The sequence below is a fragment of the Hyaena hyaena genome, unplaced genomic scaffold (genome assembly GCF_003009895.1).
Source record: "Hyaena hyaena isolate Hyena2069 unplaced genomic scaffold, ASM300989v1 scaffold_871, whole genome shotgun sequence".
Taxonomy (NCBI): Eukaryota; Metazoa; Chordata; class Mammalia; order Carnivora; family Hyaenidae; genus Hyaena; species Hyaena hyaena.
In genome coordinates this window covers 330,012-402,100 of record NW_024081500.1, presented here as the reverse complement: position 1 = coordinate 402,100, position 72,089 = coordinate 330,012, and the positions used below count along the sequence as shown (strand labels likewise).

The following is a 72,089-nucleotide window of genomic DNA, read 5'->3' as shown; positions in this document are numbered from 1 at the left end:
CTATGTCTTACTTATTTTATACCTGGAAGTTTGTATCTTTGATGTCCTTCTCCTTTCTTTCTTTCTTTCTTTCTTTCTTTCTTTCTTTCTATCTTTCTTTCTTTCTTTCTTTCTTTCTATTTTAGAGAGACAGAGAGAGCAAGCAGGGAAGAGCTGCAGAGGAAGAGAGAGAATCTTAAGGAGCTTCCATACTCATTGTGGAATCATTCAGTATTTGTCCCCTGCATCTGACTTGTTTGATAAAGCATAATGTCTTCTAGGTTCGTCCACGTTGTAGTCTATATCAGAATATTGTTCTTTTAAAAGACTGAATAATATTCCATTGTGTGTGTGTGGTATGTATTTTGTTCACTCATCGATAGACATTTTGTCCATGTTTTGGCTATTGTGAATAATGCTGTTTTGAGCATTGATGTAAAATATGCTTGAATTCCTGCTTTCCATTTTTTTGGGTATATACCCAGAAATGAAATTGCTGGATCACATGGTAGTTTTATGCTAAGTTCTGTGAGGAGCAGCCATCTATTTTCTATAGCAGCTGCACCATTTTACATTTCCATAAGCAGTGCTCAAATTTCCTTACATTCTCACCGAAACTTTTTTGTTTGTTTGTTTTGCTTTTGTAAGTAGCAATTCTAATGGGTATGACTCATTGTTTTGATTTGCATTTCCTTGGTGACTAATGGCATTGAGTATTGTTTTATATGCTTGTTGGTCATCTGTATATTGTTTTAGAGAAATATCTGTTTAATCTTTAGCCATTTATTTATTTATTTATTTACAGATAGTTTATTGTCAAGTTGGTTTCCGTACAACACCCGGTGCTCATCCCCACAAGTGCCCTCCTCCATGCCCATCTCCCCCATCTGCCACCAGTTTGTTCTCAGCATTCAAGAGTCTCTCATGGTTTGCCTCCCTCCCTATCCCCCACTATTTTTCCCCTTCTTCTCCCCCATGGTCCTTCGTTAAGTTCCTCCTAATCCTCCTATACGTGCAAACTCCAAGGACATTTTTTAAACACACATAATAAGTCAGTCTAGAAGAAAAGCTACCCATGCTTCTGTTCATAAGACATGAACATAATGAGAAATCCATGGTAGACCTGTCTTCCAACAATATCCAGCAGTCATTTCTGGACTGTATTAGCTTCTGGCACAATTTCCCATGAACTCATCACTTGTTCAATTGTTCTGATTAATCAGTACGAGGCTGTTGCAGACTTTGAGTCTGGAATTCTCTCTTGTCCAGCAAGACAGTGGATGCAGAATTGAATATGAGAGAGGCTAATGTTAGGGAGGAGACAACAGTCCTGAGTAAAGATCCTTGCTCCATAGTTATTAGGATCAGAAGGCTTACAAACGTGATGGACATGCAGAAAGGGACAATAAAACAGTGATCATAAACTCATGTATGAGAGAGAGGGGGTTTCAAAGGTATTCAGTGTTAGGGGTTAGGGTCAATATAAATTAAAGTCCTGGTGCCGAGTAGACAGGATGTTTATTGCAGGCACCGGACACTGCATTTGTTTATCTTAACTTTTCTAGGGGCTAAGATAGAACATGCTACCTCAGGGTTAACAAGGCATATTTCTTGCTAATTAGCTCTGCTGCAGAGGCTTTCCACATATACTTGTTCTCAGACACTTTCATCCTGTGGAAGTAGCTTTCTGCTCTACACTTTGTTCTATTATGTGCACTTTCACTCTGTCGTGGCGGCTTTCTGCCTCTACCTGTTCTCAGATGCTTTCGTCCAGTGGAAGTAGCTTTCTGCTCTATGCTTTGTTCTATGCTGAGGCGCTTTCAGCTTGTGGTGGCTTTCTGCCCTAAGCCTTTTTAACCCATTGGTGCAAGCTCAGAGAACTCTTTTTTATTTTTATTTTTTATAGTTTATTGTCAAGTTGGTTTCCATATAGCACCCAGAGCTCATCCCAACAAGTGCCCTCCTCCATGCACTTCACCCCTTTTCCCCTCTCCCCCACCCCATCAACCCTCAGTTTGTTCTCAGTATTTAAGAGTCTCTTATGGTTTGTCTCCCTCCCTCTCCTTAACTATTTTACCCCTTCCCCTCCCCATGGGCCTCTGTTAAGTTTCTCCTCTTCTGCATATGAGTGAAAACATATAGTATCTGTCCTTCTCTGCCTGACTTATTTCGCTCAGCATAACACCCTCAAGTTCCATCCATGTTGCTACACATGGCTAGATTTCATTCTTTCTCATTGCCATGGAGTATTCCATTGTATAGATAAACTGCATCTTCTTGATCCATTCGTCAGTTGACGGACACTTAGGCTCTTTCCATGTTTTGGCTATTGTTGAGAGTGCTGCTATGAACATTGGGGTACATGTGCCCCTATGCATCAGCACTCTTGTATCTCTTGGGTAAATTCCTAGGAGTGTTATTGCTGGGTCATAGGGGAGTTCTATTGTTAATTTTTTGAGGAACCTCCACACTGTTTTCCAGAGGGGCTGCACCAGTTTACATTCTCACCAACAGTGTAGGAGGGTGCGTGTTTGTCCACATCCTCGCCAGCATCTAGAGTCTCCTGATGTGTTCATTTTAGCCACTCCGACTGGCATGAGGTGGTATCTCAGTGGTTTTGATTTGTATTTCCCTGATGAGGAGGGATGCTGGGCATCGTTTCATGTGTCTATTTGCCATGTGAATGTCCTTTTTGGAGATGTGTCTGTTCCTACCTTCTGGCCATTTCTTCACTGGACTAGTGTTTTTTTGGGTGTGGAGTTTGGTGAGTTCCTCTTAGATTTTGTATAGTAGCCCTTTATCTGATATGTCATTTGCAACTATCTTTTCCCATTCCGTCGGTTGCCTATTAGTTTTATGGATTTTCCTTTGCTGTGCAGATGCTTTTCATCTTGATGAGGTCCCAATAGTTCATTTTTGCTCTTGATTCCCTTGCCTTTGTCCATCCCCTTAGTTTCAATCTGAAGGTGTCCTCCAGTCTAAAATGAGTCCCTTGTAGACAGCAGAGATTTGGATTTTTTTTTTTTTATCCATTCAGCTACCCGATGTCTTTTGATTGGAGTATTCAGCCCATTTACATTCACTGTTATTATTGAAAAATATGGGTTTAGAATCATTGTGTTCTTTGTGGGATTCATGCTTGTGGTGGTGTCTCTGGTGTCTTGCATTACTTGCAATATTTCCCTCATAGGGTCTCCCTCAGGATTTCTTGTAGGGCTGGTTTAGTGATGATGAATTCTTTCAATTTTTGTTTATTTGGAAAGACTTTTTTTTTTAATTTTTTTAATGTTTTATTTATTTTTAGGAGAGAGAGAGACAGCATGAGCAGGGGAGGGTCAGAGAGAGAGGGAGTCACAGGCTGAAACAGGCTCCAGGCTCTGAGCTGGCAGTCAGCACAGAGCCCGACGCGGGGCTCGAACCCACGAACCACGAGATCATGACCTAAGCGAAAGTCGGTCGCTTAACCGACTAAGCCACCCAGGCGCCCCTATTTGGAAAGACTTTTATCTCTCCTTATATTCTGAATGACAGGCTTGCTGGATAGAGGATTCTTGGCTGCATATTTTTTCTGTTCATCACATTGAAGATTTCCTGCCATTCCTTTCTGGCCTGCCAAGTTTCAGTAGATAGGTCTGTAACCACTTTGATAGGTTTCCCTTTGTATGTTAGGGCCCCTTTATCCCTAGCTGCTTTCAAAATTCTTTCTTTGTCCTTATAAATTGCCAGTTTCCCTATGATATGTCGTGCAGAAGATCGATTCAAGTTATGTCTGAGGGGAGTTCTCTATGCCTCTTGGATTTCAATGTCTATTTCCTTCCCCAGATTGGGGAAGTTCTCTGCTGTAATTTGTTAAAGGACTCCTTCCGTGCCTTTCCCTCTCTCTTCCTCTTCTGGAATTCCTATGATACAGAGATTGTTCCGTTTGATTGTATCGCTGAGCTCTTGAACTCTCCTTTTGTGTTCCTGGATCAGTTTCTCTCTCTTTTTCTCAGCTTTCTCTTTTCCTATAATTGTGTCTTCTAAATAACTTATTCTCCTTTCTGACCCTTCAATCTGTGCATTGACCCCTCCATTTTGTTAGGTATCTCATTTATAGCATTTTTTAAATTCACCACAACTATTTTTAAGCTCCATCGTCTTTGTAGCAGTAGTTTCCCTCATGTCTTCCATGTCTTTTTCAAGCCCAGTGATTAATTTTATGACTATTTTTCCAAATTCTTATTCAGTTATGTTGCTTATATCTGTTTTGAGCAGTTCTTTAGCTGTCATTTCTTCCTGGAATTTCTTTAGAGGAGAGTTCTTCCGTTTCATCATTTTGGTTAGCTTTCTATCTCTTGTTAATTTTAAAAGCTTGTTATGCACTCTGCACCTCCGAGTCCTGCTGTATTTAAGAAGGCTCTTTGTCCAAGGTCTGTCTGTTCAGGAAGTGTTCTTTGAATGGTGTCTCTTGGTCTCTCTTGTTGAGACTTTGGTTATTTTATTTCCCTACTCATAATGTTATTTGAGCGTCTCTACCATGTGTACTTTGGCTTGTTTCTTGGGGTGGCCCTGCACTGTGCCTCCTCCCTCACCATCCAGCCATGTTCTTGGCTGTCTCTCAGAATGGTCTTCACAGGATAAGACAATAGTTAATCGAGCTCCAGATTCATGGCGACTCTCATTCCATCCTCCTGGGAAGCAAGAGCCCTCAGTTTTTGCAGACCCTCTCCCTCTGTCCCCTCGAGTGTTCTTTGTGAAGACCTCTGGTCTCCTCTCTCAAAGGTGCTTTGTTCTTTGGACAGGAAATTTGTCCATGAAATGCAAGCTGCCTCCTTGCAGAAAGGAAGTGGTCCCGCACACCTGTATGGACGTAAGGAGGCCCAGCGCGAAGGACCCAGAATGGACATTTTAATAGTATTTGTTCTTTCAAGGTAGGAGTCTTGGATGTCTTTGTGTCCTCTTCAGTTTCTTTCATCAGTGTTTTCTAGTTTTCAGAGTAATGATCTTTCAACTCTTTGGTTAGATTTTTTTCTAGGTTATCTTACAATTTTGGTGCATTTGTAAATGGGATTGTCTCTATAATTTCTTTTCCTGTTGATTCATTATTGGTGTATAGAAATGCAACATGTTTCTGTACATTGATATTGTAATCTGGAATTGTACTGAATTTGTTTATCAGCTCTAGCAGGTTTTTGGTGAAGTCTTCTGGGTTTTCTATATAGAGCATCATGTCATGTGTCAGTAGTGAGAGTTTTACTTCTTCCTTACCGATTTGGATTCCTTTTATTTCTTTTTGTTGTATGATTGCTGTGGTTTGGACTTCCAGGCTTTTCTATGTGCATTTTTATTTCCTCTTTTGTTTCCTGGTTTACCCATTCATTGTTTAACAACAGGTAATGCAAGCTTATATATTTGTGGTCTTCCCTAATTTTTTTTTCTTGTGGCTGACTTCTAGTTTCATAGTGGTGTGATCAGAAAAAATGCATGGTATAACATTGGACTTTTTTAATGTTTTGAGGCTAGTTTGATGGGCTAATATGTAATCACCCTGGAGGATGTTCCATGTGCACTTAAGAAGAATGTATATTTTACTGTTTTAGGATGAGATATTCTGAATACATCTGTTAAATCCATCTGGTCCGGTGTGTCATTGAAAGTCACTGTTTCCTTGTTGATTTTCTGTTTTGATGACCTGTCCATTGATGTAAGTGGGTGTTAAAGTTCCCTACTATTACTGTATTATTATTGATCAGTTCCTTTATGTTTGTAAACAGTTTAATGTATGCATGTGCTCCTGTGTTGGGTATAGAAGTATTTATATATGTTTATATATATTGTTATGTCTTCTTGTTGGATCGGCCCCTTTATTATTAGATAGTGTTCTTTGTCTCATGTTACGGTCTTTGTTTTAATTAATTAGTTAAATAGTTTATTGTCAAGTTGGTTTCCATATAACACCCAGTGCTCATCCCAACAAGTGCCCTCCTCCATGCCCATCACCCCCCATGGTCTTTGTTTTAAAGTCTAGTTTTTCTGAAATAAGAATTGCTACTGTGGCTTTTCTTTGACACCCATTTGTGTGGTTGATGTTCCTCTGTCCACTCATGTTCAATCTGCATGTGCTTTTACATCTAAATGAATGTCTAGGGTGCCTGGGTAGCTCATTCAGTTAAGGATCTGTCTCTTGATCTGTCTCTCTGTCTCTTGATTCAGCTTGGGTCATGATCTCACTGTTCTTGGGTTAGAGCTCCAAGTCAGATGCTGTGCTGACAGCGTGGAGCCTGCTTGGAATTCCCACCTCTCAAAATTAAATGAACATTAAAATGAGTGTCTTGTATGGAGCATATAGATGGGTCTTATTTATTTATTTTTATCCATTCTGTCACCCTGTGTCTTTATATTGGATCATTTAGTGCATTTACAGTGAAAGTAATTACTGATAGATATATATTTTTTTAATAATTTTTTACTTTTCTATATAGTTTATCACATATTTATACAACCCTCAGCAAGCTTTTCAAAGCTTCTGCAAGGCAAAGGAGACAATCCATAAAACTACTAGACAACAGACGGAATGGGAAAAGATAGTTGCAAATGACATCAGATAAAGGGTTAATATCCAAAATCTATAAGGAACTCACCAAACTGCACACCTGAAAAACAACCCAGTGAAGAAATGGGCTGATATATTTTTATTGTCCTGTTACTATTTGTTATATATTGTTTCTGAAGAGTTTCTCTGATCCTTTCTTGTCTTTCTCCCTTTCATTTTTTGCTGATGTTGTTTAGTGACATATTTGGATTTCGTTCTTTATTCTTTGCATGTTCTTAATGATTTTTACATATGGTTACCATTAGGTTTGTATGTCATCTCTTCAGCATATAGCAGTCTATGTTGATGGTCACTTAAATGACCCTTTCTTTTCTTCCATCCTCCGCAGATTTTAGGCATATGTTATTATTATTTATATCTTTTTACTTGGGAGTTCTTTGATTGACTTTTTACAGAAATATTCATTTTTACTGCTTTTGTGTTCCCTATGTTTATAATGTCACTTATGGTCTCTCCTTTTCTCTTAGTGTTCCCCTTTTATATTTTTTGCAGGACTGGTTTAGTGATCACAAATTCCTTTAGTTTGTGTTTGTCTGGGAAACCCTCTCTCTCCTCTTATTCTGAATGATAGCCTTTGAGATAGAGTAGTTTGGGCTGTGAACTTTTCCAATTCAACACTTGGAAGATATCATGCCACTCCCTTCTGGCTTGCAAAGTTTCTATCGAAAAATCTGCTGCACTATGGGTTATGTCTCATAAGTTAATGACTTCTTTTGCCTTGTGGCCCTTTAGATAAGACTTTTTCTTTATCAGTATATTTTGCAAATTTAATAACAACATGTCTTTGGGTGGATCTGCTTTTATTGACTTTTTTAAAAAGTTTGTTCATTTATATTGAGAGAGAGAACAAGAGAGAGCAAGGGAGGGGCAGAGAAAGGGAGAGACAGAATCCCAAGAAAGCTTCTTGCCGTCAGCAGGGAGCTCGATGTGGGGCTTGACCTCATGAACTGAACCAAAATCAAGAGTCAGACACTTAACCAACTGAGCCACCGAGTTCCCCCTGCTTTTATTCATTTTGATGACAGTTCTATGTGCCTCCTGGATCTGGATATCTCTTTCCTTCCTCAAATTAAGGAAATGTTCAGTAATTATTTCTTGAAATAAATTTTCTGCTCCCCTTTCTGTCTTTTTCTTCTGGGAGTCCTGTAATACAAATATTATATTTTTGGAGTCACTGAGTCCTTAAGTCTGCCCTTGTTTTGTGTAAATCTTTTTTTCTCTCTTTTGTTCACCCTAATTACTTTTCATTGTTCTGTCTTCTAGGTCACTAATTTGTTCCTCTGCTTCTTCATTCCTGCTATTTGTTCCACAAAATTTGTTTCTCATGTGTTTATTGAGGCCTTTATCTCTTCCGTGTCATTCTTTCAATATGTATTAAGGGTCTCAGTGATGTCTTCCACTCTTTCTCAAGTCCGTTGAGTATCCCTATGACTATTGCTTTAAATACTCTATCCAGTATGTTACTTACATCTGTTTTGCTTAGATCTCTGGCTGTGGCCTATCCTATTATATTGTTCAGGATAGTTATCTCTGTCTCCTCATTTTACTGCCCCTCTGTATCTGTTTCTGTGTGTTAGAAAAATCACCTGTGTCTTCTGTTCTTGAAAGTAGTGATGTATGAAGAGGAGGTACTGGAGTTGCCAACGGTGCAGGTCCTCTGCTCACCAGAACCCAGCACTTTAGGAGAGTAACTTCTGTGTGTTGCTTATACCCTGCTGTTGTGTCTGGTTCACTTTTCCTTTCAGTGTGGTTGTGGGCACTGACTCTCTGCCTGTTGTGGCCTGTACTTGCTCTCTGTGATATTAGTGGGTCCCTGGAAGCCAGTTATGAGGTGGAGTGCCTGCCAGGGAATTTGGGAGTCGGGCAGTGGTGCTAGCAAATGTGTCCTGGGCCACTGGTCCTATGCCAGATCACTCTGAGCACTATGATAGCTGGAGGCTGTGTACCAGGGCTGCTGGTACACAGTGGGTGATCCCAGTGCGGGACAGTAGTTGAGGGTATGTGACTGGGCACTGCTGCTGGAGGAGTCTGTGGGCAACATTAATGAAATTTGCCCTGAGCACTTGGCCTAGGCTGCAGGTGACTGTGCAGCTCTGCTTCCTGCAGGTGGTTCTGTGTTTAACTGGTGGGTGGGAGAGGAAAATGACACCTACCAGCTCCCTCATGTTTAAAGAAGTCCCCAGACATACTCTGAAATCAGTACGAACAGAGATGCCTCCCTTTTTCCCTCGCATTGGGCAAATGCCATGTTCGTGTGTCTCTCTGTACAGGCTGCTGTCTCTTTAAGGGCTGGGACTCACCCATTATTCACCCCCCACCTCCTCTAGGGCTGAGTTAGCTGACTTTACAAGCTCCAGGCTCCATGTCCCACCGGTTTTTACAAACTTACAGAAATCTGCCCCTCTGGTTTTTAAAGCCAAACATTATGAGGTTTAGTCTGACCGGTGTGAACCTGCGGTGTGAGGGTTTAGTCTGTCCTCCCTGTGAATGGAACTCACTCTGTCCTGTGGGCAGCCTCCCCCTGCCTTTCTGACCTAACCCTTCAGATGCAGCTACTTCTCTATATTTAGTTGTGGAGTTTGTTCTGCCAGTCTTCAGATCGCTCTCCAGTGTATTGACCTGGATGTGCATGTTATCTAGTTATAAATATGGGATGTGGTGATCTCAGGGTCCCCCTACTCTGTCATGTTCCCAAGATCTTCCATCCATGACATTTTATTCTCTGCAAGAGGACACCCCCTTCCCCATTAACCATTCAGTCCCATTCTGACCATCATGGGAACTACTGATATGTTGTCCATCTGTTTGAATTTGACTCTTCTGCATATTTCCTAGAAATGGTGTCACATAATATGTGAACTTTAGCTTCTGGTGTCTTTCCCTTAGCATAGTGTTTTCAGGGTTGATCCATGTTGTATTATGTATCAGTATTTCAGTCCTTATTATGGTTGAACAATATTCTCATTGTATGTTTACACATTTTGTGTCCTCCCTTGGCTTTCCTGAAGATAGCGTCTGTGAACATGTTGGTATATCTCTTTTTGAACTTCTATTTCAATTCTCTTTGAATTCTTTGTATTGAAGAATAATTGACATATACCACTATATTAGTTTCAGATTGTGTGTGTGTGTGTGTGTTTGTGTGTGAGTGAACTTCTAAGATCTATTCTCTTAGCCACTTTAATATTTTTTTAATGTTTTATTTATTTTTTGAGAGAGAGAGAGGGCTAGTGGGAGAGGGAGAAGAAAGAGGGGACAGAAGATCCTTGTTGACAGCAGAGAGTCTGGCTGTGCTTGAACCCATGAACTGCAAGATCATGACCTGAGCCAAAGTGGGGTGCTCAACAGAGTGAGCCACACAGGCGCTCCTTAACCACTTCAAAATATGTAATACAGTGTTATCAACCCTAATCACCGTGTGACACATTACATTTCAATCTCATTTATTTTATACCTGCAAGATTGTGTCTTTGACCTCTTCCATCTCTTCATTTCTTTAGAATACATACATAGGTGTGGAATTTCTGGGTCATATGGTAAGTTCTTGTTTAACTTACAGAGTAACTGCCACTGCATTTTCCACAGTGGTTGTGCCATTTTCCATCCCTCCAGTAATGTATGAGGGTTCCAGTTTTTCTACATCCTTACCAACATGTGTTATTTTTATGTTGTTTTTTTTACATAACACTCATCATAGTAGGTATAATGAGGTATTTGTTGTGGTTTTGCGCCTTTTTATTATGGTGGAATATACATAACATAAAATATATGTGACAATTTTACCATATTTAATTGTACACTTCAGTGGTATTCCCATATTGTGCCATCATCATCAGTATGCATTTCCAGCATTTTAAAATCATCTCAACCTAAAACTCTATCCCTTAAGCAATAACTTCCCATTTCCCCTCCCCCAATTGCTGGCAAGCATAATTTTACTTTGTGTCTATAAATTTGATATCTCTAGGTACTTTGTTTAAGTGGAATCATACCATATATATCCTTTCATGTCCTACTTATTAGATATAGTGTGTCTTTCAGGTTCACCCGGGTTGTAGCCTGTACCAGAATTTCACCCACATTCTGTGGGTGTGTATGTGTGCATCATATGGTAGACTCCACCAAAAAACTACTAGAAGTGATAAATGAATTTGGTAAGGTTGCAGGATATAAAACCAATGTGTGGAAATCTGTTGCATTTCTAAAGATGAATAATGAAACAGCAGAAAGAGAAATTAAGAAAACAATTTCCCGGGGCGCCTGGGTGGCTTAGTCGGTTAAGCGTCCGACTTTGGCTTAGGTCATGATCTCGTGGTTCGTGGGTTCTAGCCCCGCGTCAGGCTCTGTGCTGACTGCCAGCTCAGAGCCTGGAGCCTGTTTCAGTCCGTGATTCCCTCTCTCTCTGACCCTCCCCTGCTCACGCTCTCTCTCTCTCTCTCTCTCCTAGAAATAAATAAAACATTAAAAAAAAACCATTAAAAAAAAAAAGAAAACAATTTCCCTTGTCTCTAGCTCTGACCCAGGAATTGCACCACTAGGTGTTTACTCAAAGAATATAAAACCACTAAGTCAAAGGATTCCTTGCACCTCAATGTTTATAGCAGCATTATCAACAATTGCCAAATTATAGAAACACCCAAAGTGTCCATCATTGGATGAGTGAATAAAGAAGAGTAAAAAAGACATGGTATATTACGTAGCCATAAAAAGGAATGAAATCTTGCCATTTGCTACAACATGGATGCAGCTAGAGAATATTGTTCAAAATGAAATAAGGTATTTAGAGAAAGAAAAATACCATATTATTTCACTCAGATGTGGAGTTTTAATGGTTTCTTCTTAAGTTTATTAATTTGTTTTGAGAGACAGAGTGCGTAAGTAGGGAAGGGTCGGAGAGAGAGGGAGAGCTCGTCCTAGCAGGCTGCCCTCTGTCAGCACAACACACACCTTGAATTCAGAAGCTGAGATCATGTCCTGAGTCAATATCAAGAGACTGAGGCTCAGTTGACTGAGCCACCTAAGCGCCCCTCATATGTGGAATTGAAGAAACAAAATAAGTGAGCAAAAGTGGGGAAAAGGAGAGAGCGAAGTACACCAAGAAACAGACTCTTATTGAGAACAAACTGGTGGTTACCTGAGGGAAGTGGATGGGGGGTGGATTAAATAGGTGATGGGGAGCAAGATGTGCAATATTGTGATCAGCACTGGGTGTTGCACGAAAGTGTTGAATCAGTACATTGTACGTGTGAAACTAATATTAGACTGTATGTTAAGTAACTGGAAGTTAAATACAAACTTTAAAGTTTTGTTTATTTGGAGAGAGAGAGAGCACTTGCAAGCAAACACAAGTGGGGAAGGGGCAGAGAGAGAGAGCATGAAAGAGAGAGAATCCCAAGCAGGTTCCCTGCTGACAGTGCAAAGCCTGATGTGGGGCTCCATCAAATGAACCACCAGATCATGACCTGAGCTGAAATCAAGAGTCAGAGGCTTAACCGATTGAGCCACCCACACGTCCCATTAAATACAAACTTTGAAAATGAAAACATTCCCTTTACAATTGTACCCAAAATAATAAGACATCTAGCAATAAACCTAACCGGAGGCAAACTTCTTAACACTTTGAAAACTGTAAAACATCGATGAAAGAAATAGAAGATGGCACAAAGAAAAGGAAAGACGATTCCATGCTCATTGATAGGAAGAACAAATACTGTTAAAATGTCTATACACAGAGTCCATCATAGAAAGACATGTGGCTATGCTTTAAGATGCTGTATTGACTTTTTGGAGGTGCTTGGGTGGCTCAGTCAATTCAGCATCTGATTCTTGATTTCAGCTCAAGGCATGATCTCATGATTTGTGATTTCGAACCCTGGATCAGGCTCTGCACTAACAGTGGCTAAACATACAATTTACATTTTTTGGTAACATTAGGAGAGTTTGTGTTCCTTATGCAAGAAAAGCAGATCCTGAGTACTGTGGAGTCTCAAGTCATGATCAGAAAGGGACTGACAGTTGGAAAACACATCGAAGTTAGGGCAGAGATGTTTACTAACCACTGAGTGGGATTATAAATAAGAGCAACGCCAACATGAAAGATAGAGGAGATGAAGTAAAAAGATACAAAGGTGCTCACCAGCACTAGTGTGCTCTGGATGGCTCTGGACTCAGCAGAGGGTCTGGGGGAGCCATTAGTGCTGTGAATGTGTTGGATCTGCTGCTTGTGTCTGTGTAGGATGAAGACCATGGAGCCGCTGGCCCAGATCATCAGCCCAGAAAGTGAAACTTCAGGGAATACTATCAGTACTGCAAAAAGTCGCCCTGTCATTGTCTCAGGATCAGAAATAGAACAGTATCCATAATCCTTGTTCTTTGTGATGTTTTTGCTCCTCTGTTTCCCAGATACATAAAACTCATAAGCAAGAATGATAAAATTTACCATGATGTGCAGGATCCAGCAGAGGGTAATGGAGAATCCAATGTACTTTGGAGCTTTGACTTTAAGATCCTTCCACCAGGAGTTCATGGGGCTGATCATGATGGTCTGGAAGACACTCAAGAGGCAGATACTGCTAATGGACACCCCTCTGCCCACTCTCTGAACATCGAAAACAAGTTTGCATTCAAATCATTGAAGAAATATATCACCCCAAAAGCTGCCAATGTATGGGGGACTCCTTTTGAGAGCATCAACAGGGAGTTGGCTATAAACAGGTGCTTGAGAATCAGATCTGTGGGTCTCAACCTTCCTTCAGTGTGGTAATGGAAGAGATAATGGTAAAGAAGAGAGCAGTTTCCCAGGACTCCAACTATCGTCTGTGATGAGAAGATGATTGCTATTGCCAAATCCATGGAAGCTATTCTATCATTCAGTACATTTCCCCTTAAATTATAGCAACAATCATTCCTGTGAACAAAAGGTTCATTGAAGGTTTTGACATCAACAGCCATTTTGTTGGTTTGCTTCTGTGGGAGTGCCAGAGACTTGAAGAAGTAGTAAGAGTTAGAAGTACCAGCATCACAAACCCAGAGCTAGACTTCTTACACATACTTGGCTTATTCTAGAAATAAAGTCCATTACATGGTTTCTGCACAAAGTGAACTTATTCTGATAGTTCTTTCCGACTCTTCATTATAACCATAAAAGCATTATAAGCACATCACTCATAATATAGTGAATATAGGCTGTGGTTCTTCTAAGGACATGTGAGCAAAACATCAATTTCTTAACTAAGTCTTTCCATGGATAAGAAAACCCATTTTTATATCATTGGTATTCCTTACCAACAGTCATCCTCAGTGGGGATATCATTATATTATTTTAGGAGTCACTGTGAGTCTGTCTTCACTTGCTCAGCTCACAACTGAGGAGGTTTTCCTCCCCCTTCTCTAGCTTTGCTATTGAATCTGTTTCTACCACAAGTACTTACTTATTTACTTACTTACATTACTCAGACCACATTTCCTTGTAAACTGTGCCTCCCAGATTGAAATAGAAGTACTCACTGGACTCTTCCCTGTTGTCAGGAGTGTTGGCTCTGTGTGAATCACAACAGCCAGCACATGTGGTTGGGAGGCAGCCAAGCTCAGATAAAGGTCTGTGAATCTGTGACCTCACCTCCCATGGAAGTGTAATTATCATTTCTCTTATACACACAATGATAGCCGAAGGCAGCTGAGAACACTCATGAAGAAGTTGTTTCCCAGTTGCCAATTATGAAGACCAATTAAAAGTTCCTTCTGAGTATCTTCAAATAGACCACTGAAATGTTTAAGAAAACCTCTTCCTCTTTGATGATCCCTATGGTAGGCAGGGTCTCCTAGGAAAGGAACAGGAATTACTGAAGTCTGACTCATGGGGGACTGGTAGCCAAGTAGGTGTGTCTCACTGGATTCACTGCTTTCTTGAGAAGTTCTACTCCAAATAAATATCATTCTTAATTTTCAGTCCCTAAGTTGCAGCATTATTGAAATATTCAGGATAAGTGATATCAGAAAAGCTAATTGAAAACTTTGTAATGAGAAGCAAAAACTTGATATTCATTTATATTAGAAATTATTGGACACATTAATAGAGCTAAATGGTAATGGATTTGGAAATGATATAGAAATTTCTAGGAAAATATACTTTAGCAATATCGATTCCAGCTGTGCTACTGAGTCTAAGCAAACAAACAAAATCCATAGAAGTAGATGTTGAGAAAATGTCCAACACAAGTAAAAGCACCAGAATCAGATGGTTTCACAGGCAGATTGTATCCATCCTTGAAGTATCATTGAAGCCAAAGCTACTTTCTTCATTCAACTGTAGTGAAGGGTTAGCAGAGTTCTCTAGACTTAACTTATGCTGAAATTTCCTAGAGGCACTCACTGATCTTGTAATTAAAGAAGAAACATAAAGTATAATAGTCAAAATGATTCTTTGAATTTTGCAACAGAGAAATCTACCTTTCCATGTACTACCATCCCTTCCCCCTGAGAGCTTTATTTTGACAGAGGAGTTAAAGGGACTGCTGTGCCCACAAGACCACACTCAGTGCTGACACCAAGAGTAAGTTTGGAGCTTCCCCAAATCACGCTCAGTTTCCATAGTCCTCTAGAGGGACTCACAGAACTCAGTGAGAGCAGTTCTTCTCATTGTTGTGGTTTGTTACAGGGAAAGTGAACAAGTGAACATCAGACAGGAAAGAGATGCATGGAGTAGAGTCCAGGAAATGTACCCAGTGTGTATCCCATCATTGTCCTCTCTCTGTGGAGTCATGAAGTGTTACCTTCTGGGGTCCATACGGGATAACACTTATGGGCTATTGCCAGTGAGGGTGGCTCTCACAAGCGTTGGTGCCCAGAGGTCTTAATACAGCTCTACCATTTACCTTCTGCTTGGCTGACCTCACTGTCCATTCTGTCCTCAGGATGAACTGGTACCTTTAGCCTCCAGCCCTTCCAGAGGTACTTTTGTACAGGATACTTCAGGCCCAAAGGGTCATCATAAACCTCATTTTTAGATAGCCTGGTGATCAAACCTTCAAACAAACAAAGACACTGCTATCAGGCATGATATTCAAATGATTAGAGATCAACTCCAGTAGCAGAGGGCAAAGGCCAGACCTCCCTTAGGGTGAAGTTAATTCTTCTTTACACAGGTCATTTCCTGGGCTCGGCCCAGGACTCTCACAACAAAACACATATGTTTTTCTGGGCATCTACCTAGTGGAAAGTACATGATCACCTGCAACGTGTAACTGGGAGGAAGCCCACCATTGGAAGAAGCAGTGTGAGGTAGAGATGGTTTTAAAGAAACAGCTAATCTATCCTCAAAAATATATACATACATTTTCCTAATTTTGTACTAAATTGTTTATTTTCCTTCTTGATCTATTGACCTCTTTTGGTAAGAGGCAAATTCTTCTCTACTCACACCATAGTTGCCATATCAGGGAACAGCCATATGGCTCACAACCCATTCATCAACCACAGAAATGTACAGAGAGGAGACTCAGACATATGTGCAAATATACGTATGCACACTCACTGTCTGAAACACGATGAAACATTTACTGAAATAAGTCCTCATCCTCACACACACTGATTTCATGCAAATATCTGCACTTTGACACACTCACAGTGCATCCATCCACACAGATGTCACTGTCCCACTCACTTGCCCACAATCACTAAATCACCAGGTGGATATGTATTCCAGTAATGTGTTGGTAGAGGAAGGTTTCGTGCATATCTACAAACCTGTGAGGCAAGACAAGAGGATCCTAATTGCCCTTGAGACTCCCTGTCACAAAGCCCACAATGGCAACATTTAACATCTTTGACATTTAAAGCTTGCTCAGAATGTTGCCCCTTGTAGAGTTCCTGTCTACAGTAGGTTAAGTAGTACAGCAAAGGAAGGGGAATATATTTATAAGATTGAAAGATTCTTTTATTTTATTTTGTTTTGTTTAACTGATTTTATTTACTTTATTAGTGGTTTATTTCATTTCATTTAATAAGAAATGCAGACTTCCCACGCCGCATCTCATTTGGGTATATCTGGAAGCTGTGACCCTTGACCCTCCATACATTCTGTTACTAATGGACCTTGAGAGCTTGTGTTGAGAGTCCAGCAGAGGAGTGTAGCTACTTGCATCATGTTGACCAAAGATAGGTCATCCTTTATCAGGGAAGGTTATCCTCATGCACCCATCATATAGCTTTGGGAGGGATGCACATGCAGTAGAGAGGGAGGAAGGGGTCACCCATATAGCCATCCAGATCAGTGCAATCAATGGGGTGCAGATGTATCAGCCCCATGGCTCTCAAATCTGAAAGATTCTTTTAATATTTGGACACAACACAATGACACAGACGAAAGGCAGCTTGGCTTCAGACGACAGGGAGGCTACATGTGTCCCCCTGAAGGTAGAGGGGTAGGTTATGTATGGTAAAGAGAGTGGGTCTAGCTGGCTTTGTAGACTCTCTGATCATTGGCTCATTGAATAATTCCTTAAATTCTAGGGCATAAAGATGGGTCCCCATCTGCTGGTAGTTGGCCCCAGACTGATTAGAGGTGATTCTTGGTGGCCATAAGTAGGATAGCTCCATAAGCGTGGTCATGGTTGTGTGGACTTGACCAGTTGCTCAAGAAGGAGAGACTGCTGTCCCCCAGGCGGGGGCTCTAAACTGGGCCAAGGCAGCATAAAACAGGAAGCTGAAAACTCTACTACAATGTGTTTTGGGATATGAATTTCCTGAGGATAGTTAGTGTTGAGAGAGTTAATGTCGAAGGAGAGCAGGAGCCTTCCAGAGGGGATAATGGGCTCCTGCAGACAAGGTGATTGTGGGTAATGAAATCAGTGGGAAAGGGTAGTGTGTTTGAGTACACTAAGGGGCCCAAAGGAGAAGAGCAGATGTAGGGTTGTGAATCAAAGAATACAGGGAGGTAATGGCACTCAGTATTTGAAGCTGGGGATTTGAGGGCAGGGTAATAATGGTATGAAATTGGGCTGAGGTCACTGCAAGAAGGGAAATATAGGTCCAGGGGAAGGCAGAGGCAGTGGAAGTCAGGAGTATTTGGCTGACATCACAGCAATGGTATGGGACAGAGGGAAGCTATTCTAAGTGGGTGAGAGTTGGAAGTGGGCTACAGAGGTAGATGGATCTGGTAGAGATGGAGGGAAAAATGCAAATTAAGGTAGTAGAGGGTGATGCGGTATGATCTTGAGTATGGACAAGACCTAAGGAATTATCCTATGAAGTCCTTAAGGGCAATAGAGATATAAAGGGGATCAGTATGGAGATTCAGGAGATAATTTGTGGTACCTTGGGGGTCACTGATTCATTTCCCTACTGGTTAATACCCTCATTTATATGGAGTCACACAACACTCATGTATGGCTTTTCTTTTGAGACCATGAAGCAAAACTGATGCTCAAATAAGATGCCCCTACACAATTTTTACCATACAGTTAAGGCCACAGGTAGACTGTTGAGAGACAGCACTCATCCCTATTTCACTCCTGTGTGAGAATTTCAGGTGGAGTGTGTCTGGGGTTGCGTCTGGCAGGAAAGCCTGTTCATTGGTACCAGGCACTCAGTGTTGGCAACAGGTGGCAAGCCTGATCCTTCCCAAACTTAGATCTTCAAGAACATTCATTGTACAAAATTGATTTGATGAAGTTGTTCTTCTTTAGTGGAATATATCTGCAATGTAATGCATGCTTTATAGAAGAAATAAAACATTGGGGCGCCTGGGTGGCTTAGTCGGTTAAGCGTCCAACTTTCGCTTGGGTCATGATCTCGCGGTTCGTGGGTTCAAGCCCCGCGTCGGGCTCTGTGCTGACTGCCAGCTCAGAGCCTGGAGCCTGTTTCAGTCTGTGACTCCCTCTCTCTCTGACCCTCCCCTGCTCACGCTGTCTCTCTCTCTCTCTCCTAGAAATAAATAAAACATTTAAAAAAAAAAAGAAAACATAAAACTGAATTCAAAGATTGTAAATAATGTTTGTTTCTTGTGTGAAACCATGCGAAAGTCACCCTTGGTAACAGGTTTGTGGATATAATTATGATTATATTTTTATTTTCATCCTAATGAAGTAGCAGGTTCTTGGTGTTATTCATTGGTTAAATTGCCTTACATGGTAAAAGTACCTTTGCAGATGTAATTAAGGAAACTCATGATCTGAGTTTAAAACAAGGAGATGGGGAGAGATAGGGAGGCAAACCATGAAGGACTCTTGAACACTGAGAACAAACTGAGGGCTGATGGGGGTGGGGGAGCGGGGAAGGGAGGTGATGAGCATGGAGGAGGACACTTGTTGGGATGAGCACTGGGTGTTATATGGAAACCAACTTGACAATAAACTATTTAAGAAAAAAATAAAAACATTTAAAAAATAAGTAAAATAAAATTATCTTACAACTAAAAAAAATAAAACAAGGAGATGATCCTGGATTATCTGTGTGGACCAAATTATCATATGACCCTGAAAGCAGAATAAGACAGGGAGATGTAACAGAAGAGGAAGAGATTTGAAACAGGAGGGAGATTCATATTGCTTTTTGTGGCTGTCAGAGTGGAGGGAGCCTCAGTGTGATTGTCCATGGGATTGTCCTCTGGCAACAATGTGAATCAGTGTGGAGGTGAATCTTCTTCAGAGGCTGTAGGTAAGAGCCCAGGAGACCCAGCATCTACATTTGGGCTTCCTTACCTACTGACCTATGAGAAAATGAATGAGCGATGTTTGAAGCTGCTGATTTCATGGAAATTTGTTCCAGCAACAACAGAAACCTAACAGCTACAACTCATTTTGTTACACTTTGCATTATAACTGCAAATACTGTGGTTTTTACAAAGTGAAGTTTTGTGGCAGCCTTGCCTTGAGCAAATCTATCGGTACCAGTTTTTCACAGCATTTGCTCCCTTTGTGTCTCTGTGTCACATTTTGGGAAATAGTTCAGACTTTTCTTCTGTCATTTTTTCTCATAGTTATCTATGTTTAGTGATCTTTGATGTCACTTTTGGAATTGTTTTGGGGTACCATGAACCATGCCCAAATAAGACTGCAAATGTAATGAATGAATGTGGACTGCAGATGTGGTGGAAGAAGAGATCCTGAATTAGATGCTGAGTCTGTCAATGGGGGTGAATTGTTGCAACCTCGTGATCAAACCTGAGCCCCTGAGGAGTTGCTTCTTCTGCAGGAGCACAGAAGGTAATTTCCCGAAATGGAATCCATTCCTGGTGAAGATGCTGTGAGGACTGTAGACATGACACAAAAGGATTTGGAAGAGTACATAGTCCTAGTGGTAAAGCAGCAGCAGGATTGGAGAGGACTGACTCCAGTTCTGAAGGCAGTTCTGTGGCTAAAATGCAATGGGACAGCATCTCATGATACAGAGAAATCAGTGTGAAATGAAGTCTCAATCAATGCAGCACATTTTAGTGTTGTCTTTTAAAAGAAATTGCCACCTCCACCCCAGCCTTCAGTAACGCCCACCCTGACCAGTCAGCAGTCTTCAACATGGAGACAGGATCTTCCACCAGCAAAAAGTTTCTAACTCACTAAAAGCACAGATGATAATTAGCAGTTTCCTGAAATTAAGTATAGTTGAAACATGATGCACACTGTTTTTTCAGACATAATGCTAGGGCACACTCAATAGACTGCAGTATGAGGAGGACATAACTTATGTATACTGTGGAGGTGAAAAATTCCTTTGAATTCTTTTTGAGATAATTGCTTTTTTCGATGTGGTCTGGAACCAAACATGCAGTATCTCCAAGGTGTGCCTGTAAATGTGGAAACATGCTTAATTATAATCAATAACATGAGGTGTTGATATTCAAAACTGATGCAATTTCCATCTCCAGGTGTAATGATTGTCTCATACTTAGATTTATTCTGTTTTTCAACGTAGCCTTGGAGTATATCTGATATTATATCAGAAATTATGTAAAAATACAGGCAGAGAAGGACAGATATCATATGTTTGCACATATAGGTGGATTCGGAGGAACTTAATGGAGGACCATGGGGGAGCAGAAGGGGAAAAATAGTTGGGGAGAGGGAGGGAGGCAAACCATGAGAGACTCTTGAATGCTGAGAACAAACTGAGGGCTTATGGAGGCGGGGGAGAGGGAATGAGGGGTGATGGGCATGGAGGAGGCACTTGTTGGGATGAGCACCGGCTGTTATATGGAAACCAACTTGACAATAAACTATTTAAGGAAAAAAAAAAGATGTAAAAGTAGTGAGATTTCAGTACTTCTCAACTTTGTTTAAATAGGTGTTATTCAGAAAAACTCATGAAACTGTAAAATTTTCCTTAATTATATATTTAGGATATAAAACACTCCCCTAGTTTGGATAGTATGTAGAAAAGTAGAAACGAGTGTTAGAAAGTCATAGTCATATGAGTTGCCAAGTCTTGTCTTATCTTTTGCATAACTACTCTTTACCTTTTCCTTCCAGGTATAGATTTATTTATAATTTTAATGATTGAATTTGGGATAATATTTAAACTCACAGGCTTTGGTGTGAAATGGGCATGAGTAGACTTCTCAGTTCCATTTAGCCCTTACTATGTGATGTGGACAAGGTCCTCTGAATCTGGATTCCACTTTCTTTTAATCTCTAATGCAATGTAAATAGTGGGGCCATATTATAATGTTAGAGGATATTTAAATGAAGTTAATACATGTGAGATATTTATTTCAGTGTCTGATATTATAGCAATTTAAGAAATCATTTTCCTTTGAAAGATAGAAACCTGTAACTGGGTCTTGGTTTAGATAAAAAGTGTGTTTAGGTAGAAATAATTTTGAAACTGGATATGTTTTAAATCAACAGCTAGCTTTCTAAGTTACCATTTAAATGTCCTTTTGTGTTGGGGCGCCTGGGTGGCTTAGTCGGTTGAGCGTCCGACTTTCGCTTAGGTCACGATCTCGCGGTTCGTGGGTTCGAGCCCCGTGTCGGGCTCTGTGCTGACTGCCATCTCAGAGCCTGGAGCCTGTTTCGGAGTCTGTGTCTCCCTCTCTCTCTGACCCTCCCCTGCTTGCGCTGTCTCTCTCTCTCTATCTCCTAGAAATAAATAAAAATATTAAAAAAAAATAAATGTCCTTTTGTGTAAAAAAAGAATGAACTGTGGTTGACATTTTTGAGATACACGTGGACAAAAAATTGTATTTGTGGCCTGATTTTTCACCATTAATTGCATATTTATTAGGCATCTATTATGTGGTAGAAAACATTCCATTCTTAGGAATTCAAGTAAAAAATGTCCTAGTGTTTGTACTCAGATTTAAAGTCCAAGAGAGATGGGGCGCCTGGGTGGCTCAGTCAGTTGAGCGTCCGACTTCGGCTCAGGTCATGATCTAATGGTTCATGGGTTTGAGCCCGGCGTCATCTGTGCTGACAGCTAGCTCAGAGCCTGGAGTCTGTTTCAGTTTTTGTATCTCCCTCTCTCTCTGACCCTTCCCTGCTCACGCTGTCTCTCTCTCTCGGAAATAATTTTAAACATTTTAAAAAGAAGTCCAGGAGAGAAAAATACACACAAAAAACATAATTTAGTATAGGGTTTTTAAATTAAAAAGTACCATTGAAGTTTAACAATGTGATATAAGATATAAAACCAACACTATCACAGAAATCAAGTACATGGTTCCTAATGCCTAAAAAATTAGATATTTGATAATAAAATATAATTTTTATTAAAAAAAGAAATGACATAAAAATAAATACACGCCTTCGAACATACTCTGTTTTGATTCAGTGTGTACATAAATATTGTTACACTGGCCATATTTTACAATGAAGTAGTTTTTCTTGGTCATTAGTCTGTAAAGGTGATATCTTTATGCAATAGAAATAGCTCTTCAATACTTCCTAAAACACTTCCATTTATTCCATGATGATTATTAATGAGTCATTTTATCTAAACATGAGCAAAAGATTTTATGCATTTAAAGAGTTGAATGAAAAAAAACTCTTGATAGTATATGTCAGGGTACAATTAAAAGACCTTTAATTTTCTCTTTTTTTTAATTAAAAAATTTTTAATGTTTGTTTAGTTTTGAGAAATAGACAGGGCACAAGCTGGGGATGGGCAGGGAGAGGGAGACATAGAATCTGAAGCAGGCTCCAGGCTCTGAGCTGTCAGCACAGAGCCTACAGTTGGCTCGGGCCCATGAACTATGGGATCATATCCTGAGCCAAAGTTGGTGGCTTCACTGACTGAGCCACCCAGGTGTCCCTCTCTGTCTCTTTAACTGTAGAGAACACACTGATGGTTACTAGAAGGGAGCTGAATGAGAGGCATGGGTTATATAGCTGATGGGGATTAAAGGGTGTACTTGAGGTTATGTGCACCATGTATTTGATGGAAGCGTTGAATCACTATATTGTATACCTGAAACTGACATAACAATATATGTAAGCCAACTAGAATTAAAAGGAAAACCAAAAACTTCATTTTTTCTATATTGTTTGAAATAATAGACAACATTCCTATAGCATTTGAAAGAAATAATGATATTTTGTAATTTAAAAAAAGGGTTAAATGTTGGCTCTCCCACACATCATGGGGTATCGTTAGTTGGTACAGTTGCTTTGTGCACATGAGAATGGTCTCAGTGGTTCTTGAGATGGGTGAGTCCTCCACCATTTATGCAGGGTCTCACAGTACGTGCATACTTGCAAAATTGCCCTTGCAATGATTGTAAATGCAGTATCCCATGATCTGCATACCCTCATGCCATAACTTTTCATTAAATGTCCACTTACCATGTTGAACAATTTAACAGAAAATGTAAAGAGAAAATGTAATCCGAGAGTAAATGTAGACCTACAGGAGACTCTATCTAAACCCACCACCATTACTGTTTTATCATAAGTTCTTTTTCATCTGATGACATGTCACATTTAGGATCAGCAAGAGGTTTTAGAAACACCATTACTTGTGCTTCACTCCTCCCCCACCTTCATTCTGTGAGTTATCATGTCTCCAGGACTCATTTCTGAGAGTGGAGCCCAAACTCTGGCTCATGGGGAAGTTACAGGGATCTTCTGTGCCGGGATTTGTAGGAGGATCTTGGTGCAGTCCTGTCCCCAGTGCTGTAGCAGGATCTGAGATGTTTCTAGGAAGGCAATGTCCCTGAGGACAGGGGAAGAGGAACTCTTGGTTTGACCTTCAGATCAGAGCTGTTTGTCTCGGTCTTTGAATCCCTCCTGTAGAAACGGTCATAGAAGGGCATACTTTTCTGCATTTGAAGATGCTTCTGCCTGTGGGGAAGCAGGTAGAAGGGAAAGTGTGAAAGTTACAGGGGCTGCCATAACAAGGAGCCTACATGGAGTGGCTGAAACAATAGATATTTATTATCTGGCAGTTCTTGAAGCTACAGGTCCAAGATTAAGGTGTCCTCAGGGCCGTGTTGCCTTTGAAGGTCTTTGCAGAATCTTTCCAAGCCACTAATCAGCTTCTGCTTTCTTGAATTGTGGCAGCAGAAGTTTATGTGGTGTTCATCTTGTGTACATTTGTTTTTCCAAATTTACCATTTTTTTGGTAAGGATGCCATTCATCCTGAGATGAATGTAGGAGACTCCCTATTCTAGACAGCATCTTAAGGAATTCCATCTTCATGACCCTATTTTTAAAAAAAGGGACATTCTGGGACACCTGGGTGGCTTAGTCGGTTAAGCGTCCGACTTTCGCTTAGGTCATGATCTCGCGGTTCGTGGGTTCTGGCCCCGCGTCGGGCTCTGTGCTGACTGCCAGCTCAGAGCCTTGAGCCTGTTTCAGTCTGTGACTCCCTCTCTCTCTGACCCTCTCCTGCTCACGCTGTCTCTCTCTGTCTCCTAGAAACAAATAAAACATTAAAAAAAAAAAAAAAGGGACATTCTGAGGTCCTGGAGGTTAAGACTTCAGCATTTTCAGTTTGATGGGACACAGTGCAAACTATAAAAGAAGGGGTATGTTGAGGCCATTATGATGCGTATTTACAAAGTATGTTTTTCCGGAGAGTGAGAACATGGGTTGAGAATTTTGAAGAGCAAAGGCGAAACTGTCTTTTACAGACTAATACTAACATCCAGGTCAAATACCGTGTTCTTTCTTTCCCCTGAGTGGCCAGGTATTTATAACTTGAAAACCTTTACTTCTCTCTGTCATCCCTGTCACCCTGGCCCCGTCTTCTGGGGTCTGGGTCTCACTCATACCCACTCTCTTCTCCAGCGCTCTCTGTCCTGGGCCCATATTGCTTCCTGCCCAGGCTGCTTCTCTCTCTCAGGCTTTGCATCCTTTCCCACACACCAGTGGTCTCTAGAGGTGCTACCTAGAAGCTTGCAGTTGTTCTTGGTAATTGGCAAGTGGGGAGAACGTTTGCAAAAATATTCTCAGGTCCCAAGCCTGTCACTGCCAGTGCTGCTTCAGGTGAAAAGCTAATTGCAGGTGTGAGGGGAGGGAAGGTCACACAGTCATAAATTCACATCTCAGGGCTGGCCTGCATGTCTTGGCACAGGTACTGACTGCTCTGACTATCACACGGAGCCCATGATGCAAGCAGCAGGACGAAGTAGGTGGGTTTTCTCTGTGTTCATCTGAGAGGTAGTATCTTTAAGAGAAAGATTGTATCAGGAGTTGCGATAAGTGAACAGAGTGAACAAAGGGAGTTTCCTGCATTTGAACTGGTTCAGTGCCAAAGCCACATGGGAAGGTGGAATACGTCCTGAGCCAGGAGCTGAGCTGGTAGAGAGAGATTGGGTCCTAGACCTACACCCACCCCTGCTGGCTCCTACGGCAAGTAGTGTAATCCTCACTGAGAGTGACTATGTGGTTTCACCCAAGTGGTCATGAAATCTCATTTTTTAAAGTTTTTACTTTAGGGGCACCTGGGTGGCTCAGTCAGTTAAGCATCCGACTTCGGCTCAGGTCATGATCTCACAGTTTGTGGGTTTGAGCCCCATGTCAGACTCTGTGCTGACAGCTCAGAGCCTGGAGCCTGTTTCAGATTCTGTATCTCCCTCTCTCTCTGACCCTACCCTGCTCACGCTGTCTCTCTCTCTGTCTCTCAGAAATAAATAAAACATTTTTTAAAAGTTTTTACTTTAATTCTAGTTGGTTAACATACAGTGTTTTATTAGTTATAGATGTACAATATAGTAATTCAACTCTTTCTCCCAAAGAATGTGATTTTTAATGTACTTGAGAGCTGTAGTTCTGGAGACAGTCTCCTGTTGATTCTGTATTATAAGAACCATAGACATTATTGTGAGGCTTCTAAGGTTCACTTAGAACCTTGATTCAAAATAAAGAGTTTGATGACTCTCTACTATCATATGATCATGTGTAGAAACAGTGTATCTCAGGGGCACCTAGGTGGCTTAGTTGGAAGATTGTGGGACTCTCGATCTTGGGATCCTGGGTTTGAGCCCCATGTGGTGTATAGAGATTACTTAAATAAGTATAACTTCAGAAGTCTGGAAACATTCTGTCTGATGGCAGGTGCTGATTTAGATATGTTTTCTCTAACTCCAGGTATTTGAAGTGTGAATAGACATAAGAGGTGAGTCTGAATTCAGATGGAGAGGCTTTTTCTAGTTAACAGGGAAACAGCACTTAATAACATGGTTTCCCACAAGACTCTTACTTTCCAATGTATCTTGTGATATTTCTGCTCTTTTAAATATTATAAACCCAATCCAAGATTATTTCACTTACACGACATACAAGGTTGTTGCCTAACATTCTATTATACATGTGTCCTGTGTTCCTTTCCTTTTTCTTTCTTTTTTCTTTAAATAGGCCTCATGCCTGACACAGACCCCAACACAAGGCTTGAACTCAGGACCAGAGATCAAGACCTGAGCTGAGATCAAGAGCCGGACCCTTAACTTACTGGCCAAGGCACCCCTTGTATTTTAATGTCTTTCACAAATCATGCTGAAGTTTTACTAATTTTATTTAGCACAGGTTTTAAGAAATCGATACCTATATATTCTGAATAATATTTAAGCAGGAACCAATGTTTCTGTACTGAGTTCCTGTGACTTAAAGCCTTATACTTTTTTCCTGGAATAAAACAAATGATTCTTTCTGTTGCCATCCTAATATGGAGCCCTTCTTGAACTCATTAAATGCAGGTTGTCACGGGGCAGGAACCTGCAGGCTCACAGTCCTGCAGTCAGTGCGTCTACAGTCTACCCAGGTCTCTAGTGTGTTATTCACAGTGTACAGCTGCTTATAGAAAGGGTGTGCATAAATAAATGGAACATCATCGTTAGCAAAAATTGAATATACATACTGCCATCTACGTTGAAATGACAAGGTATACACATAAAGCTAAATTTGGATCTCGTTTATTAACAGAACACAGCTAAGTAGAGTTTTCATAGATCACTAATTTAAGGCACTAACTTTCTGCCCAGCTCAGCCAGGTTCTCATCACCCGTCTGCCCCTAATTGAGTGAATGTAGACAAAACACTTAACCTCTCTATGCTTCTATGGCCCTTATCTTTCTCAGGAAGGCAGTAGTGCCTGCCTGTGTATTTATGAGAAATAAGGTACTTCATGGGTGGTAGTTATACTAGTGTTTCGCACATTGCAAGTGTTGTGTACTGCTTGTGCATGGACCTCGTAGAAGGACTTAAGTGACTGAAGAACTGTAAGTAATTATTTGAAAGTAGGAAGTGTTGGTAAGTGGAAAATGTTGGATTTCAGCTGACATGATTCATGTGGCCCCTGCCTCCTATTCCCATGCAGGATCGTTGAGCCCAGAAGACAAGTATCAGTCACTGAGGACTGACAGGATGGACACCCGGGATCTGGCAATAGGAGTGATCTTCTTTTTTTTTTTTTAAATATTTTTTCATTTATTTCTAGGAGAGAGAGAGACAGCGTGAGCAGGGAAGGGTCAGAGAGAGAGGGAGATACAGACTCTGAAATAGGCTCCAGGCTCTGAGCTGGCAGTCAGCACAGAGCCTGACGCGGGGCTTGAACCCACGAACCGCGAGATCATGACCCAAGTGAAAGTTGGACGCTTAACCGACTAAGCCACCCAGGCGCCCCAGGAGTGATTTTCTTAGTCCAGACCGTGCTTGGAGTCCTGGGGAACTTGTCTCTTCTTTACCATTATGTCCTCTTTTCCTTGACTAGGTGTAGGCCAAGGCCCACAGATTTGATTGTCAGGAACCTGATTGTAGCCAATCTTTTGGTCCTGGTCTCTTTTGGAATGCACCGTACACTGTCATCTTTTGGGTGGTATCACACATTCAGTGATTTTGGATGTAAAAATTTTCCCTACATATGCATCGTGGGCAGAGGTGTGTCCATTGGGGTGACCTGCCTCTTGAGTGTCTTTCAGGCCATCATAATCAGCCCCCGAAACTCCAAGTAGGCAGCACTTATAGGGAAAGCTCTCAAGTGACTTGTCCTTTCATTTGTCCTGGGCTATGTTGTTGCACATGAATTTAGCCTCAGTCCTTCCATCTTGACCCAGAGTTTAGCTTCTGGGCCTGCACTCTGAGGGCAACATAACTATCGTCAGGTGCAAGGAAAAACACAAATGAGATGACAAGGGTTAATGTTCCCTGATAATGGTTATTTATGACACAGTTTGCATATTTTGTCCTTGAGATAATGGCTATTCCCTTGAAACTTCCCCAAACCCTAAACCGTGCCTTCAGAATAACAAATGGTGCCCTACACACCAGGATAAGGGCTGTTCTCTTTATCACTTTGTAGCCTTTTTTTGCAATAACTGGTCAATTCTGCTTCTATACTGCCCACTTGCCTGCTTGCTCATTAGAAGAAGCCCTAAGTCCTTGGACTCAGGGCTGCACATTTAGAGTTCTGTGTTAACTCTGTGCGGTCCCGGCCAGTAATAAAGACTCCCTGAATTCGGCTTCAGTGGTCTTGGTTGGTTTCTGTGTCTCTCGGCATAACAATGTCTTGCAGATATTGTTAAAGATAATTTTTTCTATGGTTATGGGCAGCACTTTGAGCAAGAATAACATCACAAGAAAAAAAGGTTTTGGATACTGTTCAGCTGTTAATCATGACAAAACCAGAGGTTCATTGAATACAACGTTGTTATCATTCTCTGATGTGTTATATTTAGGGCTCATCCTCTGGGCCAGTGGTGTCATGGTTTCCCTTCTATATAGGCACAGGCAGAGGGTCAAGCACATTCATTGGACCAGTGTCTCCTCCACATCATGCCCTGAGTCCACGGCCACCAAAACCTTTTCCTCCTGTTGCGTACCTTTGTCTACTGTAGTACTCTTTCATCTGTCTTTCATATTGTTTTGTCTGTTTGGATCATCCCGCCTGGTATCTCTTGAGCACCAGTTCAGTGATCATTCTGTGTTTCCCAACTGTCAGTCACTTTCTGCTCATGAGCCGACACCCCCAGGGTATCCATGGTCTGCTTTCACTGGATGAGGAATATAAAATGCCCTCATCTCATGAGAAATGTGTAAACTGTAGGAATATTCATAATGTTCCTCCTGTTGGTAATTCATTCATCCCCTCAGAGTCCCTTCCTTGTATAATTATGAGAGGCTAATTGAACTGTGGTAAACAGAATGTGTTTGCATCTACTTCAAAGTGAACAATAAGTAGTCCTCGTAATGGTAAGGAAATATTATATCATTATCTTGTCAATACATTTGGATTGAAGTTTTGCTAATGATTTCAGTGGAGGAGTTCATAAATTTTGCAGTTTTAATGATCAGGTCCTGAAAAAATCCGGATATTATGGAAAAGTCTTTGAGTGTGTCACATAAATTTGTTACAGTAAATTTCCCTGAAGAGAAGTAGGTATGGAATGAAAGGAAAAGGAGCATGGAAATGGATCAGCATGTGGCTGGTCAACACTGACTGTGCAGAGAATAGTGTTGGAGGGAAAATTCAGTCAGCAAGTGAAACTTTGGAGAGCCAATCATGCATGTTGCAGATTACGTCCTTGGTAGGTGGTAAGTCATGTGAAGTATGATGTTTGGGAACATGAGAGGTGAGCATGAGTAAACATTTTCAGATAGAAATGGTCAGAATAGGGGCGCCTGGGTGGCTTAGTCGGTTAAGCGTCCGACTTTCACTTAGGTCGTGATCTCGCGGTTCGCGGATTTGAGCCCCGCGTCGGGCTCTGTGCTGACTGCCAGCTCAGAGCCTGGAGCCTATTTCAGAGTCTGTATCTCCCTCTTTCTCTGACCCTCCCCTGCTCACGCTCTTTCTCTCTCTCTCTCTCTCTCCTAGAAATAAATTAATTAATTAAAAAAGAAAAGAAAAGAAATGGTCAGAATAGGTCGCCTGGGTGGCTCAGTCGGTTGAGCATCCGACTTCAGCTCAGGTCATGATCTCGCAGTATGTGAGTTCAAGCCCCACATCAGGCTCTGTGATGATGGCTCAGAGCCTGGAGTCTGCTTCAGATCTGTGTCTCCTCTCTCTGTACCTCCCCTACTTGTCTTCTGTCTCTCTCTTTCTCTCAAAAACTAAATAAATGTGAAAGAAAAAAAGAAAGAAAGAAAGAAATGGTCGGTGGTGGCTGCGGTGGCAGCGGGTTCGGTTGCACGTGGTGCACCGGGTGGGAGCAGAGCCCAGGCGACCATGGGGAACGTCTTGGCCGCCAGCTCGCCTCCCGCAGGGCCGCCGGCGCCTCCGCCCTCTCCTGCGGGCTTCACGCTGCCGCCACTCGGGGGCGGTCTGGGCGCTGGTGCGGGTCGAGGTTCCGAAAGGACCCAGGCGCCGGTCGGCAGCGCCGCAGGGACTGCAGACGATGCGGCCTGCGGCTGCCCGCCCAACCCGGGCACGTTCGAGGAGTGCCACCGGAAGTGCAAGGGTGAGGGGCGAGAGACCCGGCGGGGGTTTGAAGGCCTGGATCTCGCGGGGGAAGGGAGAGCACTCTGAGGACCTTGGGAATTGGCATGGACCATTGGAAACATTGAACAGAGCTTTAGGAGTTGACGTCAGGATCGAATGGTGGAACGTTAGCATAGAACGATGGGATCAAATGGAACCTCAGGATGGAATGCCAGAGCAGTAGAGTAAAGCCTTAGGGACCTCAGGACCCCCAGGGATCAGCCAAGCCGGCCTTCTTGTGTGATTGTGAAGGAAACTGAGGCCCAAGGTCACTGTGTCAGCAAGGGTCCCGCAGGCGTGGAATTCAAGGCTTCCGGATCTTGGCTTGGAAGAAGTCTGACAGCAAAGGTACTGAAAGCTTATTGAGCGTCGTTTTGGCCTTCGGTGTGTGTCGGTTCGTTAAATTCTTGTAGTGCCTCCGCGTGGTGAGCTTACAAATGACACAGGTGACAAGTTTGACATAGGGAGTTAAAGTGACTTGCCTGGAGCCAAAGGGGTTAGTAGGTGGTGGCATTGGGACTTGGATATGGGCAGAGGCTCTGGTCCTAGCCCCATCCACTAAGTCAGACGGTCTCTGTCCTGGTTGGGGTACTTTGTGCAAAGCCCTGCTTGTGGATCCCTGAAGAAGGGAGAGCGGGGATGGCAAGGCAGGAAGGGATGATTTAAAAAACAAAACAAAACAACAACAAAAAAAACCCAACAACAAAGAAAAAAATGGTCAGAATGGGCTGGAGCAGATAGTGAAGGTCAAACTGAATTTTAGCTGAATTTTTCAAATTTTATTTTAGAGAAGCAGAGTGGGAGCAGGATAGAGGGAAAAAGAAAGAGAAATGGGAAGAATCGAGCTCTGCACTGAATATGGAGCCTGCTTGAGATTCTCTTTCTCTCCTCCTGCCTTTTCCCCTGGCTTGTTCTCTCTGTCTTTCCCTCTCTCTCTCTCTTTCTCTGTGAAATATAAAAAAATACAAAAAATATTTTTAAATTATATAAAGACACAATCACTGATCATAAGTGGTAGCTCCATGAAAGCTCACAAAGTGATCACAGTTTTGTACTCAGTATTTAGTTCAATATATAGAATATTGTCAGACTCAGAAGCCCCTGGCGCTCCTTACCATCCTTCCTGCTCAGGGTCATAACTGTGTGATGTGAACACCATAGGGCACTTGAGACTGCTTAGCATTGATATAAAGGAAGTAATAGAGCATGAACTTTTTTGTATTTGGCTTTTGTCATAGTTTCTGTTGTTTGTAATATTGTTGCTGCATGTTGTTAGCCATCATTCATTGGCATCACTGTAGAGAGATTCTATGCATGGATGGGCAACAATCATTCCCCTTTTAATTAGCATACTGGTGGGTTGCTGTTTGTGACTATTAGGAAAAATGTTTTTATGCCTTTGGGGTGCCTGGGTGGCTCAGTCATTTAAGCATCTGACTTCGGCTCAGGTCATGATCTCAGGGTTTGTGGGTTCGAGCCCCGCATTGGGCTCTGTGCTGACAGGTAGCTCAGAGCCTGGAGCCTGTTTTGGATTCTGTGTTTCCCTCTCTCTCTGACCCTCCCCTGCTCACACTGTCTCTCTCTCTCACACAAAAAAAAGAAAAAGAAAAAAGAAAAAAGAAAAAGGAATAGTGCTGTTATGTAAATTTCTTTCATGCTTTGTTGGCACACAAAACTTTTGTTGCTTATATAAGTAACAGTGGAATCGATGCGTGACAAGGTTAGACCTTTGCAGCTTTAGGAAATAGTCCCAAAGGGCTTTGAAAAATGAAGATACAAACTTTCACACCCACCAGCAGTGTAGGAGATTTTTGGTTTGTGCACATGCTTTTGAACAGTTTTGGGTTTTTTCATTTATCTTTTTGACTTCAGGTTGATGTGTAATCGTACCAAGTGGTGATTTTCTTTTAATTTCCTAGATTACTATGGAAGTTGAGCATCCTTTCACATATTTATTAGACATTGGACTTGCGCATTTTCTAGTTTCTTGAAATCGGCCTGGAGTGCAAAGTACTTTCCTCTTAGGACTGCCTTTGCCTCATCCCATAGATTTTGGATTGTTGTGTTTTCATTTTCATTTGTTTCCATATATTTTTTAATTTCATCCCTAATTGCCTGATTGGCCCATTCATTCTTCAGTAGGGTGTTCTTTAACCTCCATGTTTTTGGAGGTTTTCCAGGCTTCTTCCTGTGATTGATTTCAAGTTTCAAAGCATTATGATCTGAGAGTGTGCATGGTATGATCTCAATTATTTTATATTTATCGAGGGCTGCTTTATGTCCCAGTATGTGATATCTTTTTGAAGTATATGTTTTTTATTATTTAATTAAAAAATTTTAATGTTTACTTTCTTATTTTAAGAGAGAGAGAGAGTGAGAGAGAGCTAGTGAACACTGGTGTAGGCAAAAGTAGGAGAGGGGCAGAGAGTGACACAGAGAGAGAATGCCAAGCAGTCTCTGCAGAGTCAGCGCAGAGCCCAGTGTGGGGCTGGATCTCATAAATCACAAACAAAAAGTAGATTCATGTTGCCCAGAGTTGGGAGAGATGAGACTCCTTTTGCTGATGGCTGAAGGCTATAAGGTTTTTTCGTGTGGTGATCAAAATATGAAAAACTTGATTGTGTGTTAATAAGGGCACAGCTCTGTGATCAAACCATTGGTTGCCTACTTTAAGATTTTACAAAGTAGGTTTCCATGAAAGTAGTAGGTACAAGGAGGAAATTTACTCTTTGAGAAAAGGATCACCTTATAAAAGTAGTCTTATCAATCCTGAAGGTCTGTGTACCTACCATCAGAGCTGAAAAATCTGTCAGGAAGAATGCTAATAGCAGTGAAAAGAGACCCAGATAATCCCACAGTTCTATTTAGGGATATTGACACCCTGTCCTCAGTTGTTTATGTAAGAAGACCACAGAAGATCAGCAAGGATATGGAAAACTTGAGCAATGCCACATTCAAGGTAACCGAAGTGGAGCATGTATTCAACCATTGCAAATACATATTGTTTTCAAACACCCTTGAAATATTCAACAAGCTAGACAAAATTCTGAAACACAAAACAGATCTAAACCAAGGAATGAAAGTATACGATCTCTAACCATAATGGAATACAACTAGAAGTCAGTCATAAAAACTATTAGGGACTTCTCCTTAATAACCAGAACTCAGAAAACACACTTCTAAATAAACATGGAAGTTTTATTTATAGTTTCCATGGTATTATTATTTATAGTTTCCATGGAGGTCTCCCATCGGGTACCATCTTGAACCGATTTAATAAGAATAGTGCATGTCCACCTTTGTGGGATGGAGTTACCAAAGTGCCCACAGGGAAACAAAGCATGAAAGGCTTCCATGGATTTTGTTTTCTGCAACTTAGGTAAACTCCCTATTTAATTGTAGTAGATTTGTTATTTAATGTGTACTAAAATGTTTACTTTCTGTCAATTTGCTTTCACTTTTGTTGTCTGATTTCGTTCAAGTATGAGCCAGAACAGCCTGTGTTTTATTTTGAGCAGTTTATTTGGCCTGTCTGGTTAATGAGAGATGCTACTCTATAGATTTCTTGTCATGGATTTGGTGTCACAGGAATGCTACATTCATTTGGTATCAGAGGAAGCCCCATCTGGTTAATGAGAGATGCTAATGTATAGATTTCTTGTAATGGTTTTGGTAACAGAGGAATGCTGAATTCCGAGTAATGCTAAATTCACTTCCTGTTTAAACTTAGTTGGAGTTTGACAAAATTGGTTTGAATCTGATTCTCATCTCCCCACTGGGTCATGCAGTGACATCTACACACCCTGGGTCAGCCAGGGGTGTTTCCCAAACCAGGCAAACATGAACTCAAGTCTCAGAGTCCCTGGTGGGACCACCCACACATACCAAGTGCCTCTTCCCTGACCACTGTGGACTGGGGCCAGTTCTCAGATCTCAAAGGTTGTTATTTGGTCTTAACAAGGCTCAGAATCAGCACTGATTTAGTAAAGTAGCCGAATAATCCTACTGTGAGACTAGAGTTAGTCATTAATCACTGTGAGACTCCCAAGGAGGACAATTTCTGAGTAGTGAGTCTCTACTGTAGTCCATAGGAAGGAATGTGGTCCTACTCTCTATCGAGTTTTTTAAAAAAGCTTTTGTTAGCTGTAATCATCAAGACAATATGGTATTGGCACAAAAATGGACACATAGACCAATGGAATAGAGTTGAGAACTCAGAATTGGACCCAAAAATGTATGGCCAATTAATCTTTGAAAACGTGGGAAAGAGTATCCAGTGGAAAACAGACAATCCTCTTTATCAGATGGTGCTGGGAGAACTGGACAGTAACATGCAAAAGAATGAAATTAGATCACTTACTCACACCATACACAAAAATAAACTCAAAATGGATAAAGGACCTGAATGTGAGGATGGAAACCATCAAAACCCAAGAGGAGAAAGCAGGAAACAACCTCCTTGACCTCAACCACATCAATTTCTTACTTGACATATCCCCAAAGTCAAGAGAATCAAGAGCAAAAATGAACTATTGGGGCCTCATGAAGATAAAAAGCTTCTGCATGGCAAAGGAAACACTCAATAGAACTAATAGACAACCAACAAAATGGGAATAGATAGTTGCAAATGGCATATCAGATAAAGGGTTAGTATTCAAAATCTGTAAGGAACTCACCAAACTCCACACCCAGAAAACAAATAATCCAGTGAAGAAATGGGCAGAAGACATGAACAGACACTTTTCCAAAAAGGACATCCAGATGGCCAACAGACACATGAAATGTTCTTCAGCATCCCTCATCATCAGGGAAATATAAATCAAAACCACACTGAGATACCACCTCATGTCAGTCAGAGTGACTAAAATGAACGTATCAGGAGACTCTAGATGCTGGTGAGGATGTGGACAAACGGGCATCCTCCTACACTGTTGGTGGGAATGTAAACTGGTGCAGCCCCTCTGGAAAACAGTGTGGAGGTTCCTCAGGAAATTAACAATAGAACTCCCCTATGACCCAAAAATAACACTGCTAGGAATTTACCCAAGGGATATAGGAGTGCTGATGCATTGGGGCACATGTTCCCCAATGTTCACAGCAGCACTTTCAACAATAGCCAAATCATGGAAACAGCCTAATGTCCATCAACTGATGAATGGATCAGGAAGATGCAGTTTATCTATACAATGGAATACTCCATGGCAGTGAGAAAGAATGAAATCTGGCCATTTACAGCAACCTGGATGGAACTTGAGGGTGTTATGCTAAATGAAATAAGTCAGGCAGAGAAAGACAGATACCATGTGTTTTCATTTGTAAGTGGAACAGGAGAAACTTAACAGATGACCATAGGGGAGGGGAAGGGGAAACATAGTTGGAGAGAGGGAGGGAGGAAAACCATGAGAGACTCTTAATACTGAGAACAAACTGAGGGCTTATAGGAGTGGGGGAGAGGGGAAGGTGAGTGATGGGCATGGAGGAGGGCAATTGTTGAGATGAGCAGTGGGTGTTATATGGAATCCAACTTGACAATAAGGTCTAAAAGGAAAAAAAGTTTTTGTTGTTATTTTAGTTTCGTTTTACACTCCTGGGATAACACTTTGTTCATTAGTTTGCAGCTTGCTCATTTCACTTCAGAATCTGTCATGTGATCTCTCTACACTAAATGGCGGTTGATTGGCGTAATTCATAGTCAGTCACTCTCCTCTGTTAGGCGGTTGGGTCTCAGGTTTCCCCTAATATAAACAATAAGGAATTCTCGCATCTGCCCTTATGCAGAGAAGTGCTTTGGCTGTAAATGCATAGTACCCAGAAGTGGTATTGCTGAGTTAAAGGGTCTATGTCTTTTATAAATTGGGTATAAAATAACATTGACTCTTTGAACTACTTTAATATTCCAAAGCTATGGCATTTAGTGTCATTGTGCCACCATCATCATTATTCGGACCCATAACATTTCTGTCAGTGCCAAAGGACCTCCCACACCCACTAACCATTCACTCCATTCCCATCTCCCCTACAATGGGAACTACTAATAATCTTTCTGTCTGTAGAAGTTTGAGTATCCTGTATACTCCTATTAATGGAGTCACATAAAATGTGGCCTTATGTTCCTGGCTTCTGTCCTTAGCATACTGTTTTCCAGATTCATCCATGTTGTACTACGTGTCAGTCTTTTATTCCTTCATATGGCTGAACCATATTCTGCTCATACACTTATGGCACATTTGTTTCCACTTCAGGCTATTGTGAAAGTGATGCTGTAAACACTGTTATATTCTTTATGATTGAACATCTCTTTCTTTCCTTTACTGATGGAATAATTGACATACACTGTCATATTACTTTCAAGCATACAACATCTTGATTTGATATTTGGATGCATTACAAAGTGATCACCAAAGGAAGTCTAGTTACAATATGTCACCATAGCTAGTTCCAATTTCTCTAAGTCTCACCAACATTTTATTGCTTGTTTATTTTTCAGTTGGCCATTCTAATCTATATGCCTCCTTGGGGTCTTGATTTGCATTTCCTGGAAGACTTATGCATTGACTATCCTTTCATGTGTTTTTGGCCATCTCTGAATATTGCTTTAGAGAAATGTCAATATCATCCTTTAGCCATTTTTAAACTGGGCTTCTGTCTTGTTGAGTTATACGAGTCCTTAATATCATGGATACTACTCTCTTATCAGTCAATTGACACGTTTTCTCCCATCTTCTGAGTTGTCTTTATCTCTCTTGATAGTTGTTTTTAAATTTTTTTTAACTTTTTATTTATTTCTGAGAGAGAGCTTGAGAAAGGGAGGGTCAGAGAGAGAGGGAGACACAGAATCTGAAGCAGGCTCCAGGCTCTGAGCTAGTTGTCAGCACAGAGCCCGACGCGGGGCTTGAACCCATGAACTGTGAGATCATTACTTGAGAAAGTTGGCCGCCCAACCAACTGAGCCACCCAGGCACCCCTCTTGATAGTTGTTTTTGATGGACAAAGATTTTTAATAATGATGAAGTTCATTTTTACATATTTCTTCTTTTGTTTGTGGTTTCGTTATCCTGTCAATGAAAGCACGATCAAGTCCTAGGCCATCAACATGGACTCTTGTATTTTTTAAAGTTCATAGATTTGGAGCGCCTGGGTGTCTCAGTTGGTTAAGTGGCCGACTTCAGCTCAGGTCAATATCTTGCGGCTCATGAGTTCGAGCCCCGCGTCGGGCTCTGTGCCGGCAGCTCAGAGCCTGGAGCCCGTTTCGGATTCTGTGTCTCCCTCTCTCTCTGCCCCTTCCCTGCTCATGTTCTGTTTCTCTCTGTCAAAAATAAATAACCCTAAAATTTAAAAAAGGAACTTAAATTTAAAAAAATTAAAAAAATAAATTTCATAGATTTAGCTTTAAGATTTTTAAATTATATTTAACCCTCACCTTTCCATGCCATTATTCCCCTTGTTCCCAGTACACCCTGGATACCTTTTTCTCTCAGATCCCAATAACCCTTTGATTATGAGTTCTCTGCGCACTTGTCCCTTTATGATCTTAAACCTGGCCTTGCACTGTAACTTATAAGCAACATTTAAGTCTCTATTGGCTTTTATCCCGCTGCCTTATCCCTTGTTCTGCTCTCTCTAGACCCCACATCCAGACCATGTCATCCTAATCTCCCAGTTCCTGTGTGCTTCTCTCTTACCCCACTCCATCAGCACACATACACTGTCCTTTTGCAAGACCTAGAGGGTTAAACAATAGCCATTGCCTCATTCTGTGGAATTCTCAAGGGTAAAGATGTGCACATATATCAAGCTGACAATGATATCAAGTAGAGAAAAACCAAGAGAATATATATTTCTAGCAAACTAGCAGAGGGGTTAATGTGTAAAAATTATTTGCAGTTGGCTTTTGGGGAGTTCTAGAATATTTCTTGCCTCCTGCAGTGGCTTCTAGGTTATTGATTTTCACTGTTACTGTAGTTGCAAGGTGGTTGGTTTGCAAGGCTTCCTTGGAACTGAAGTGATTGGGTGAGGAAGGGGACAAGGCACGGTGCTACATGGCTCACTGTGGTTTGATGTGTGGACTTCATCAGCTGCTCAGCAAGGCGGAAATGACTGGCCTCTTACCAGGGTCAGACAGCTGGGTCAAGACAGCACAGAAAAGTTACATCACTGTCCCCATTATTCACCTAATCGATTCTATTCTTGGAGGAAAAACTGGATGTCTCTGCTCTTCTCCTGACATCCATTTAGTTCATATTCCTTCTGTAATCATGTAAATATATTCCTTGGGGTCTCTGTGTATTCTACACATGACCTAGATATTTGCTGGGTCTAGCTTTAACCCTCTGATATCTTGTCTTTCAGTCTGCCAGTTCCACAGCCTTGAAAAGCTAACGTTTTCCCGGGAGTTTCTGCTGATTTCCACGAGCTGACACTGTCAGGATCTCCTGTGTTGTGAACTTAGCCATCTCCATAAAATTAGACATGCTGTCTGTCAGGGAAGACTTCAAACTGAAGCCCTCAGTGAACATTCACAGAAGAATCCACTTACACAGAAAACATCTGTGACCTATGTGTATGTTGAAAGACATGGTCAGAATGACAGAAGATTCCAGTTTATACTAGGGCAAAGAAGTGGTATCCTCTTATAATAGGTGTTTTTCTTCCACAGTCTCTCCAAACTTACTGCTTATGAGGCCTCTTGGATCTCTGCCCTCTTCCTGTGCAGTGCCCTCTCCTGGCGGTTTGGCTCCCCACTCCCCACTTTACCACGTCGCCAGCCTGCACAAATAGCTTAACTTCTTCTCCATTTGGATAGGGACCAGTTGGCTCTCTCAAGTCTCTGTCCTACCTAAATACCTGAAAACAGTGTGATTTAGAGAGCAGTTGAGCTTTGCTTCAGTAGAATCCATTTTTTTCTTTCATAGTTTATTGTCAAGTTGGTTTCCGTATAACACCCAGTGCTCATTCCAGTAAATGCCCTCCTCCGTGCCCATCACCCTATCACCCCCCTTCCCCTGTCCCTCACCCCCATGTGCCCTCAGTTTATTCTCTTTATTCAAGAGTCTCTTATGGTTTGCCTCCCTCCCTCTCTCCAACTATTTTCCCCCTTCCACTCCCTCATGGTCCTCTGTTAAGTTTCTCCTGTTCCACTTATAATTGAAAGCATATGGTATCTGTCCTTCTCTGCCTGACTTATTTCACTCAGCATAACAGCCCCGAGTTCCACTCAGGTTGCTACAAATGGCCAGATTTCATTCTTTCTCATTGCCATATAGTATTCCATTATATAGATAAACCACATCTTCTTGATCCATTCATCAGATGATGGACATTTAGGCTGTTTCCATGATTTGGCTATTGTTGAGAGTGCTGATATGAACATTGGGGTACATGTGCCCCTAAGCATCAGCACTCCTGTATCCCTTGGCTACATTCCTAGCAATGCTATTGCTGGGTCACAGGGGAGTTCTATTGTTAATTTTTTGAGGAACCTCCACACTGTTTTCCAGAGGGGCTGTATCAGTTTACATTCCCACCAACAGTGTAATAGATTTCCCGTTTTTCCACATCCTTGCCAGTAGAATCCATTTTTAAAGAGTTTTACCTATTTACTGTGATCTATCATCTCTGTGTCAGTCTCTGTCTCTCTCTGTTTTTGAGTCACACCTATGGTTTTTTCAGGTACTATGGGTTCTGAGATTAGCCTGCAACTCCTATAGCTACCAGCAGATGACAAGAGATTCCTAGATTGAAAACAAAGCACTTTATTGCACACAGCCCAGCAGGCAGCATGAACATCCTGATTCCAACAGTTTTCCTTGACCCCTTGTCCAGACCTTATACCAATCATGGTTCCTCCAGGGTGCCCTGATAAGTGCCACACATGCATTGTTTGAGATACACCTGAGGAATACTGACTGTACAAAACACCAATCTTTTCCAGGGGGTTGCAAGCTCATCTGCTGTATTCTTTGACCCTAAGGAGGACTTCAGCTTTGTTTACCTGTACAGCAAATAAATCTGTCTGGTATTCTGGTGGGTGACACTGTCCCTCTCTCCCATGGTATTTTTCTAATCACACATAGGGTAACCCAGTATAGAAGAAGAGCTGTCCATGCTTCTGTCTCAGAGGCATGTACATATGTGAGAAATCCATGGTAGAACTGTGTTCCAACAATATCCAGCAGTCATTTGTGGACTATATTAGCTCTTGCCACAATTTCCTATGAATTCACCACTTGTTCAAATGCTCTGATTAATCCAACAAAGGGCTAAGATCAAATCAATGCAGTTTGTATCAAGCAACATTTGATTGAGACTACTTTCAAGAGGATACTGTGTATGAGGGTGAGGTTAACCCACGTTATTCACTTCCACTATACCTATATAGTTCCTACATTCAGCCATCATATGGAATCCCAAAGAACCATTAGGGTCCACTATAGAATGACAATTGTTTACTAAGTTAGATACTGTATTGGGGTGCCTGGGTGGCTCAGTCTGTTGGATGTCTGACTAAATTTAGCTCAGGTCATGGTCTCCTGGTTTATGGGATTGAACCCTATGCTGGGCTTTGTGCTGACAGCACAGAGCCTGCTTCATACTCTCTTTCTCTCTCTCTCTGCCACTCCCCCACTCTCTCTCTCACCAATAAATAAACATCAAGAAAATTAAAAACATAGGATGCTGCATTGAGTTTTCCAGTGAGATGAGTGAATAACCAACTACCAACTGACTCTTCTTCAAAATGATACCACCTACAGTTTTCTGCTAGGAAATATGTTCTTTATCCCGGGAAAACAGAGCCTAGATACCGTGGAGTCTCGTCTCATGATCAGAAAGGGACTGACAGTTGGAAAGCATTCAGAAACTAGTTTGTTGGTGTTCATCAGCAACCAGCTGGGATTATCCTTAAAAGCAATACAAACATGAAAGATGGAGGAGAGGAAGTAAAATGACACAAAGGTGCTCACCATGGCCAGTGTGCTCTGTGTGGCTCTAGACTCAACAGAGGATCTGGGGAAATGGTTAGCTCTGTGAATGTATTCGACCTGCTGTTTGTGCCTGTGCAGAATGAAAACCATGGAGCTGCTGGCCCAAATCATCAACCCAGTAAGTGAAATTTCAGGGAATACTATCAGTATTACATATAGTGACTCTGAGAGTGTGTCATGGTCAGATGTAGAACAGTATCCATAATCCCTGTTCTTTGTGATGTTTTGGCTGCCCGGTTTCCCTGACACAGATAACACATACATAGGAATGATAAGATTTACTATTAGATATATGATCCAGAAGAGGGAAATGGACAAGCCAATGTACTTTGGAGCTTTGACTTTAAGATCCTTCCAACAGGAGTTCATGGGGCTGATCACGATGGTCTGGAAGACACTCAAGAGGCAGGTGCTGCCAATAGACATTCCCCTGCCCACTCTCTGAACATAAAAGAGAAGCTTGCATCCAAACTCATTGAAGATATCTTTCACCTCAAAAGCTGCCAATGTCTTGGGGACACCTTTTGAGAGCATCACCAAGGAGTTGGCTATAATCAGGTGCATGAGAATCAACTCTGTGCATCTCAGCCTCCCTTTCATGTGGTAATGGAAGACATAATGGCGAAGAAGAGCGAAATTGCCCAGGATTCCAACTGTCATCTGTGATAAGAAAATGATTGCCATTGTCAAATCCCTGGAACCTATTCTATCATTCAGTATGTTTGTCTTTAAATTATGAGAACCATTCCTGTGAATAAAAAGTTTCCTTGAAGATTTTGACAAGAGTCACTTTGGTGGTTTGCTCCTTTGGAAATGTCAGAGACTTGAAGAGGCAGGAGAAGATGGAGAGAAGTACCAGGATGTTCCAAGGAAAAGTCAGCACTAAAGATATAGTAGTATATCCTGGAAGAAGCAAAGGTAAGTGGTAGCATGTGGAAAGAACACTTAATACTAATAGAACATTTTCAGAAAAGTGATATTGTTTACTCACAGTGGTAGAAACCTACAGTGTGAGTCATTACCTATGTCATGGCATAAATCACTTCTGAATATGTTACTGATTTATTTATTAAAGAAAAACTCTGAAGCTTGTCATTGCTTGTTCTGACCCAAATGGCTAGAGATGCTTAATGGCCAGTGGTGCCGTTGGACACGCCCTGCCAACACTGTGTGGGTTGAAAACAAAACTACATTCTAAATCATTGAGGAAATGTTTCAAGGAAACTCTATCAGTGTCTTGTGGATACCTTTAAGGAGAATGATCATATCTTGGATAGAAACAGGTGCTTGAGAATTAAACCTCTGGACATGAGTTTGTAATTAGGGTGAAAAGGAAGAGATAATAGTAAGGGTGAGAGAAAGTGCCCGGTTTCCCTGATGGACTTTGCTAAGTAGACCATCCCTGTTGGCAGATGCTTTGACTCCAGTCAGATCTCAATGACCTATTATCATCTTTGAGCCTGAGGAGCCTCCCTGAGACATGTGTTGTAGACTATATTGATCATATCAAATGAAACCCAAGAGTTTAACTGAAAAATAATTAATATTTATGTTGTTAAGAAGCTTCTCAGAAGAGGCTTTGGTGGCCCTGTTGGTTAAGCATCTGACACTGGTCCAGGGTATGATCCTGTGGTTCACATGTTTGAGCCCCACATTAGGCTCTATGCTGACAGCTCAGAGCCTGGAGCCTGCCTCAGATTCTGTGTCTCCATTTATCTTTGCCCCTCCCCTGTTCCTAATCTGTCCCTCACTCTCTCAAAAGTAAATAAAATGTTTTTAAAATTTTTAAAAAAGGAAGTTAGTACATTTGATTTGCATGAATCAGTGCTATCATGCAGGTTGTTCCTCTGGTATTTTGATACGTCTTCATACTGCATGTAATAGGCACTTGGATTGCATTATCTTCATTGCAAAGAAAAGTAGAACTTTGGGATACAGACGTCAGGCACTCTGTGTAAATTCACATGCAGGTTTGGGGGCAGAGGGAGGAAAGAAGCTGTCTGGGCTGTTTGCAAAGTCTGTGCTCTGACCATTGCTCCCCTACCAAACCTTGTTAGCTGTTCCTTCACATAGTTCACCTGTCTATTTAGTTTAGTTTTGAGACCTTGCTGTTTTAATTCCTATTTTTGGTAGTTTATGGTATAGTTTCATGTGTAACAAGTTTCCATTTGTATTGACAGATTTATCGTATAGGCCAACAATAAATATGAATGAGGCTTTCAAGATTGTAATAAAACACAAATCCGGTAATTTCAGTGTCATCCTAAAGAAACCTACCACTGCACTAGTAGGATTTTATCAAACAAGATTATGTGTTCTTAATTTGGCAGCAGAAAGCCTTGTTTGCTGTCCTGGTGGAGCACAGATACAGTGGACATTATTGAACAATGTGACTTTGTTCCTAAAACATGATAGACAAAACACTAGTATGTGATAAAAGTATGTGGGCCAGAAACCAAGTGATTCCTAATGTGGGTCATATACTCCTCAGTTATTAATCATTCAAGTATATCTGTTAGCTATTGGGCAGGATTTGTGCAGTGCAGTAAACCACAAGAGGCATACATGAAATAGAATCTGGCGAATGTGACACCTTATGCACAGGAGAAATTGAAATTATCTTGAAATGAGTAGTGATCCTGGGACTGAAGTTAGAATATTACTAAACCACAGAGAAAACCATATGTGCATTAGGTCCTCACAATTGTTTTCTGAATCCATAATGAGCAAGTTATCTTTACCTGAAATGCTGCTTCCCTAACAAGAAGAAGGAAATCGTTCTCCTCATAACCATTGGAGTGTGGTAAACACAGATGATTTCAGTACAGACACAGTAACTCTCTCAAGTGCATCCCAAACCCCAAACGAGAATTTCTAAACACACTTCCTTTTATTTATTTAATTTGTTTGTTTGTTTTGTGAGAGAGAGCACAAGTGGGAGAGGGAGAGAGATAAGAGATTCCCAAGAGGCTCTGTACCACCAGTGCCGCCTGTGGGGCTCTAACTTAAGAACCATAAGATCATGGGCTGAGTCCATGTTGGATGCTTAAATGACTGAGAACTCAGGGGCCCCAAACACACTTTTTAAATTATAGAAATAAAACCATGGTTTCTATACAAGGTGATGTTTTTCTGATAGTTCCATCCTGCTCTTTTTTATAAGTGCAAAAGCATTATAAGCACATGTCTCTTAATACAGAGAATGGAGCTTTGGTTCTTGTAAGGAAATCTGAAGAGCATATCAATTTGTTAACTAAAGTCTTTTAGGAGCTAAGAAAACCCATTTTATTATCACTGGCATTATTCACCAACAGTCCTCTTCAGTGAGGATATCATTCCCTTATATTAGGAGTCATCAGGGTTGGTTATGTAGAAACTAATTTGACAATAAACTATTTGTAAAAAAAAAAGGAGTCATCAGGATTGGTGTAGGGACGGACACACCCATCTCTCTTCACTTGCTCAGCTCTGAACTGAGGACTTATTCCTCCTCCTCCTCTAGTGTTGTTATTGGGTCTATTTCTACCACAAAAGAGTCCTTCTGGACACACAAGTACTTACTCAGACTTCATTTCCTTATAAACCGTCCCTCTCAGGCTGAAGTAGAAGTCCTCACTGGATGCTTTCCTGTTGTCAGGACTGTTGGCTCTGTGTGAAGGTCACAACAACCAGTGTATGTGGGAGGGCAGCAGCCAGACTCAGATAAAGGGCTGTGAACCTGTGACCTCACCTCCCTGGGAAGTACAATTCTCATGACTCCTATAGCCATAATGACAGTTCAGTGTTTCTGCTAATGATCCAAACCAATTAAAAGTTCCTTCTGAGTATCTTGGAATACACAATTGAAATGTTTGAGAGAGTGTGTGACTTTTATAATCCCTACTGCAGACAGGGTCTCAGAGGAAAGGAGGAGGTATTACTCAATTCTGACACATGGGGTCCTGGCAGCAAAGCTGATGTTTCCCAATGAGAAACAGCTTCCTTGATAAGCTGTACTCCAAATACGTATTTTTTAATGTTGAGTGCCAAAACTGAACCAATATTGAAGTACTGAAGATCAGTGGTATCAAGCTAATTGAAAATTTTTCGAATGTAATAAAAGTAAAACAAACTTTGTCATCATTCTTAACATTAGAAATTATTGGGCCCATTTGTAGAAGTAAATGCTAATAGATTTGTAATTGATGATATAGAGGGGCACCTGGGTGGCTCAGTGGGTTGAGCGTTCAGCGTCGGCTCAGTACATGATTTCATGTTTCATGGGTCCCAGCCCCGCAATTGGCTCTGTGCTGACAGCTTAGAGCCTGGAGCCTGTGTAGATTCTGTGTCTCTGCTGTTTTCTGCCCCTCCTCTGCTCACACTCTGTCTGTCTCTCTCTCTCTTCAAAATAAACATTTTAAAAAACTGTATATGGTAAAAAGTTTGATATGGATGATATAGAAATTTTTAAGAAAGTATATTTTAAGTATATCGATCCCATTTGTACTAGTAGTCTAAACAAATAGACAAAATCCATAGAAATTGATGTTGTGGAAGTATCCAACACAAATAAAAGCACCAGGATCAGATAAGAGGCAAATTGTATCCAACCTTGAAACTATTCGAAGTAGGTGAGTCTTGGAGGTGGGATGTGGAAGTAGAAGGGTCTGGTAGAGTTGGGAGTTATAAGTGCAAATTAAGGAGTTAGAAGGTGATGGGGTAGGTTCTTAGGTATGGACAGGACCTAAGGAACACAGGATGAGTTCTCAAGGCAACAGAGGTATAGAGGGGATCAGGATGGAGATTCAGGGGTTGGAGGTGTGGCCCCTTAGGAGTCACTGATTCATTTCCCCACTGGTCAATACTCTCATTTACATGGAGTCACCCATTACTCATGACGGTTTTTTCTTTGGGCCCATGATGCAAAATTCTTGATCCTGTGAGATGCCCCTACAAAATTTAATGTTATTGTTATGCCACAGGTAGACAATTGAGTGGTTAGCCCTCTATCCCACTCTCACTCCTCTATGGGACTTTGCGGTGGATGGTGTGCCTGGGGTGTGTCTGGCCCTTGTACTCGGCACTCGTTGGCAAGAGGTGACAGGCTGGACCTTTCCCCATACTTAGATCTTCAAGAATTTTCATTGTCCAAAAGTGATTCGATGAAGTTGTTCTTCTTCAGTAGACCCTCTCTGAAATGTAATACATGCTTTAGAGAAGAACTAAAACATAAAACATAATTTAAAAATTGTAAGTATTGTTTTGTTTTTCTCGTGTGAAGCCATGTGAAAGTAATCCTTGGTAACAGATTTGTGGGTATGGTCATAATTATGATTATATTTTTATTTTTGTCCTAATAAAGTAGCAGGCTCTTGGTGTTATCCATTGGTTAAATTGCCTTACATGGTAAAAGTGGTTTTGCAGATGTAATTAAGAAACTCATGATCTGAGTTTAAAACAGGGAGATGATCCTGGATTATCTGTGTGGGCCAAATTATCATATGACCCTGAAATCAGAAGTCAGGGAGAAGCAGTAGAGGAAGAGATTAGAAACAGGAGGGGGATTTATATTGCTGTTTCTGGCTGTCAGGGTGGAGGGAGCCTCAGGGTGATTTTCCATGGGAAGGACCCCAGGCAACAATGTGAATCATTGTGGAGGTTAATCTTCTTCAGAGGCTGTAGGTAAGAGCCCAGGAGAGTCAGCATCTACCTTTGGGCTTCCTCGGCTACTGACCTGTGAGAAAATCAATGAGCGGTGCTTGAAGCTGCTGATTTCATGGAAATTCATTCCAGCAACAACAGAAACCTAACAGCCACACCTCACTTTGTTGCACTTTGCATTATGGCTGCCAAAACTGTGGTTTTTTCAAAGTGAAGTTTGTGGCAACGCTGCCTCAAACAAGTCATTCAGCATCAATTTCACAGCATTTACTCCCTTTGTGTCTCCGTGTCACATTATGTGAATTATCGCAATAGTTCAGACTTTTCCTCTATCTATTCTTCTCATAGTTATCTATGTTTAGTAATCTTTGATGTCATTTTTGGAATTGTTTTGTGATATCATGAACCATGCCCTATAAGATAGCAAGTGCAATGAATGAATGGACTGCAGATGTGGTGGAAGAAGTAAGAGATTCTCAATTATATTTTGAGTCTGTCGATGGGGCTGTTGATGCAATCTGTTGATCAATCTGTTTCCTTACCTGATTTTTTTTAATGCTTATTCATTTTTGAGGGAGAGACAGAGTGCGAGTGGGGAAGGACAGAGAGGGAGGGAGACAGAATCTGAAGCAGGCTCCAGGCTCTGAGCTATCATCAGAGAGCCCAACGCGGGGCCGGAACTCAGGAACTATGATATCATGACCTGAGCCAAAGTCAGCCACTTAACTGACTGTGCCACCCAGGGTCCCCTCTCATGATCAAACTTGAGATGAGGAGGAGTTGCTCATTCTGCAGGAACAAAGAAAATGTTTTCCTGAAATAGAATCGATTCCTGGTGAAGATGCTGTGAGAATTGTAGAAATGACACCAAAAGATTTAAAAGAGTACATAGTCCTAGTTGGTAAAGCAGCAGAAGGGTTGGAGAGAACTGACTCCAGTTCTGAAAGTAGTTTTGTGGCTGAAATGCTATGAGAGCATTGCAAGATATAGAGAAATCAGTGTGAAAGGAAGCCTGAATCAATGCCGTAAACTCCACTGAAGCCTTTTTGTAAAGAAGTTGCCACCTCTATCTCACTGGGGACGAAGGAAGGAAGGAAGGAAGGGTGGGAGGGAGGGAGGGAGGGAGGAAGGAAGGAAGAAAGGAAGGAAAAGAAAGAAAAGAAAGAAATGTCCAACTCCATTCTGAGCTTCAGTAATGCCCACACTGACCAGTCAGTATCCTTCAATAAGGAGGCAAGACTGTCCACCAGCAAAAGGTTTGTGACTCACTAACTCTCAGAAAATAGAATTTTCCTGCAATTAAATGTTTTAATCATTATGCACAGTGCCATTCTAGATATAATGTAGATAAAATGCTAGTGCATACTCAATAGACTGCATTACTTGGAGAACATGACTTACGAGAATTGGGGAAGTGAAAAATTCATTTGAATTCTTTTTGAGATATCTACTTTACATTGTGGTCTGGAGCAAAATGTGCAGTATCTCCAAGGTGTGCCTGTAAATGTAGAAACATATTTTATGATAAACAATTACATCAGGTATTGATACCCAACAACTGATGCGATTTTGATGTCCAGATGTAATGACTTTCTTCATGTTTAGGTTTCTTCTGTTTTTCAATGTAGACTTGGGTATGTCTGATATTATATCAAAAATGACATAAAAATAAATACACACCTCTTAATATATTCTCTTTTGATTCAATGTGTACATAAATCTTGTTATACGGGCCTTACTTTACAGTCAAATAGTTTTTCTTGAGCATTAGTCTGTGAAGGAGATATCTTTATGCAATAGAAATAGATCTCCAGCATTTCCCCAAATACTTCAGTTTATTCCATGATGATTATCAATGAGTCATTTCATCTTAACACTCCTCTTTATGCACTTAAAAAGGTGAATGAAAAAATCTTGATACTGAATGTATCCGGCTAAGATTTGATGACCCATTTTTTTAAATTGAAAATGTTTTCACTTATAAGTGGATCAGGAGAAACTTAACAGTGGACCATGGGGGAGGAGAAGGGGAAAAATAGTTGGGGATGGGAGGGAGGCAAACCATGAGAGACTTTTGAATATTGAGAACAAACTGAGGCCTGATGGGGGTGGGGGAGAAGGGAAGGGGGGTGATGGACATGGAGGAGGGCACTTGTAGGTTTGAGCACTGGGTGTTATATGGAAACCAACTTGGCAATAAACTATGAAAGAAAAAAATTTTAATGTTTATTTATTTTTTGAAGATAAACAGAGTATGAGGCAGGGAGGCGCAGATAGAGAGGGGCACATAGAATCTTAAGCAGCCTCCAGGCCCTGAACTGTCAGCATAGAATATCACGCAGTGCTCAAACCCACGAACTGAGGTCATGTCCTGAGCTGAAGTCGGACACTTAACTTCAGAGTTACCCATGTGCCCTGTCTGTCTGTCTTTTAAATGTAGAGAACACATTGATAGTTACCAGAGGGGAGCTGCATGGGAGGCATGGGTTATAGGGCTGATGGGGATTAAAGGGTGTACTTGAGGTGCACCTGAAATTGATATCACAGTGTATGTTAACTAACTGGAATTCAAAGAAAAACAAAACAAAACAAAATACTTCTCTGTATTGTTTGGATTAAAAATCAACATACCTATAGTATTAGGAAGAAACAATAATATTTCATAATTTAGAGAAGCGGTTAAATGTTGGGTCTCCCACACATCATAGGGTATCGATAATTGGTCTGTTTGCTTTGTGCACATGAGGAAGGTCTCAGTATTTCTTGAAATGGGATGATCCCCCCACCGTTTTGGCAGGTCCCACAAGGCATGCATATTTTGGAGATTGCCCTTGCAATGACTGTAGGATGTAATATCCCACAATCTGCGGACCCTCATGCCGTACCTTTTCACTAAATGTTCACTTATCATGTTGCCCAATTTAACAGAAAATGTAAAGGAGAAAATGTATTCTAAGAGCAAATGTAAACCTACAGCAGGCTCTTTATCTAAACTCACCATCCATTACTGTTTGTCAATGACACTTAGGATCAGCATGGGGTTTCAGAAACACTATTACTTGTGCTTCCCACCTCCCTCACCTTCATTCTGTGAGCTGTTATGTCTTCAGGACTCATTTCTGGGAGTGAAGCCCAAGCTCTGGCCCTTGGGGAGGTATCAGGGGTCGGCTGTGCCTGGGTTTTGCTGTAGGATCTTGGTGCAGCCCTGTCCCCAGTGCTGTAGCAAGATGGAGATTTTTCTAGGAGGGCCATGTCTCTGAAGACAGAGAAGGAGAACTCGTCTTATCTCCTTCAAATCAGACCTGTTTGCCTTTTCTTTGAATCCCTCCCTTGGAAAAGGACATGTAAGGGTGGACTTTTCTGCATTTGAGGTGCTTCTGCCTGTGGGGAAGCAGGTGGAAGGGCATGTGTGAAAGTTGCAGGGGCTGCCATAACAAGGAGCCTACACGGAGTGGCTGAAACAATAGACATTTATTTTCTGGCAGTTCTGGAAGCTACAAGTCCAAGATTAAGGTGTCCTTAGGGCCGTGTTCCCTTTGATGATCCTCAGAGAATATTTTCAGGCCACTAGCCAGTTTCTGCCTCCTTGGATTGTGGCCACAGAAGTTCATGTGGTGTTCACCCTGTGTACATTTGTTTTTCCAAATTTACCCTTTTTTTGGTAAGGATGCCATTCATGTTGATTAGGAGACTCCCTACTCTAGATAGCATCTTAAGGAATTCCATCTGCAATGACCCTATTTCAAAAAAGGGTCATTCTGAGGTCCTGGAGGTTAAGACTTCAGCATATTCAGGTTGATGGGACACAGTGCAAACCATAAAAGAAGGGGTATCTGAGGCCATAAAAAATATATATGTACAAAATATGTTTTTTTCAGAGAGTCAGAAAGTAAGTGAAGAATTGAAGAACAAAGAGGAAACATGTCTTTCTCAGATTAATACTGACATCTATTTCAAATGCTATGTCCTTTCTTCCTCCTAAGAGGTCATGTGTTTATAACTTGGAAAGTTTTACTTCTCTCCATTCTGTCACCCCAGCCCTAGACCTGGACTCTGTGTCTCACTTCCCTCACATGCCCTCCAGCCCTCTGTCCTGGGCCCATGTTGCCTCCTGCCCAGGCTGCTTCTCTCTCTCAGGCTTTGCATCCTCTTCCACATGCCAGTGGTCTCTAGAGGTGCTACCTAGAAACTTGTAGTTGTTCTTGGTAATTGGCAAGTGAGGAGAACGTTGGCAAAAATATTCTCAGGTCCCCAACCTGTCACTGCTAGTGCTGCTCCAGGTGAAAAGCTAATTGCAGGTGTGAGGGGAGGGCAGGTCACACTGTCATAAATTCACATCTCAGGGCCCTGATGCCCTCCTTCCCACATACCCACTGCCTTACGGTCACACGGAGTCCAACAGGATGAAGTAAGTGGGTTTTCTCTGTGTTTGTCTGAGAGGTAGAAACTGTAAGGAAAGGATTGTATGAAGCGTCGAGGTAAGTGGAGGAGGCACTTGTGGGGATGAGCACTGAGTGTTATATGTAAACCAACCTGACAATAAACTATTTAAGGGGGGAAAAAATGTTTTTAAAAATATTGGAAGGAAAAACGGGGTTGGGGAAAGGGACCAGGGGAAAAAAAGGGGGTTTCCTGCATTTGAACTGGTTCAGTGCCAAAGCCACATGGGAAGGTGAAATACGTCCTGAGCCAGGAGCTGAGCTGGTAGAGAGAGATTGGGTCCTAGACCTACACCCACCCCTGCTGGCTCCTACGGCAAGTAGTGTAAAACTCACTGAGAGTGACTATGTGGTTTCACCCAAGTGGTCATGAAGTCTGATTATTTAAAGTTTTTATTTTAATTCTAGTTGGTTAATGTACAGTGTTATATTAGTTATAAGTGTACAATACAGTAATTCAACTCTTTCTCCCAAAGAATGTGATTTTAATGGACTTAAGAACTCTAGTTCTGGAGACAGTCTCCTGTTGATCCTGTGTTATGGGGACCGTAGGCATTATTGTGAGGTTTCTAAGGTGCACTCAGAACCTTGATTATAATAAAGAGTTTGATGAATCTCTAGTGTGATATGATCGTGTGTAGAAACAGTGTGTCTCAGGGGCACCTGGGTGGCTTAGTTGGAAGATCAAGGGACTCTTGATCTCGGGGTCCGAGTATGAGTCCCATGTGGTGTATAGAGATTACTTTAAAAAGTATAACTTCAGAAGTCTGGAAACATTTTGTTTGATGCAGGTGCTGGTTTAGATAGGTTTTCTCTAACTCTAGGTATTTGGAGTGTTAATACACATAAGAAGCGTGTCTGAATTAAACATGCAGAGTCTTTTTCCAGTTAATAAAAAAGGAGCACTCAATACAATAGGAAGTATCTCACAAGGTTCTTAGTGTCCAGTGTATCTTCTGATATTTCTGCTCTATTAAATATTATAAAACCAATCCAAGATTGGTTCACTTACATGTGATACAAGGTTTTTGCCTAACATTTCATTATGATGTGTCCTGTCATTTCCTTCCTTCCTTCACCTTCCTTTCTTTTCTTATTTCTTTTTTCTTTTCTTTTCTTTTCTTTTCTTTCCTTTTCTTTTCTTTCTTTTCTTTTCTTTTCTTTTCCTTCTTTTCTTTTCTTTTCTTTTCTTTTCTTCCTACTTTCCACCCTCCCTCCCTTCCTTCCTTCTTCCCTTCCTTCCCTTCCCTTCCTTTCTCGTTCTTTCCTTTCTTCTCTTCTTTATATAGGCTTCATCCTCCGCACAGAATTCCACACAAGGCTTGATCCCAGGACCAGAGATAAAGACCTGAACTGAGATCAAGAAGGAGACCCTTAACTTGCTGACCCAGTCACCCCTTGTATGTCAATATCTATCACAAATAATGCTTAAGTTTTACTAACTTTATTTGGCACAGGTTTTAAAAAATTGATACCTGTATTTTCTGAAAAATACATAAGCAGGTACCAATGTTTCTGTCCTGAGTTCCTGTGATTTAAGAGATTATACTTTTGTTCCTGGAATAAAACAAATGATTCTTTCTGTTGCCATCCTAATATGGAGCCCTTCTTGCATTAATTAAATCCAGGTTGTCATGGGGTAGGAACCTGCCCCTTTATAGTCCTACAGTGAGTGCGTCTAGTGTACTGAGATGTCTAGTGTGTTATTCACACTGTACAGTTGCTTATAAAAAGAGTGTTCATAAATACATGGAAGGACATCATTGGTAAAAATTGAATATACATACCGCCATCTATGTTGAAATGACAAGGTATAAACATAAAGCTGAATTTAGATCTGGTATATTTACAGAACACAGCTAAGTAGAGTTTTAGTAGCTCACTTATTGAATGCACTAGCTTTCTGCCCAGCCCAACCAAGTTCACATCATCTGTCTGCCCCTAATTGAGTGAATGTAAACAAAATAATTAACCTCTCTGTTCTTCTATGGTCCCTATCTTTCTCAGGAAGGCATAGTTCCTGCCTGTGTATTTAAGAGAAATAAGGTACTTCATGGGTGGTAGTTATACTAGTGTATCACACATTGCAAGTGTTGTGTACTGGTTGTGCATGGAAATCTTAGAAGGTTTTAAATGACTGAAGAACTGTAAGGAATTATTTGAAAGTTGAAAGTGTTCATAAGTGAGAATGTCAGATTTCAGCTGACTTGAGTCATGTAGCCCCTGCCTCCTTTTCCCATGCAGGATCGTCTAGCCCAGAAGACAAGTATCAGCACTGAGGACTGACAGGATGGACACCCGGGATCTGGCAATAGGAGTGATCTTCTTAGTCCAGACCGTGCTTGGAATCCTGGGGAACTTGTCTCTTCTTTACCTTTATGTCCTCCTTTCTTTGACTGGGTGTAGGCCTAGGCCCACAGATTTGATTGTCAAGAACCTGATTGTAGCCAACCTTTTGGTCCTGGTCTCTTTTGGAATACACCGTACACTGTCATCTTTTGGGTGGTATCACACCTTCGGTGATTTTGGATGTAAATTTTTCCCGTATGTTCGGAACGTGGGCAGGGGTGTGTCCATTGGCTTGACCTGCCTCTTAAGTGTCTTTCAGGCCATCATGATCAGCCCCCAGAATTCCAGGTGGGCAGCGCTTAAAGGGAAAGCTCCCAAGTGCCTTTTCCCTTCACTTGTCCTGTGCTGGATTTTGCAGTTACTGGTAAATATCATGTTTCCAATGTTTATGAGTGGCCCTTTGAACTATAAAAACACCACAATGCAGAAAAGTTTTGGATACTGTTCATCTCTTCGTCATGACAAAGCTGAGGACTCATTGTTCGCAGTGGTGTTATCATTTCCTGATATGTTATATTTAGGGCTTATGATCTGGTTCAGTGGCTCCATGGTTTACATCCTGTACAGACACAAGCAGAGGGTCCGGCACATTCATCGGACCAGCATCTCCTCCATATCATCCCCTGAGTCCATGGCCACCAAAACAATTTTCCTCCTGTTGTGTACCTTTGTCTACTTTAATACCATTTCTTCTGTCATTCATATTGTTTTGTCTGTTTTGGATCATCCCAACTGGTACCTCTTGAACACCGATTTACTGATCGCTCTGTGTTTCCCAACGGTCAGTCCCTTTCTGCTTATCAGCCGAGACTCTAGGGTATCCATGGTCTGCTTTCACTGGATAAGGAATATAAAATGCCCTCATCTTATGAGAAATGTGTAAACTGTAGGAATATTCATAATGTTTCTCCTGTTGGTAATTCATTCATACCCTCAGGGTTCGTTGTGTAACTACGAGTGGCTAGCTGAACATTGGTAACAGAAGTGTTTACATTGACTTCAAGTGAACAATAAGTAGACATCATAATAGCAAGGAAATATTATATCATTGTCTTAACAATACATTTGGATTGAAGTTTTGCTAATGGTTTCTTTGGAGGAGCCCATAAAGTATGCAATTTTAATGATCATGTCCTGAAACAATCTGGATATTATGGAGAGGTCTTTGACTATGGCACATAAGTTTGTTACAGTAAATTTCCCTGAAGGGAAGTAGGTATGGGATGAAAGGAAAAGGAGCATGGAAATGGATCAGCATGTGGCTGGTCAACACTGACTATGCAGAGAATAGTGTTGGAGGGAAAATTGAGTCAGCAGGTGAAACTTTGGAGAGCCAGTCATGCATGTTGCACATTACGTCCTTAGTAAGTGGTAAGTCAGTGATGTGAAGTATGATGTTATGGGAACATGGGACGTGAGCATGAGTATACATTTTCAGATAGAAATGGCCAGAATGGGCTGGAGTAGATAGTGGAGAGCACCGAATTGAATTTTAGCCGAATTTTTAAAGTTTTATTTTAGAGAAACAGAATAGGACCGGGATAGAGGGAAAAAGAAAGGGAAGGAAAGAATCGAGCTCTGCGCTGAATTTGGAGCCTGCTTGAGATTCTCTCTCCCTCTGCTCTTCTCCCTGACTTGTGGTATCTCTCTCTCGATCTCTCTCTCTGTCTCTCCCTCTCTCTCTCTTATTCTGTAAAAAAAAAAATACCAAAAATATTTTAAAAGTATATAAAGGCACATGACTGATCATAAGTGTGTAGCTCCATGAAAGCTCACAAAGTGATCTCAGTTCTGTACTCAGTATTTAGTTCAAATATAGAATATTGTCAGGATCAGAAGCCCCTCATGCTCCTTACCATTCCTCCTCCTCAGGGTCATAAGTGCTGTGACGTGTAACAGCATAGAGCACTTGAGGCTGTTTAGCACTGATATAAAGGAAGTAATAGAGCGTGATCTTTTTGTATTTGGCTTTTGTCATAGTTTCTGTTGTTTGTGAATTTGTTGCTGTATGTTCTTAGCCATCATTCATTGGCATCGCTGTAGAGAGGATTCTATGCATGAATAGGAAACGATATTTTCCTTTTTTTTTTACTTAAAAATTTTTTTCTTTCATAGTTTATAGTCAAGCTGGTTTCCATATAACACCCAGTGCTCATCCCAACAAGTGCCCTCCTCCTTGCCCATTTCCTCCCTTCCCCTATCCGCCCACCCCCATCAGCCCTCAGTTTGTTCTCAGTATTCAAGAGTCTCTCATGGTTTGCCTCCCTTCCTCTTCCTAACAATATTTCCCCTTCTCCTCCCTCATGGTCCTCTGTTAAATTTCTCCTGTTCCACTTATAAGTGAAAACATATTGTATCTCTCTTTCTCCGCCTCACTTATTTCACTGAGCATAACACCCTTGAGTTCTATCCATGTTGCTAAAAATGGCCAGATTTCATTCTTTCTCATTGCCATGTAGTATTCCATTGTATAGATAAACCACATCTTCTATATCCATTCATCAGATGATAGACATTTAGGCTCTTTCCATGATTTGGCTATTGTTGAAAGTGCTGCTATGAACATTGCGGTACTTGTGCCCTTATGCATCAGCACCCCTGAATCCCTTGGGTAAATTTCTAGCAGTGCTATTTCTGGGTCATATGGGAGTTCTATTGTTAATTTTTTTGAAGAACCTCCACACTGTTTTCCAGAGGGGCTGCACCAGTTTGCATTCCCACCAACAGTGTCGGAGGATGCCCGTTTATCCACATTCTCACCAGTATCTAGAGTCTCCTGATTTTAGCCACTCTGACTGGTGTGACGTGGTATCTCAGTGTGTTTTTGATTTGTATTTCCTGATGATGAGTGACTCTGAGCATCGTTTCATGTGTCTATTGGCTATCTGGATGTCATGTTTGGAGAAGTGTCTCTTCATGTCTTCTGCCCATTTCTTCACTGGATTGTTTGTTTTTCAGGTGTGGAGTTTCATGAGTTCCTTATAGATTTTGGATACTAGCCCTTTATCTGATATGTCATTTGCAACTATCTTTTCCCATTTCGTCGGTTACCTAATAGTGTCATTTATTGATTGTTTCCTCTGCCGTGCTGAAGCTTATCTTGATGATGCCCCGTAGCTTATTTTTGCTCTTGATTCCCTTGCCTTGGTGATGTGTCAAGTAAGAAATTGCTGCTGTTGAGGCCAAGGAGGTAGTTTCCTCTTTCTCCTCTAAAGTTTTGATGGCTTCCTGTCTCAGGAAAACCTGAGTTTCCTGTCTCAGTTTATTTTTATGTATGGTGTGAGGAAGGAATCTAGTTTCATTCTTCTGCATGTTGCTGCCCAGTTCTCCTAGCACCATCTGTTAAGGAGGCTGTCTTTTTTCCATTGGATACTTTCATGCTTTGTCAAAGATTAATTGGCCTTACATCTGTGGGTCCAGTTCTGAGTTCTCTATTCTATTCCATTGGTCTATGTGTCTGTTTTTGTGCCAATATCATAGTGTCTTTGATGATGACAGCTTTGTAGTAGAGGCTGAAGTCTGGGACGGTGATGCCTCCCATTTTGGTTTTCTTCTTCAATATTACTTTGGCTATTTGGGGTCTTTTGTGGTTCCATACAAATTTTAGGATAGTTTGTCCTAGTTTTGAGAAGAATGCTGGTGCAATTTTGATTGGGATTGCATTGAATGTGTAGAATGCTTTGGGTAGTAATGACATTTTAACAACATTTATTCTTCCAATCCATGAGCATGAAATGTTTTTCCATTTCTTTGTGTCTTCTTCAATTTCCTTCATAAGTTTTCTATAGTTTTTGTCATACAGATCTTTTATATCTTTGTTTAGGTTTACTCCTAGTTTTATGGCTTTTGTACAATTGTGAATGGGATCAGTTTCTTTCCTTTTTTATTTTTATTTTTTTTATTTTATTTATTTAAAAAAATTTTTTTTAATGTTTTATTTATTTCTAGGTGAGAGAGAGAGAGAGAGAGAGAGAGACAGCGTGAGCAGGGGAGGGTCAGAGAGAGAGGGAGTCACAGACTCTGAAACAGGCTTCAGGCTCTGAGCTGGCAGTCAGCACAGAGCCCGACGCGGGGCTCGAACCCACGAACCGCGAGATCATGACCTAAGCAAAAGTCGGACGCTTAACCGACTAAGCCACCCAGGCGCCCCTCCTTTTTTAAAATTTTTTTATAGTTTTTTTTTTTTTTTTTTGAGACAGAGAGAGACAGAGCATGAGTGGGGGAGGGGCAGAGAGAGAGGGAGACACAGAATCTGAACAGGCTCCAGGCTCTGAGTTGTCAGCACAGAGCCCGACCCGGGGCTTGAACCCATGAACCATGAGATCATGACTTGAGACCAGGTCGGATGCTTAACTGACTGAGCCACCCAGGCACCCCTGGGATCAATTTCTTGATTTCTCTTTCTGTTCAACCAATTTCTGTAGGTTGATTTTGTACCCTGCAACTTTGCTGAATTCATGGATCTGTTCTAGTAGGCTTCTGGTGGAGTGTGTCGGGTTTTCTATGTAGAGTATCATGTCGTCTGAGAAAAGTGAAAGTTTGACTTCTTCTTTGCCAATTCTGATGCCTTTTTTTTCCTTTTGTTGTCTGATGGCTGATGCTAGGACTTCCAGCACTATGTTAAACCACATAGTGGTGAGAGTGGACATCCCTGCCGTGTTCCTGATCTCAGGGGGCAAGGTCTCAGTTTTCCCCCGTTGTGGATGATGTTAGCTGAGGGCTTTTCATAAATGAGTTTTATGATGTTTAAGTAAGTTCCTTCTATCCCGACTTTCTCGAGGGTCTTTATTAAGAAGAGATGCTGTATTTTGTCAAATGCTTTTTCTTCATGTATTGACAGGGTCATATGGTTTTTATCTTTTTTTTTGTTAATGCGATGTATCACATTGATTGATTTGCAAATATTTAACCAGCCCTGTTATCCAGAAATGAATCCCACTTGATCATGAGGGATATTCTTTTTATGTGCTGTTGGATTCGATTTGCTCATATCTTGTTGAGGTTTTTGCCATTGTATTCATCAAGGATATTGGCTTGTAGTTTTTTTTTTGCCAGGTCTGTCTGCTTTGGGAATCAAAGTGATGGTGCTTTGGTAGAATGAGTCTGGAGGTTTTCCTTCCATTTCTACTTTTGGAATAGCTCGAGAAGAATGGGTATTAACTCTGATATAAATGTCTGGTAAAATTCCCCAGGAAGCCATCTGGCCCAGGGCTCTGATTTGTTGGGAGATTTTTGATATCTGATTCAATTTCTACACTTGTTATAGGTCTGCTCACATTTTTTGTCTCTTTCCATGTGAATTTTGGTACAGTGTTTGAGTTTAGGAGTTTGTCCATTTCTCTAAGTTGTCCAGTTTGTTGGCATACAATTTTTCATAGTATTCCCTGATAATTGCTTGTATTTCTGAGGGGTTGGTTGTAATAAGTCCATTTTCATTCATGATTTTGTCTATTTGGATGCTCTCTCTTTTCTTTTTGAGAAGCCTGGCTAGAGGTTTATCAATTTTGTTTATTTATTCAGAAAACCAACTCTTGGTTTCACTGACCTGTTCAACTCTTTTTTCAGATTCTCTATTGTTTATTTCTGTCCTGATTTTTATTTTTTTCTTCTGCTCAGTTTGGGGTGCTCTTGCTGCTTTCTTTCTAGTTCATTTAGGTGTGCTGTTAGATTTTTTATTTGTGCTTTTTCTAGTTTCTTGAAATAGGCCTGGATTACAATGTGGTTTCCTCTTAGGACTGCTTTTGATGCATCCCATAGAATTTGAATTGTTGTTTTTTCATTGTCATTTCTTTCCATATATTTTTAAAATTTTTCCCTAATTGCCTGGTTGGCCCATTCATTCTTTAGTAGGGTGTTCTTTAACCTCCATGTTTTTGGAGGTTTTCCAGGCTTCTTCCTGTGATTTCAAGTTTCATTGCATTGTGATATGAAAGTGTACACAGTATGATCTCAATTCTTTTATATTTTTGAGGGTTGCTTTATGACCCTGTATGTGAGCTATCTTGGAGAATGTGCCATGTGCACTTGAGATGAACGTGAATTTCGTGGCCTCAGGATGTAGAGTTCTAAATATATCTGTCAAATCCATGTGGTCCAATGTGTCATTCATGTCCATTGTTTCTTCAGTGATTTTCTGTCTAGTTGATCTATCCATTGCTGTAAGTGGAGTATTAAAGTCCCCTGCTATTAGCACGTTCTTATCCATAAGTTTGTTTCTGTTTGTGATTCATTATTTTATGTATTTAGGTGCTCCCATATTCGGTGCACGCACATTTATAATTATTAGCTCTTCCTGATGGATAGACCCTGTAATTATTATATAATGCCCTTCTTCATCCCTTGTTACTGCTTTTACTTTAAAGTCCAGTGTCTGATATAAGTATAGCTACTCCAGCTTTCTTTTGACTTCCAGTAGCATGAGAGATATTTCTCCATCCCTCACGTTCAATCTGAAGGTATCCTCCAGTCTAAAATGGGTCTCTTGTTGACAGCAAATAGATGGATTTTGTTTTTGTATCCATTCTGCTACCCTATGTCTTTCATTAGAGCATTTAGCCCATTTACATTCAGTATTATTATTGAAAAATATAGGTTTAGAGTCATTGTGTTCCTTGTAGGATTCATGCTTGTGGTGGTGTCCCGATTACCTTGTGTTCCTTGCAACATTTCCCTCATAAAGCCCCCCTAAGGATTTCCTGTACGGGCTGGTTTAGTGATGACTAATTCTTCCAATTTTTGTTTATTTGGGAAGACTTTTATCTCTCCTTCTATTCTGAATGACAGGCTTGCTGGATAGAGGATTCTTAGCTGCATATTTTTGTCTGTTCATCACATTGAATATTTCCTATCATTCCTTTGTGGCCTGGCAAGTTTCAGTAGATAGGTCTGCAACTACTCTGATGGGTCTCCCTTTGTATGTTAAGGTCCTTTTATCCCTAGCTGCTTACAGAATTCTCTCTATGTCCTTATAATTTGCCAGTTTCACTATGATATGTCATGCAGAAGATCTATTCAAATTACGTGTGAGAAGAATTCTCTGTGCTTCTTGGATTTCAATGTTCGTTTCCTTCCCCAGACTGGGGAAGTTCTCTGTATTTCTCTTTCCTGGCTGTCTCTTTTTCCAAAATTGTGTCTTATAATTCACCTATTCTCTTCTCTGCCTCTTTAATCCGTGCATTGGCTGCCTCCATTTTATTATGCACCTCATTTATAGCATTTTTAAATTCATCACAACTATTTTTAAGGTCTATAGTCTTTGTAGCAATAGCTTCTCTGATGTCTTCCATGCATTTTTCAAGCCCAGCGATTAATTTTTTGACTATTGTTCTAAGTTCTTGTTCAGTTATGTTGCTTATATCTGTTTTGAGCATTTCTTTCTTTCTTTTTTTTTTTTTTAAACAAATAGTTGATTGTATTTATTTATTTATTTATTTATTTTTTATTTTTTTTACAAATAGTTTATTGTCAAATTAGTGTTTTGAGCATTTCTTTAGCTGACATTTCTTCCTGGAATTTAAAGGAGAGTTCTTTCTTTCGTCATTTTGTCTAGCTTTCTGTCTCTTGTTAGTTTTAAAAGCTTTTATGTGCTCTTCATCTGCGAGTTCGGCTATATTAAAGAAGGCTCATTGACTGTCCAGGGCCAATACATTCAGGAAGTGTTCTTTTAATAGTGTCCCTTGGTCTCTTTTGTTGAGACTTTGGTTATTTTATTTCCCTACTCGTAATGGTATATGGGACTCTCCGCCATGTGTACTTTGGCTTGTTCCTTGAGGTAGCCCTGGAAAGGAAAATAGACAAGCAAACACACAGGGAACATGAGCTTGCAAACGCACAAACAAATCCAACAAATAAGCAAACCTAAAGGGAACGAGAAAAAAAAAACCTAGAAGAAAAACGACAGTCTAAAAGCATAAAGCCAGTATTCCCAGATACAAATAAAGAGCAGGGTGTATTCAGTGCTGATGGAAGAGCATATACAAAGAGAGAAATGCCAGCGGTGGGGAGAAAGCGAAATTGGAAAATGACCTGGCAGAGAGACTAAGAGGCTTAATGCAGAGAGAGAAAGTAGAGAATATGGTAGGAAGTGTGGAGAAAAAAATGAATAATGTTACTCTGAGAAACGATATAATCTGATTACTCCAGAGAGAGAGATAGGAAAGTAACAGTGGAGGTGTAGAATATACATCTAGAGAATGGATTAAATGTGACTGTTGAACCAAACTAATGACCAGAGTGTCCAGTCCATCAGAGGGGAGGGATACAAATGAGACAAGGAAAACATAACTGAATAGAAAGAATTGATCTAGAATTAATCATGTCAGTGCATCCATGTTGGTCTTGTCCTGGGCTCTGGTAAAAAACAAACAAACAAACAAACAAACAAACAAACCCAAAAGTCTCTCTAGCCTGTATGGGCATGATTTGGTGTAGGCAGATCTTGCCTTCCCTGCGGTCAGTGGGCCGCTCCCTGAGGTCCTGCCTTGGTGGTTTGGTGAGAAAAATGACAGTGCCCCAATCCCTTCTTGAATCAAGCATTGCAAATCACTCTTTTGGGTTAGATCTACCTGTGCCACAGGCATAGCCAAGTAGGGTCATGTTCTATGTCCCATGCCCCACCTCGTTTCCAGGTCTTAGCCCTCGCACTTTATCGATACCGCCCAAAATATAAACCCACAGGCTGGGTCCTTCCCAGTCATGGATCAAGCCAGGAGAGCCGCGGAGCACTTTCTCCTGGCACTGCCAGGGACCGGAGCACCCAGCCCAACGTCAGCACCACAGCAAGACATAGGATAACTCTCCTTCTAGAACTGAGGTTTTTCTCTTCTCAGGGATAGTTCTATGAGCAGTTTCAGCTGCTCTTTCTCTTCCTCTCAACTCTCCGTGGCTCCCCATGAAGGGGGTATCCTCCCCTCTTCTGTGTCTCCAGGTCCCAGTCTGCTTTTATCTTCCCCAGTTCACACTCATGCACCTATGAGGTTGTCTTCTTAGTGGACTCTGTCTCTTTTCCTCCAAAATTCCTGCGGTCCAGTGTCTTGTGGCTTCAGGCCTTCTCTGTTTGAGAGATTGGGGTGAGTGAAATGTACAGAGCTCCCTACTTCTCTGCCATCTTGCCTCCCTATCACATTTATACCACATTTTATTTCCATGTCACGCTATTGTGAATAGTGATGCTGTAAACACTGTTGTATTCTTTAATATTGAACATCCTCTCATGTTTTTTTAAATTGAGGGTATAATCATCATACACTTATATAACTTTCAAACATACAACATCATGATTCGATATTGTATACATTACAAAGGGATCACCACAGGAAATGTAGTTGTGATATATCACCATACTTAGTTGCAACCTCCCTACTGTCACAGCAACATTTTATTGTTTGTTTGCTTTTCTACTGGCCATTCTAATGGATGTGTCTCAGTGTGGTCTTTATTTGCATTCCCTCGATGACTCATGGCATTGAATATCATTCATGTGTTTTTGGCCATGTCTGAATATTGCTTTAGAGAAATATCTATGTCGTCCTTTAGCCATTTTTATTTTAAAATTTTTAACGTTTTATTTATTTCTGGGAGAGAGAGATAGAGACAGCGTGAGCAGGGGAGGGTCAGAGAGAGAGAGGGAGATACAGAATCTGAAGCAGGTTCCAGGCTCTGAACTGTTAGCTGACAGCTGTTTCAGATTCTGTAACCCCCTCTCTCTCTGACCCTCCCCTGCTCACGCTGTCTCTATCTCTCTCTCCTAGAAATAAATAAAACATTAAAATAATAAAATAAATTGGGCCTCTGTCTTCTTGAGTTATTCAAGTCCTTTATATCGTGGATAGTACCCTCTGATCAGATGTGTGATTGACACATATTTTCTCCCATCTCCTGAGGTGTCTCTCACTCTCTTGATAGTGTTTTTTTTTCATGGATAAAGGCTTTTAATAAGGATGAAGTCCTTTTATATATTTTTTTCTCGTTGTTTTTGCTTTTGCTATTGTGTTTAGGAAACCACATCTAGTCCAAGGTTATCAAGATGGACTCTCGTTTCTTCTTTTAAAGTTCATAGATTTACTTTTATATTTTTTGCCATATCTGACCATCTTGTCTCCGTGACGTCATGCCTTTTGTTCCCAGTACACCCTGTACACCTTTTCCTATCAGATCCCCATACCCCTTTGATCTTGAATTCCCTGCATACTTTGTCCCTTTTTAATCATAAACCTGGTCTTGCAGTGTAACTTGCTGTTTTTATTAGTTTGATTTCAATTATTTTTTAACATAATTGATTCTCAAATTGACTTCCATACAACACCCAGTGCTCCTCCCAATGCCCATCACCCACTTTCCCCTCTCCCCCATGCTGCATGAACCCTCAGTTTGATGTCTGTATTTAAGAGTCTCTTGTGGTTTGGCTCCCTCCCTCTCCGTTTTTAACTTTTTTTACCCTTCCCATTCCCCATGGCCTGTTAAGTTTTTCAAGAACCATATATGTGTAAAAACATATGGTATCTTCATATGTTTTCACTCATCTGTGAGACAGGAGAAACTTAACAGAGGAACATGGGAAAGGGGAGGGGGAAAAGATAAGGACAGGGAGGGAGGCAAACCATAAGAGACTTAAATAATGAGAACAAACTGAGGGTTGAGGGGGTTGGCGCAGAGGGAAAAAGAGGTGATGGGAATGAAGGAGGGCACTTGTTGGAATGAGCATTGGGTATTATATGGAAACCAACCTGACAAGGAATGAAAAAAATAAATGAAAAAATAAAAATTAAAAAAAAACCCATATGATATCTGTATTTCTCTGACTGACTTACTACACTTAGCATAATACCCTCCAGTTCCATCCATGTTGTTGCAAATCGCATGATTTCATTCTTTTTCATTGCCAAGTAGTATTCTATTGTATATAAACCTCATCTTCCTTACCCATTTCTGAGTTGATGGACATTTAGGGTCTTTCCATAATTTGGCTATTGTTCAATGTGCTGCTGTAAACATTGGTGTACATGTGCCCTTATGCATCACTACTCCTGTATCCCTTGGGTAAATTCCAGCAGTGGTATTGCTGGATCACAGGGTTTCTAGTGTTAATTTTTGAGGAATCTCCATACTGTTTTCCAGAGTGGCTGAACCATTTAATTCCATTTTGCCTTTTATCTTGCTGCCTTCTCCCTTCCTCCAGCTCTCTATGTCCCACATCCAGACTCTCTGTACCATCTCATTCTAATCTCCCATTTCCTGGGCCTCCATCAAACACACATACACTCTCCCTTTTCCAAGCACTACAGCATTAATCAACTGCCACTGCCTCTATCTAAGGAATTCTCAAAGGGTAAGGAGGTGCACATGTATCAAGCTGACAATGATATCAAATAGAGAAAAGCCAAGAGAGTATATATTTCTAGCAAACTAGCAGATAGGTTACTGTGTAAAACTTCTGTGCGGTTGGGCTTTTGGGGAGTTCTAGAGCACTTCTTGACTCCTGCAGTGGCTGCTAGTTATTGATTTTCACTGTTTTGGTAGTTGCAAGGTGGTTGGTTTGCAAGGCTTCCGTGGAGCTGAAGAGATTGGGTGAGGAAGGGGACAAGGCACGGTGCTACAAGTCTCACTGTGGTTTGACGTGTGGACTTCATCAGCTGCTTTGCAAGGCAGAAATGACTGTCCTCTAATCAGAGCCTGATAGCTGGGTCAGGACAGCACAGAAAAATTACATCAGTCCACACTATTCACCTAATTTATTCTATGCCTGGAGGAACAACTGGATCTCTCTTCTCTTCTCCTGACATCCATTTAGTTCATATTCTTTCTGTCATCATGTAAATATATTCCTTGGGATCTCCATCTTTCGACACATGACATAGATATTTGCTTTTCTTGGTTTAACCCTCTGCTATCTTGTCTTTCAGTCTACCAGTTCCACAGCCTTTAAAGGCTAACGTTTTCCTAGGAGTTTGTGCTAATTCCCATGAGCTGACACTACCAGGATCTCCTGTGTTGTGAACTTAACCATCTCCATAAAATTAGATATGCTGTCTGTAAGGAAAGACTTCAGACTGAAGCCCTCAGTGAACATTCCCAAAAGAATCTACTTACACAGAAAAACATCTGTGACCTATGTGGATATCAAAAGACATAGTCAGAATGACAGAAGGTTCCAGGAAATACTAGGGCAAAGAGTTGGTATCCTCTTATAATAGACATTTTTCTTCCACTGTCGCTCCAAACTTACTGCTTATGAAGCCTCTTGGATCTTTGCCCTCTTCCTCTGCTGTGCCCTATCCGCTGGTTTTATCCCTCTGCTTGCAATGTCACCAGCATGCTCAAACATCTTATCTTCTTCTCCATATGGATAGAATCAATTGGCTCTCTCAAGTCTTTGTCCTGCCCAAATACCAGAAAATATTGTGATTTAGAGAGTAGTTGAGTTTTGCTTCAGTAGAATCTATTTTTAACGAGTTTTACCTATTTATCTGTCTTCTATCATGGCTGTGTAAATCTGTGACTCTGTCTGTCTCTTTTGAGTCACACCTATGGTTATTTCAGGAACTGTGGGTGTCTGAGATTACCCTGTAACTCTTATAGCTACCAGCAGATGACAAGAGATTCCTAGATTGAAAACAAAGCACTTTATTACTCATGGCCCAGCAGGGAGCATGAACACGCTGATTCCAACTGTTGTGTTGGATCTGTTGAGTGTTCAGATTACACCCGAGGAACCCTGATTGTACTAAATCCCAATCTTTTCCAGGGGACTGCTAGCTCATCTGCTGTACTCTTTGACCGTGAGGAAGACTTTAGCTTTGTTTCCCAGTACACCAAATAAGTCAATCTTGTCTTCTGGTGGGTGACACTGTCCCTATCTCCCTCGGTATTTTTCTAATCACACATAGGATAACACAGTATAGAAGAAGAGCTGTCCATGCTTCTGTCTCAGAGGCATGTATATACATGAGAAATCCATAGCAGAACTGTGTTCCAGCAATATCCAGCAGTCATTTGTGGACTGTATTAGCTCTTGCCACAATTTCCCATGAATCCATTATTTGTTCAAATGTCTAATTAATCCAACAAAGGCCTAGGGTCAAATCTATACAATTTACATCAAGTAACATTTGATTGAGACTACTATCAACAGGATACTATGTATGAGGATGAGATTAACGCGCATTATTCACCTCCACTATGCCTATATGGCTCCTACATTCAGCCATCATAAGGAATCCCAAAGAACCATTAGGGTCCGCTGTAGAATAACAAGTGGCTACTAAGTTAGATATTGTACTGGAGTGCCTGGGTGAGTCAGTCTGTTGAATGTGTGACTTCAGCTCAGATCATGATCTCATGGTTTGTGGGATCGAGCCCTATGTCAGGCTTTGTGCTGACAGCATAGATTCTCTGTCTCCCTCTCTCTCTCTCTCTGTCTGTCACTCTCCTACTCTCTGTCATTAATAAATAAATATTGAAAAAATTTAAACTATAAGATGCCATATTGACTTTTCCAATTTGATGAGTGAATAATGAATTGAGAATTGCATAAAATGATACCACTTACTCCTTCTGCTACAGTGTGTGTCCCTTATCCAGAAAAGGCAGAGCTTAGATACCGTGGAGTCTCATCTCATGATCAGAAAGGGACTGAAAGTTAAAAAACATTAAGAAATTAGGTAAGTGGAGTTTACCAGCCACCAGCTATGATTATACATAAGAGCAATACAAACATGAAAGATGGAGGAGAGGAATTAAAAAGGTACTCACCAGGACAAGGGTGCTCTGCATGGCTCTAGACTCAGCAGAAGATCTGGGGGGAAAGCTAGTCCCCCCTAGAGTTGAATGTGTTGGACCTGCCGTTCCTGTGCAGGATGAAAACCATGGAGCTACTGGCCCACATCATCACCCCAGTAAGTGAAACTTCAGGGAATACTATAAGTATTGGATAGGGAGACCCTGAGATTGTATCATAATCATACATAGAACTGTATCCAAAATCTCTTTCCTTTGTGATGTTTTGGCTGCTCGGTTTCCCTGGCACATATAACACATACATAGGAATGATAAGATTTACTATTAGATATATGATCCAGAAGAGGTAAATGGACAAGTCAGTGTACTTTGGAGCTTTGACTTTAAGGTCCTTGCGACAGGAGTTCATGGGGCTGATCACGATGGTCTGGATGACACTCAAGAGGCAGGTGCTGCCAATGGACATTCCCCTGCCCACTCTCTGAACATAAAAGAGAAGTTTGCATCCAAACTCGCTGAAGAAATCTCACACACCCAAAGTTGCCAATGTCTTGGGGACATCTTTTGAGAGCATCATCAAGGGGTTGGGTATAATCAGGTACATGAGAATCAACTCTGTGCGTCTCAGCCTCCCTTTAATGTCATAATGGAAGACATAATGGTGAAGAAGAGCTAAATTGCCCAGGATTCCAACTATAATCTGTGATAAGAAGCTGATTGCTGTTGCCAAATCTCTGAAACCTATTTTATCATTCAGTAAGATTTCCTTTACATTATAATGACACTCATTCCCGTGAACAAAAAGTTTCCTTGAAGATTTTGACATCAAGAGTCACTTTGGGTGGTTTGCTCCTTTGGAATTGCCAGAGACTTGTAGAGGCAGGAGTAAATGGAGTGAAGTACCAGAGTATTCTATGGAAAAGTCAACATGAAAGATATATTAGTATAATCTGGAAGAAGCAAAGGTAAGTGGTAGCATGTGGAAAGAACGCTTAATACTAATAGAACATTTTCAGAAAACTGATACTGGTTACTCACATTGGAAAAAACAATGTGATTCATTACCTACATCATGGAATAAATCACTTCTGAAATTTACTGATTTATATATTAAAGAAAAACTCTGAAGCTTGTCATTGCTTGTGCTGACCAAAATAGCTAGAGATGCTTAAGAGGCCAGTGGCACCGTTGGAAACACCCTGCCAACATTGTGTGGGTAGAAAACAAAGTTACATTCCAAATCATTGAGGAAATGTTCAAGCAAATTCTTTATTGTCTTGTGGATACCTTTAAGGCGAATGGTCATGACTTGGATAGAAATAGGTGTTTGAGAATCACACATGTGGACCTGAGTGTGCAATGAGTTTGAAAAGGAGGTGATGATAAGGAAGAGAAAAAGTGCCTGGAATTCCTCTATGGTCTTTGCTAAGTAGACCATTTCTTTTGGCAAATGTTTGATGCCAGTCAGGTTCCGATGATCAATCGTCATCTTGAGAGCCTTAGGAGCTTCCCTGAGCACACATGGTATGGACTATATTGATCATATCAAATGAAATCCAAGATTTTCACAGAAAAGTCATTAAATTTTTGTTGTTAAGAAGCTTCCCAGAGTTGAAGTTAGAACGTTTCAATAACACTTAGTTTTCATGTATCAGTGCTATCATGGTGTACCACTGATATTTTAATACGTTTTCATATTGCATGAGGTAGGCACTGCCATTACCTTATATTCATTGCAAGGAGAAGTGGAACTTTGGACACAGAGGTCGAGCACTCTGGTAAATTCACATGCAGATTTGAGGGCAGAGTGGGGACCACAGGCTGGCTGGGCTGTTTGCGAAGACTGTGCTCTAACCACCGCGCTCCACTACCAAACCATGTCAGCTGTCCCTTCACATAGTTCACCTCTCTATTCAGTTCAGTGTTTAGACCTTGCTATTGTGGTTTCTATCTTTTGTAGTTTTTGTATAATTTTGCATGCAACAAGTTTCCATTTGTATTGAAAGACTTATCGTATAGGCCAACAACAATATGATGTTTTAGGATCTTAATAAAGCACAGATCTGGTAATTACAGTGTCATCTTAGAGTAGCCTACCACCCCTCAATTTGGATTTTATCAAACAAGATTATGTCATTCTTAATTTGGCAGCAGAAAGCCTTTTTAGCTGCCCTGATGTAGCACAGACACAGTGGACATTATTGAGCAATGTCATTTTGTGCCTAAATCATGATACACAATACACTAATATGTGATAAAATTGTGTAGTTCAGAAACCAATAACTCCTCAGTTATTAATCATGAGTTAGTGTAACTATTAGCTATGGATCAGAATGAATAGGTTATCAAATACTGATGTTAGTAGGGGCACCTGGGTGGCTCAGTCGGCTGAGTGTCCCATTTCAGCTTAGGTCATGGTCTCATGTTTCATGGGTTCAAGCCCCACATCAGACTCTGCTGACAGCTCGGAGTCTAGAGCCTGTTTTGGATTCTTGTCTCCCACTCTCTCTGCTCCTCCCCTGCTTGCACTCTGTCTCTCCCTCTCTCTCTCCAAAATAAACATTTTAAAAAGCTGCATAAGGAAAAAAGTTTGAAATTGATGATATAGAAATTTTTAGGAAATATAGGAAAATTTTTAGGAAAAATCACAGATGTGCTAGTAAGTCTAAACAAACAAAATCCATAGAAATAGATGTTGAGGAAATGTCCAACACAAATAAAAGCATCAGGATCAGATAACAGGTAGATTGTATCCATCTTTGAAGCTATTCTAAGTGGGTGGGGTTTGGAGGTGGGGTATGGAATTAGAAGCATCTGGTGGAGATGGGAGTTTAAAATGCAAATTAAGGAGTTAGAAGGTGATGGGGTAAGTTCTTAAGTATGGACAAGACCTAAGGATGAGTTCTCAAGGACAATAGAGATACAGAGTGGATCAGTATGGAGATTCAGGGAATGGAGTTGTGGCCCTTTAGGTGTTAATGATTAATTTCCCCAATGGTTAATACCCTCATTTACACATTACTCATGGGTGGTTTTTCCTTTGAGCCCATGATGCAAAGCTCTTGCTCGTGTGAGATGCCCTATAAAATTAACATTACTGTTATCTCACAAGTAGACATTTGAGTAATCAGCACTCTATCCCTCTCTCACTCCTTTATGGGACTTTTCGGTGGAGGGTGTGCCTGGGGTGTTTCTGGCCCTTGTACCCGGCACTCGGTGGCAGCAAGTGGCTGGCCTGACCTTTCCCCATACTTAGATCTTCAAGAACTTTCATTGCCCAAAAGTGATTCGATGAAGTTGTTCTTCTTCAGTAGACTCTACTTGAAATGTAATACATGCTTTATATAAGACCAAAAAAATAAAACAGAATTCAAAAATTGTAAGTAATGTTTGTTTCTTGTGTGAAACCATCTGAAAATCATCCTTGGTAACAGGTTTGTGAATATGATCATAATTATGATTATATTTTTATTTTCGTCCTAATGAAGGAGTAAGTTCTTGGTGTTATCCATTGGTTAAATTGCCTTACATGGTAAAAGTGACTTTGTATTCAAGAGTCTCTTATGGTTTGCCTCCCTCCATCTCCTTAACTATTTTTCCCTTCACCTCCCTTCTTAAATACTGAGAACAAATTGAGGGTTGATAGAGGAGAGGGGGAAAGGGGTAATGGGCATGAAGGAGGGCACTCGTTGGGATGAGCACTGAGTGTTATATGGAAACCAACTTGACAATTAACTATAAAAGAAAAAAGTGCCTTTATAGATTTAATTAGGAAACTTTGGATCTGAGTTTAAAACTAGGATATGATCAGGGGCACCTAGGTGGCTCAGTAGGTTAAGCGTCCGACTTTGGTTCAGGTCATGATCTCACGCTTCATGGGTTCAAGCCCCACGTCAGGCACTGTGTTGATAGCCAGCTCAGATTCTGGAGCCTTTTCGGATTCTGTGTCTCCCTCTCTCTCTGACCCTCCCCTGCTCACACTGTCTCTCTCTGTATCTCAGAAATAAATAAAACATTTAAAAAAATAAAAAAAAAAACTGGGATATGATCCTGGATTATCTCTGTGGGCCAAATTGTCATATGGCCCTGAAAGCATATGTAACAGGAAGGAAGAGATTAGAAACAAGAGGGAGATTCATATTGCTGTTTGTGGCTGTCAGGGCGGAGGGAGCCTCGGGGTGATTGTCCTTGAGAAGGACCCCAGGCAACAATGTGAATCACTGTGGAGGTTAATCTTCTTCAGAGGGTGTAGGTAAGAGCCCAGGAGAGTCAGCACCTACCTTTGGGCTTCCTTGCCTACTGCCCTGTGAGAAAATCAATGAGCGACACTTGAAGCATCTGATTTCATGGAAATTCGTTCCAGCAACAAGAAACCTAACAGCCATACCTCATTTTGTTGCATTTTGCTTTATGGCTGCAAAAACTGTAGTTTTTACAAAGTGAAGTTTTGTGGCAATGCTGCCTCAGGTAAGTCATTCAGCATCAGTTTTTCACAGCATTTTCTCCCTTTGTGTCTCCATGTCACATTATGT

General features: G+C 41.0%; 3 protein-coding genes and 2 pseudogenes across 3 annotated transcripts; 2 read left to right on the top strand and 3 right to left on the bottom strand.

Annotated features, from left to right (window-relative positions):
- Positions 1–12,470: 12,470 nt before the first annotated feature.
- On the bottom strand, positions 12,471–13,522 carry LOC120222355 (vomeronasal type-1 receptor 4-like). Its single transcript, XM_039220153.1, is given in 2 exon segments — positions 12,471–13,201; positions 13,204–13,522. Coding segments are annotated over 2 exon segments (1,050 nt in total).
- Positions 13,523–28,541: 15,019 nt separating this feature from the next.
- On the top strand, positions 28,542–29,035 carry LOC120222354 (annotated as a pseudogene).
- Positions 29,036–41,158: 12,123 nt separating this feature from the next.
- On the bottom strand, positions 41,159–49,946 carry LOC120222352 (vomeronasal type-1 receptor 4-like). The gene is made up of 3 exons (XM_039220152.1): positions 49,921–49,946; positions 44,957–45,043; positions 41,159–42,143 (listed from the first exon to the last, which is right to left on the bottom strand). Exons 1-3 carry the CDS (start codon positions 49,944–49,946, stop codon positions 41,159–41,161), a joined length of 1,098 nt encoding a protein of 365 aa, XP_039076083.1.
- Positions 49,947–53,687: 3,741 nt separating this feature from the next.
- On the top strand, positions 53,688–54,706 carry LOC120222371 (vomeronasal type-1 receptor 4-like). Its single transcript, XM_039220170.1, has one exon. The coding sequence runs from the start codon at positions 53,765–53,767 to the stop codon at positions 54,704–54,706; it is 942 nt and encodes a 313-aa protein (XP_039076101.1). The 5' UTR covers positions 53,688–53,764.
- A 12,268-nt stretch (positions 54,707–66,974) lies between these two features.
- On the bottom strand, positions 66,975–68,383 carry LOC120222351 (annotated as a pseudogene).
- Positions 68,384–72,089: the final 3,706 nt, after the last annotated feature.

Bases quoted from the DNA above. Each gene is read 5' to 3' on its own strand.
- LOC120222352 (XM_039220152.1), bottom strand. From the start codon at position 49,946: ATGATAAGTGAACATTTAGTGAAAAG. The intron at 45,044-49,920 runs GTACGGCATGAG...ACCTTCACACAG, and splicing joins AGTGAACATTTAGTGAAAAG to AGCCAACAGTCCTGACAACA. The intron at 42,144-44,956 runs GTAAGTACTTGT...TTTTATTCACAG, and splicing joins TATAAGGAAATGAAGTCTGA to GAATGGTTCTCATAATTTAA.
- LOC120222371 (XM_039220170.1), top strand. From the start codon at position 53,765: ATGGACACCCGGGATCTGGCAATAGGAGTGATCTTCTTAGTCCAGACC.